We start from the raw sequence: 72089 nt of genomic DNA, 5'->3' as shown, positions 1-72089 counted from the left end.
CATACCTGAGAATGAACATGCTTAAAATTATCAACCAAAAGGTTGGTGAGTTCATAGGTTTATCATAATAATTATTTCAGTATTTTAATAGACCACAAGATTTAATTTTTATAGTTAACTGCAGGAACACTCATCTGCAAAAATCATCTTACAGGAACACTCATCTGTATAAAATTCATTCATATGGTGAACACCTGGTAACCGACATTAACAAATGCATATAGAATATCCCCAAATATACAGGTACACTCATCTGTATATAAATTCGAAGTACTAAAGCATCCATAACCTGGATGGGGTTTGTTAGGCCCATAGATCTATCTTCAGGATTCACGTCAATTAGGGGGTCTGTTCCCTAATTCTTAGACTACCAAGCTAAAAAGGTGATATTCAATTTAATAATCCAGCCATAGAATGTAGTTTTGAGTACTTGTGTCTATTTCGTCAAACATTTATAAAAGCAGCGCATTTATTCTCAGTCCCAAAAATATATATATTGCAAAAGCATTTAAAAAGGGAGCAAATGAAACTCACGCAAAATCAGTTTTAGTATTTGTATTCATCTCATAAAACAGTTATAAAACAGCCCATGTATTCTCAGCCCAAAAATATAAATTTGCAAAGCAATTAAAAAAGGGAGCAAATGAAAGTCACGATACGATATTTTGTAGTAAAAATATACATACGACGGAACTGAACAATGCAGGGTTTGTAGTGACCCGAACTTTTCCATGTTTATATATATTAATTGAGATTGATATTTACATGATTAAATGTTTCCAACATGTTAAGCAATCAAACTTGTTAAGACTTGATTAATTGAAATATGTTTCATATAGACAATTGACCACCCAAGTTGACCGGTGATTCACGAACGTTAAAACTTGTAAAAACTATATGATGACATATATATGGATATATATATAGTTAACATGATACTATGATAAGTAAACATATCATTAAGTATATTAACAATGAACTACATATGTAAAAACAAGACTACTAACTTAATGATTTTTAAACGAGACATATATGTAACGATTATCGTTGTAAAGACATTTAATGTATATATATCATATTAAGAGATATTCATACATGATAATATCATGATAATATAATAATTTAAAATCTCATTTGATATTATAAACATTGGGTTAACAACATTTAACAAGATCGTTAACCTAAAGGTTTCAAAACAACACTTACATGTAACGACTAACGATGACTTAACGACTCAGTTAAAATGTATATACATGTAGTGTTTTAATATGTATTTATACACTTTTAAAAGACTTCAATACACTTATCAAAATACTTCTACTTAACAAAAATGCTTACAATTACATCCTCGTTCAGTTTCATCAACAATTCTACTCGTATGCACCCGTATTCGTACTCGTACAATACACAGCTTTTAGATGTATGTACTATTGGTATATACACTCCAATGATCAGCTCTTAGCAGCCCATGTGAGTCACCTAACACATGTGGGAACCATCATTTGGCAACTAGCATGAAATATCTCATAAAATTACAAAAATATGAGTAATCATTCATGACTTATTTACATGAAAACAAAATTACATATCCTTTATATCTAATCCATACACCAACGACCAAAAACACCTACAAACACTTTCATTCTTCAATTTTCTTCATCTAATTGATCTCTCTCAAGTTCTATCTTCAAGTTCTAAGTGTTCTTCATAAATTCCAAAAGTTCTAGTTTCATAAAATCAAGAATACTTTCAAGTTTGCTAGCTCACTTCCAATCTTGTAAGGTGATCATCCAACCTCAAGAAATCTTTGTTTCTTACAGTAGGTTATCATTCTAATACAAGGTAATAATCATATTCAAACTTTGGTTCAATTTCTATAACTATAACAATCTTATTTCAAGTGATGATCTTACTTGAACTTGTTTTCGTGTCATGATTCTGCTTCAAGAACTTCGAGCCATCCAAGGATCCGTTGAAGCTAAATCCATTTTTCTCTTTTCCAGTAGGTTTATCCAAGGAACTTAAGGTAGTAATGATGTTCATAACATCATTCGATTCATACATATAAAGCTATCTTATTCGAAGGTTTAAACTTGTAATCACTAGAACATAGTTTAGTCAATTCTAAACTTGTTCGCAAACAAAAGTTAATCCTTCTAACTTGAGTTTTAAAATCAACTAAACACATGTTCTATATCTATATGATATGCTAACTTAATGATTTAAAACCTGGAAACACGAAAAACACCGTAAAACCGGATTTACGCCGTCGTAGTAACACCGCGGGCTGTTTTGGGTTAGTTAATTAAAAACTATGATAAACTTTGATTTAAAAGTTGTTATTCTGAGAAAATGATTTTTATTATGAACATGAAACTATATCCAAAAATTATGGTTAAACTCAAAGTGAAAGTATGTTTTCTAAAATGGTTATCTAGACGTTGTTCTTTCGACTGAAATGACTACCTTTACAAAAACGACTTGTAACTTATTTTTCCGACTATAAACCTATAATTTTTCTGTTTAGATTCATAAAATAGAGTTCAATATGAAACCATAGCAATTTGATTCACTCAAAACGGATTTAAAATGAAGAAGTTATGGGTAAAACAAGATTGGATAATTTTTCTCATTTTAGCTACGTGAAAATTGGTAACAAATGTATTCCAACCATAACTTAATCAACTTGTATTGTATATTATGTAATCTTGAGATACCATAGACAAGTATACAATGTTTCAACCTATCATGTCGACACATCTATATATATTTCGGAACAACCATAGACACTCTATATGTGAATGTTGGAGTTAGCTATACAGGGTTGAGGTTGATTCCAAAATATATATAGTTTGAGTTGTGATCAATACTGAGATACGTATACACTGGGTCGTGGATTGATTCAAGATAATATTATCGATTTATTTCTGTACATCAAACTGTGGACAACTAGTTGTAGGTTACTAACGAGGACAGCTGACTTAATAAACTTAAAACATCAAAATATATTAAAAGTGTTGTAAATATATTTTGAACATACTTTGATATATATGTATATATTGTTATAGGTTCGTGAATCAACTAGTGGCCAAGTCTTACTTCCCGACGAAGTAAAAAATCTGTGAAAGTGAGTTATAGTCCCACTTTTAAAATCTAATATTTTTGGGATGAGAATACATGCAGGTTTTATAAATGATTTACAAAATAGACACAAGTACGTGAAACTACATTCTATGGTTGAATTATCGAAATCGAATATGCCCCTTTTTATTAAGTCTGGTAATCTAAGAATTAGGGAACAGACACCCTAATTGACGCGAATCCTAAAGATAGATCTATTGGGCCTAACAAACCCCATCCAAAGTACCGTATGCTTTAGTACTTCGAAATTTATATCATATCCGAAGGGTGTCCCGGAATGATGGGGATATTCTTATATATGCATCTTGTTAATGTCGGTTACCAGGTGTTCACCATATGAATGATTTTTATCTCTATGTATGGGATGTGTATTGAAATATGAAATCTTGTGATCTATTATTATGATTTGATATATATAGGTTAAACCTATAACTCACCAATATTTTTGTTGACGTTTTAAGCATGTTTATTCTCAGGTGATTATTAAGAGCTTCCGCTGTCGCACACTTAAATAAGGACGAGATTTGGAGTCCATGCTTGTATGATATTGTGTAAAAACTGCATTCAAGAAACTTATTTTGTTGTAACATATTTGTATTGTAAACCATTATGTAATGGTCGTGTGTAAGCAAGATATTTTAGATTATCATTATTTGATAATCTACGTAAAGCTTTTTAAAACCTTTATCTATGAAATAAAGGTTATGGTTTGTTTTAAAAATGAATGCAGTCTTTGAAAAACGTCTCATATAGAGGTCAAAACCTCGCAACGAAATCAATTAATATGGAACGTTTTTAATCAATAAGAACGGGACATTTCAGGGTTGGCCTCGGATTCACGAACCTATATCAAGTATATATATTAACACATATAATTATCATGTAATGATAATCAAACTAGTTTATAGATATTGCTTATTTAATTTAATAATATATTTTTTATTTCGAAGGTTATATATGTAGTTATTTTATATATTAATATTTATACATACTGTTATAATAATACATATGTATCTATATAATTAATATTATATTGTTAATTCAAAATTTTGTTATATGTAAATATTTATGTAACTACTGTTATTATATTTGTAGTAATAAAAATACTGTAATAATAATAATATTAATGATAATAATCATGATAAAAAAATAATGTAAGTAAAATTATATATAAAAGTTATGTTAATGAAAATAATAATAATGATAGTAATAATGATAATAGTAATGATAGTTTTAATAATAATGATAATAATAATAATAATAATAATAATTTTAATAATAATAATAATAATAATAATAATAATAATAATAATAATAATAATAATAATGATAAGAGAAATATTAATACTTATCATAATATTAATAATGATAAAAAAAATGATAATAATTTCAATGATAGTAATAATTTTAATTAAAATATTAATTTTAATGTTTCTGATAATAACAATAATAATAATAGTAGTAGTAGTAATAATAATAATAATAATAATAATAATAATAATAATAATAATAATAATAATAATAATAATAATAATAATAATAATAATAATAATAAAAATAAATAACTAATAATAGAGTACAACCTTTGAAGATAAAAAAAAATGTCGTCGCCCGGGCTCGAACCCGAGACCTCTCGGTTACACATAAACACTCCTAACCATTCCTCTGTTCGTGCACTTCTGTTTTAAATTAGTTCCCTATATTTATTTAACCCGTTTCCCTTCTGTTTTGTTTTCTTTTTCCTCACAGCTTCACCATCTTCATCGTTCCATGGCACAATCATTATCATCTTACATCTTCTTATCATAAAATCATGACATTTCTAACAACATCATCTTTTTCTTCGATCACCATCATAATCATAATTACTATCGTAATCATAATCATAATCTTAACTATTATTATCATCCTTTCATTATGCATCGATATCAACATAATATCATCATAATTATCCCGTTCGTTACGGTTGGAACCAGAAAAGGAAACGCAACAACAAAAACATGTGTGGTGGGTTGTTGGTGTTTTACGATGGATACAGAAAAGAAGGAAAGAAAAAAAATAGCAGTTTGAATGTTGGGCTGCATTAATAATTAGGCTTGAATAGTCCTTCTTGGGCCTCGGTTATGATTCAAAACAGATACAGAAGTGTTTGTTTGTTTCATTGGATCCACCACTTAATCCACTAATATAAATCAAAAAAGGCATTCGGTTATTATAAAGAAATAAAAGGAACGAATCGATTGCAGCAGCCTTTGTCATCCACTAGCAACAATAATCATATTGGTTATTCGATATTAAAACCCTCACATAACGAAAGTTGCAGCAGAATAAACTGTAGAAGAAAAAAACGCTTTAATAGTAGAGAGAAGTAATACATGTGTGTTGTATTAGGTTATTTCAAACAGAAATTAGAAACAAAAGTTCACATAACAGCAGTCTGTGTTTGAGTTGAATTATGTGTATGGTTGTGGCGGTTTTTGGGTTTGTTTTACAGCAAAAGAAACAAAAATAATAGAAGTTGTAGGTGGGTTTTCTTTGGGTGTTCATGGGTTTGATCTTGGGTTTGTGAAGTAGATAACAAGAAGAAAGAGAGAGTTGTGGTGGAGATATAGTTGCAATGATGGTTGTCGATGGTTAAGGAGTTCAAGGGTGTTGGAAGGAGGTCGTGAGGTAGAGTGAAGAGGTTTGGTATTCAAAGAAAAAGAAATAGAAAAGAGAATCGTGAGTTGGTTATGGCGATGAAGATTGTAGGTGAAGGTTTACATCAATTTATGGAGATAGTAGAAACAATAGCGAAGTGATTTAAATTGGTGGTTGTTTGCAGTTGTCAAATACACAGAAAAATAGAAACAAGAATGGATGTATAGCAGCAGTTTAAAGATGACATCGAGATGGTGTTGGCTAAACAGGAAACACAGTTGCAGCAGTTTCAGGTTTGGGTCTTGGTTACAGAAACATTGTAGCGGGTGGGTTATTCTTGGGTGATGTACAAGTGATAGGAGTAGTCGATGGTGGTTAGTTGCAAAACTAAACGCGAAGATGGTGTTTATTGATTGGGAAAAGAATTTAAGTATTAATCAGCTGTTATATTGTTATATAGCAGCTGCAATTTACACTGAGATTATTTGTTGAATAATTGTCATAGAATCAAAGGGCGCTTGAGGTATGATTTGTAGGGTTGCTATTATTTGACAGCATGTCACAGGAAAGAAGGAAAAGATTAAAGCAGATAGGGATTGATAACCAATTTCGTTTAATCATTTGTTTCATTTAATTTTTGTTTCTTCTTTTTTGAATAGCAGTATATATTGGTGATGTAAATTGAATGATTGATTGTAGCAGAGAGGAATAGATCATTTGATGTTTTGTAGTGAAGTGTGGATGGATGAAAGAGCTGAAGGAAAATAAAAATAAAATAAAGTAGATGTAGATGGTTAACAAATTCGATCATATCTGTTATAGAATTTTATCTGTTAACAAGATTAGAGACAAGAACAAATTAGATAAAGTTAGATAGGTAAGTTTAACAGATTTGGATCCTTTTATTTGATTTTATATGTATAATATCTAATTAATATTAATAATTAGCAAATGTAATATATTAATAATAATAACACTTTTAATATCACTAATAATAATAATAATAATAATAATAATAATAATAATATCACTTATAATAATAGTTATTAATAATAATAATGACATAAATAATAATAATATTAATGATAGTAATGATAATAACAATAATTATAAAATTTTTGTAATTTTAGTAATAATAGAAAGTTTAATAATAATTAATAATAATGATAACTATAATAATAATAATGATTATTAATGATAATATCTATTGGTAATACTAGTAATAAAAATTTACTTGTTTCAATTTTTATATCTATATATTATGTATTAACCTTGCATACTATTAATTATGTAACACTCATATTATATATTTGAATATTTAATATTCATTATTATTATAAAATCATATATAGATTCATAATAACTTTATTATATCATGTATTATTTTAAAATTTTTAGTCCTTACAATTTAAATCATATATTATTTCAATTTATATTTCAATTTATAATATATTTGTATATATACATATTTAAATATATATGTATCTATTTACAAATAGTTGTTTGTGAATCATCGAGAACAGTCGAAGGTCAATTGAATATAAGAAACAGTTCAAAAATTTTGAGACTCAACATTACACACTTTGCTTATCGTGTCGAAATCATATAAAGATCAAGTTTAAATTTGGTCGGAAATTTTCGGGTCGTCACAGTACCTACCCGTTAAAGAAATTTCGTCCCGAAATTTGATTGGAATCATCATGGCTGACAATAAGCATGTTTTCATGGCTCATACGAGCTGAAAATTAGAGTTTTATTACCATTGAGTAATAAGGATAAAATAATTCGATTATTCGAATTGTACGAATGAAGCTATCATAAAAGAGTGAAATGAATAATTGCATGTTCGTCTTAACCAGTGACATAGTCACGGTTAATTTTCAGAATTCAAGGGATTCAGGGGAAATCTTTGTAATAAGATTTGGTTCTTCGGTAATTAAGGAAATTAGTATCCTCTTTTGTTAAATGCGATGATCTGTCTCGATTTCTCTGTCTGATATTCCACTATAAATCCACTCCCTTTGTTTCCTTTATATTTTGGAGTTCCATCCTTTTGTTTTCTCGTCCCGACTTTAAGTCAAGCGAATAATGGTTCAAATTCGTAGGTATGAAGTTTAGAATGAACATGACTAATGTTCTAAGAGAGAAATTGTAATAACATGATCTTGATTAATCAAATTACCAGAATTCACAGGAAAAGATAGAACTATCAAGAAATATGTTCTTGATATGTTCAGAGATTAGATAAAATGTAAGAGTCGTGTAACATGGTACATGATGACGATATGATCTGTGAATCATCACGTTCCATTTAGAAACTCAGCATGACTTACTGCAATATAATCACGTTGATCAAGTGTCATTATATTATACTAACTCATGCTTCAATTCCTAACACTACTCAAAATCATTCATATTTTAAATTCGAATTTTTCAGAATTTAGAAACTAAAACAGTTCCCTTTATGATATAATACAGATTGCGCGAAGAGATAAATAATTTCAGATAAGAATAGTTATGAAAATATCTCCAGAAATATCGAGGATATTTATAATGAAAGATACGATGATATCTTAGAGTTTTTAATATCGATGGATGTTAAAGATGATTTGTCCGTAAAGGTTTAGAGTCAGGAGCAAGGTATTCGTTAATGACTTCAGCAGCTACTGAATCATTTGGATTCTTTGAAGGTAGGTTTAGTCTTTGTGATTTATCTACAACCTCCTTCATGATTTGTTCAATCCATTTTTCAGTTCCAAACCTTCTCTTTTTCTGAGCTTTGCCAACACTATTCTTTATCATCAAACTTTTGACTGTTAAGGTCGTTTACGGTTGTCTACAGTTTTCTACTTCTTCATTCAGCTTCTTTTTTCAAAATTTGGAGTGTTGATTCGTAGACTGGTTGCTTTTTCAGAATTTTAGAATAGAAGATCATAATTCTAAGAGATAATTGTTATATGTATACATATAACTTTGATGTAGAAACGCTGCTATATTCAAAATACTGATTGCTGATTCTCGATAATTGGTATGGAAATTCTTGTTACAAGATGCGGATGAGTATATGATGAGATTTCCATGAATGTAATGATTTTTCAGAAAGTCCAAGATCAATAAAGTTGCTGGTAAGCTTACTGCTAGTGTGGTGGAATATAAACGGTTCTCCGGTAACGATGATGAAATCCAAACTTATATATCAAAGTTATAGTAGAGTTTGTTTTCATGGAAGGTCGAAATTGATTTGCTGAAGCTGTGACAAAATTGGCTACTTTAGAAAGGGATTGCAAAGTTATTTTCGGTAATAACAATACCAAAGAAGCTAGTACAGATACGTGTTAAACGTTTACTCAGGTTCCGAGTGTTTTCAGGTGCATAACTATATGCATCAATCTTTTCTTCCGTATATGAAATGCGGTTGGTTCATCCTCTTGATTGAGGTGCTTTCAAGAATCATGAAAGGTTTGAACGCAGATTGTAATCGTCAAGATACAAATGAGGTTTAAGATGAAATCAAGTGGCAAACTTGAAGAAATGTTTAGTTTCATATGTTATAATCAATATTTTAATTCATTTTAATTGTCTAATGTTAGTAGTCCACAGTTAGTAATTCAATAATTCATATATAGTTTAATATATAATATTTGAATTAATTAATACGTATCGTGACCCATTGTATACATGTCTCAGACTCGATCACAACTCAAAGTATATATACTATTTTTGAATCAACCTCGACCTTTTATATGTTAACTCGAGCATTACCGCGATATAGAGTGACTTACGGTTATTCCAAATAATATATATAGATGACGTCGATATGATATGTCAAAACATTGTATATGTGTCCCGATTTATCCGACGATATTTAAAGTGCGTAAAATAAATAACAGAAATTAAATGACGATAAATAAAATTGCGAGAATTAAAATTGCGATAAATAAATGTAATAAGGAATTAACAGTTAGCTAGGAACAGTTAGCTAGGATTTTGTTAGCGTGGATTCTTAACAGAATTTCTCATAGTTAATTTGTTTGTTTCTAACAAATTTTATTTTTGTTCAATGTTTTCTTCATTATGCCACTTGTTGGATTCTGATAAGTCAAAACCCAATTATGAAATTGAATTTGAATGAAAATAGTTGTTCTTTGGTGAACGGATAAGTATATGTGTGGATTTGAGCAGTATTGTTAATGAATGTTGAATCTGAATTGAAGAATGTACCGTGTAACTTATTAATGTGAAATCTAAATATTTCTCGGGTATTACCTACCCGTTAAAATATTTTCACCATTAACAGTTTGTACGAAAGAATTTTAAATTAAAATCTTTATGTAAATATACTTACATATATATTTCCTTCAGATGTAATCATGGATTTAATGAGTTAATATGATATTAAACTCATTTGGTTTTCGGTTGGAATTAGAATGAATAATCTCTAAAACTTTAGGGATTACATAATCGCCGCCTAATATTTCTTCAATGAAGTTATAAATCAATACTTCATCGTTGATTTTTATTAGTACTTCTTGGAATCTATGGTGCGTACGACGTTGATGTTCGAGGTACAGATTATGATGTTGAGGTGTAAGATGTGGATGTTGCTGTTGGTGGTGGTGATGGTACTGTTGGTGTTGTTGATGGTGGTACTGTTGCTGCCGGTGATGTTGCTGGTGCTTGTTACCTTTGCACTATATTCTCCAAAAAAACTACCCGAGCGTGAATGAATAAGATCTAGAATCTGAGATAGTATATAATCGTGACGAGATACTCTGGAAATGAGAGAGAAAATGGTGTCTCGAACAGGTTCGCCGGTAAGTGCTTCAGGTTCTTTGCCAAGAGTGCATGTTGGTAGGTGGAAATGATCGCCTTCTTCTTGTCAGCATCGGTTAAGTCGACTACGAACCCATCCCCAATTCATCCAGAATTGAAGATGACTAATTGGTTGATCCATTTCGTTTACACTGCTTTCGGAGCTTAGGTGAATATCCATGTCGGAATAGCTGTCAGAATCCGAAGAATTTGAACTAGTTGTGAGTTTCATCTTGTACGGTTAGATAAAAGGTTTTCGATATGAAATGATTTTCGGATATCGGATGATATTCTAATTACATAGAATACCTGTATATAGTACAGAAGATCCCCTAGATTACGGAGGAAATTGAGGAAACGTGTCAGATAAGGTTTAATGTGATGGGATATGAATTTGTCTGTACACCATCTATGCAATAATTGAAGTGACCCGTCCTAATCCATCCAGATGAAGTCCATATCGATTACAAACGATTCACAATAGTTGGTTACATCACGAGGTACTTGACCTCTATATGATACAATTTTACAAACATTGCATTCATTTTTAAAAAACAATCTTTTTTTTACAACGAAAGTTGACGGCATGCATACCATTTCATAATATATCCAACTATAATTGACTTAATAATAATCTTAATAAACTCGACGAATCGAATGCAACGTCTTTTGAAATATGTCATGAATGACTCCAAGTAATATCTCTAGTATGAGAAAATGCACAGCGGGAGATTTCTTTCATACCTGAGAATAAACATGCTTTCAAGTGTCAACCAAAAGGTTGGTGAGTTCATTAGTTTAACATAAATAATCATTTCCATCATTTTAATAGACCACAAGATTTTCATTCCTCATAAATATACGTCCCATGCATAGAGACAAAAATCATTCATATGGTGAACACCTGGTAATCGACATTAACAAGATGCATATAAGAATATCCCCTATCATTCCGAAAAATCCTTCGGACATGATAAAAATGAAATCAAAGTACTAAAGCATCCGGTACTTTGGATGGGGTTCGTTAGGCCCAATAGATCTATCTTTAGGATTCGCGTCAATTAGTAGATTGGTTTACTAATTCTTAGGTTACCAAGCAAAAGGGGCATATTCGGCTTCGATCATTCACCCATATAATGTAGTTTCAATTACTTGTGTCTATTTCGTAAAATATTTATAAAAATTGCGCATGTATTCTCAGCCCAAAAATATAAAGGGTAAAAAGGCAAATGAAACTCACGATTCTGTATTTTTTAGTAAAAATACATATGACGACATTGAACAATGCAGGGTTGGCCTTGGATTCACGAACCTATATTATTCATATATATATATATATATATATATATATATATATATATATATATATATATATATATATATATATATATATATATATATATATATATATATATATATATATATATATATTAAAACATATAATCGTAGAATCACATAATTTCATTTATTAATATATAATATTTATATATTATTAGTTGTATAGAATTTTATAATAACTTCCATTTAAAAATGTATGTTTATTTTATATCTTAAATTATATTATATATTATATATATATATATATATATATATATATATATATATATATATATATATATATATATATATATATATATATATATATATATATATATATATATATATTTAGAATGATTAATATCTATACATTTAGTTATGTTAATATATCTATATATAAGGTTAGTATTATATTTAAAAATCAGTAATTTGCTATGTGTAATTATTTATATAAGTAATATCAATATGTCTGATATATAACTATATGAAATATTAATTTAATTATAGTATATGTAATAAATATATTTTTATATACAAAATTATTTATTTGTTAATAATGAAGTTTTGATGATAATAAAATGATAGTTTTAATAAAGATATTAATTTTAATGAAAGTATTAATTATAAATTTTAAAATAATGATACTATTAATATTAATAATGATAATTATAATAATACTGATAATAGTAATGACTATAATAATAGTAATAATCCTAAATATTAATACTTTGTAATAATAATAATATTAATAATGATAATAATAATGATAATAATATTAATATTAATGATGATATTTACAATAATCATAATATTTATATTAATCTTAACAATAATAATGTTAATGATAGAAGTAATAATAATACTAATAATTACTACTACTTAATTATAACAATAAAAATCATACTTATATATTAACAATTAATCATCTTATATAATTAACCTTAACTATAATAACAATAAAATTAATAATAATAATATTAATAATAATAACAATAACAATACTTAATAATAATAATAATAATAATAATAATAATAATAATAATAATAATAATAATAATAATAATAATAATAATAATAATAATAATAATAATAATAATAATAAATATCAAATTATACCTTGGAAGCATTAAAAATAAATAAGCTGCCCTGGAGGGGACTCGAACCCGCGACCTCCTGTATAACATCCCATGACTCAAACCATCTGCTCTAGCCCGTATATACTGATTTATGTGCAACCCAAAATTATATAACCCATTTTTCTGTTTCGTTTTCTTCTTCCTTCTTCACAGATTTAATCGGCTAAAGCCCAAATAATCATGACAGATCATGGCCCAAGTAAATGAAACAAATAAAGAGAACCCGTTTAACTAATCAATTGTCAAGACCCAACAGCAGCCCGATTCAGGTTTGCAAGGGTTAAATTCAAGATGAGGAAACTGATATCGATCGAATTAGAATCCAAGAACGTTGCTTTCCCAGCCGGTCCCTCCTCCTTCTTTAAATTCGAGTATACCCACTACCAATCAATCAATCTATTATACTTTCATCATGAATCTTTATTTCGTTATAATATGTATCATCGTTGTTTCATAGCAGACACGGGAACCATGGCTAACGGATGATGAGGGTTCTTGGTTCGATTTAAACAGAAAAAAAAGAAAGCATAATAGCAGCTGTAGCAGTATGTATTGTTGATGATGATTGATGTAATAGAAACATGAAAAGAATATGTGATGGTGGTGGTTTCGTATGAACTGAAACAGATAATTTTTGCAGTTACTCTCGATTTAGAAACGGGAAATAGTTGCAGGTAGGGTTTACGATGAAAAGAGGAGAGAGAGAGAAGAGAAAAATGGCGAGTTGGACTGTAAAGTATGGCAGCAAGGTTCGATGGTTGTTATGGTTGTTATAGGAATTCGTGGTATTGAAACAGAGAACACTTGCAGCAATATTCATGGTTATCGAAAAGAATTTGTAGAGAGAGAGAGAGATGATCGTAGTGTTCAAAGTAGAAAAGAAACAAGAAGGATTGCAGCAACGGATGTTGGTGATTCTTTGTTCAATCAAAAACAGCAGCAGTAAAACGGATAAGCATGATGGTGGCAATGGAGGTTCATCAAGAAGGAAAACAAGAAGGTTTGTAAATATTTATATCTAGTATGTATGTGTATGTATTTATATATATAGAGAGAAAAATATGATTCCATGTGTGCAGGTGGTTTGTAGTTGATAATGACGATGGGTTTGTAATTGAGTTTCGTTGATGTAGTAATCGAACAAGAATAACATGGAAACAATATATAGCAGCATGTTGTATCAAGTTCAAATGGATTGGTGTTTGTGAAAGAATGTCAGAGTCAGTTTGATTATATTCTCGTGTGTTTATACATAATAGATGAAATAGAGATAGTAGTAAAGATCGACAGATGGAATCATTCCAGGAAGAAGAAAATAAAAATATGGAAAGCGGATGGAGACTCTCAACTGATTTTGTTTGGATACAGAGTTGATTTCGTTGTGTAATTCAGATTAGAGACAAGAGTACCAATTAAGAACAGAAGAAGAAGAAAATAATTTACAACGATGGTGATGGCTAAAAGAATACGTATTAGACTGTATTTAATATGTGTATACGATGTTTATATAGATATATATCTGTATATATCTTTGAATATATATACACTGTATTTTGTATGTGTATACATGTGTATCTGATTATAATTTATATAAATAAATGTATACATTAATTATTAATAATATTAATACTAATAATAAGTATATAAATAATATTAATCATAATAACATTAATTATATAATTTTTAATATCTAATATTAATGAAACAGATAATAATAATAACAATAGAATTAATAATGATTATAATACTAATATTAATAATAATATTTGTACATATCAAATTTCATATATACATTATATAATAATATTAATGATATAAATATTGATAATAATAGTGAAATTAATGGTAGTAATACTAATATTACAAATATATTACTATCAATTATATAACTTATTGACTATTTAATATTTATAATTTACAATATATATATATATATATAATACTACTTATGAATAGAATTTATGTATACATATATAATTACATATTTATTTACACCCAATCGTTCGTGAATCGTCGAGGATGGTCAAAGGTTTAAATGTATCCATGTAAACAGTTCAAAGATTTTGAGATTCAATTAAATAGATTTTTCTTATCATGTCGAAACCATATAAAGATTAAGTTTAAATTTGGTCGGAAATTCCCGGGTCATCACAATAATTGCAATAAGACGTGTCGAGACTGATAATGATAGATAGATATTTTTCGATCAAGAACGGTAAGCAAAACTTTTGACATGCAGACCAGGTTCAAGTCCAGACTTATTAATGTATTCTAACAACTACTAGGCCGAAGTCCAGACTCATTAATGCATCCTAACAACTACTAGTTAGACACACTAATGCAAGACCTAGTTCGCTACGACCACCGCTCTGATACCAACTGTGATAGCCCGTCCTAATCCACCTGGACGGAGTCTTCAACATTTGGTCTCATTGCGAGGTACTGACCTCTATATGATACGTTTTACAAACATTACATTCGTTTTCAAAAGACAAACTTTCATTATAACGAAAGTTGACAGGTATGCATACCATTTCATAATATATCCAAACTATAAATGACTTAATCTGTCATCTACTTAATAATAATATTGTTGAACTCAACGACTCGAATGCAACATCTTTTGAAATATGTCATGAATGACTCCAAGTAATATCTCTAAAATGAGCAAATGCATATCGAAAGATTTCTTTCATACCTGAGAATGAACATGCTTAAAAGTGTCAACCAAAAGGTTGGTGAGTTCATAGGTTTATCGTAACAATCATTTCAATATTTTAATAGACCACAAGATTTAATTTTTATAGTTAACTGCAGGAACACTCATCTACAAAATTCATTCATATGGTGAACACCTGGATGGGGTTTGTTAGGCCCATAGATCTATCTTCAGGATTCGTGTCAATTAGGGGGTCTGTTCCCTAATTCTTAGGCTGCCAAGCTAAAAGTGTGATATTCAATTTAATAATCCAGCCATAGAATGTAGTTTTGAGTACTTGTGTCTATTTCGTCAAACATTTATAAAAGCAGCGCATGTATTCTCAGTCCCAAAAATATATATATTGCAAAAGCATTTAAAAAGGGAGCAAATGAAACTCACGCAAAATCAGTTTTAGTATTTGTATTCATTTCATAAAACAGTTATAAAACAGCACATGTATTCTCAGCCCAAAAATGTATATTTGCAAAGCAATTAAAAAAAGGAGCAAATGAAAGTCACGATACGATATTTTGTAGTAAAAATATGCATACGACTGAACTGAACAATGCAGGGTTGTCCTCGGATTCACGAACCTATATCAAGTATATATATTAACACATATAATTATCATGTAATGATAATCAAACTAGTTTATAGATATTACTTATTTAATTTAATAATATATTTGTTATTTCGAAGGTTATATAGTTAGTTATTTTATATATTAATATTTATACATACAATTATAATAATACATATGTATCTATATAATTAGTATTATATTGTTAATTCAAAAATTTATTATATGTAAATATTTATGTAACTACTGTTATTATATTTGTAGTAATAAAAATACTGTAATAATAATAATATTAATGATAATAATCATGATAATAAAAATAATGTAAGTAAAATTATATATAAAAGTTATGTTAATGAAAATAATAATAATGATAGTAATAATGATAACAGTAATGATAGTTTTAATAATAATGATAATAATAATAATAATAATTTTAATAATAATAATAATAATAATAATAATAATAATAATAATAATAATAATAATAATAATAATAATGATAAGAGAAATATTAATACTTATCATAATATTAATAATGATAAAAAATGTTAATAATTTTAATGATAGTAATAATTTTGATTAAAATATTAATTTTAATGTTTCTGATAATAATAATAATAATAATAATAATAATAATAATAATAAAAATAAAAATAAATAACTAATAATAGAGTACAACCTTTGAAGATAAAAAAAAAGCCGTCGCCCGGGCTCGAACCCGAGACCTCTCGGTTACACATAAACACTCCTAACCATTCCTCTGTTCGTGCACTTCTGTTTTAAATTAGTTCCCTATATTTATTTAACCCGTTTCCCTTCTGTTTTGTTTTCTTTTTCCTCACAGCTTCACCATCTTCATCGTTCCATGGCACAATCATTATCATCTTACATCTTCTTATCATAAAATCATGACATTTCTAATAACATCATCTTTTTCTTCGGTCACCATCATAATCATAATTACTATCGTAATCATAATCATAATCTTAACTATTATTATCATCCTTTCATTATGCATCGATATCAACATAATATCATCATAATTATCTCGTTCGTTACGGTTGGAACCAGAAAAGGAAACGCAATAACAAAAACATGTGTGGTGGGTTGTTGGTGTTTTACGATGGATACAGAAAAGAAGGAAAGAAAAAAAATAGCAGTTTGAATGTTGGGCTGCATTAATAATTGGGCTTGAATAGTCCTTCTTGGGCCTCGGTTATGATTCAAAACAGATACAGAAGTGTTTGTTTGTTTCATTGGATCCACCACTTAATCCACTAATATAAATCAAAAAGGCATTCGGTTATTATAAAGAAATAAAAGGAACGAATCAATTGCAGCAGCCTTTGTCGTCCACTAGCAACAATAATCATATTGATTATTCGATATTAAAACCCTCACATAACGAAAGTTGCAGCAGAATAAACCGTAGAAGAAAACAACGCTTTAATAGTAGAGAGAAGTAATACATGTGTGTTGTATTAGGTTATTTCAAACAGAAATTAGAAACAAAAGTTCACATAACAGCAGTCTGTGTTTGAGTTGAATTATGTGTATGGTTGTGGCGGTTTTTGGGTTTGTTTTACAGCGAAAGAAACAAAAATAATAGAAGTTGTAGGTGGGTTTTCTTTGGGTGTTCATCGGTTTGATCTTGGGTTTGTGAAGTAGATAACAAGAAGAAAGAGAGAGTTGTGGTGGAGATATAGTTGCAATGATGGTTATCGATGGTTAAGGAGTTCAAGGGTGTTGGAAGGAAGTCGTGAGGTAGAGTGAAGAGGTGTGGTATTCAAAGAAAAAGAAATAGAAAAGAGAATCGTGAGTTGGTTATGGCGATGAAGATTGTAGGTGAAGGTTTACAGTAGTTTATGTAGATAGTATAAACAATAGTGAAGTGGTTTAAATTGGTGGTTGTTTGCAGTTGTTGAATACACAGAAAAATAGAAACAATAATGGATGTATAGTAGCAGTTTAAAGATGACATCGAGATGGTGTTGGCTAAACAGGAAACACAGTTGCAGCAGTTTCAGGTTTGGGTCTTGGTTACAGAAACATTGTAGCGGGTGGGTTATTCTTGGGTGATGTACAAGTGATAGGAGTAGTCGATGGTGGTTAGTTGCAAAACTAAACGCGAAGATGGTGTTTATTGATTGGGAAAAGAATTTAAGTATTAATCAGCTGTTATATTGTTATATAGCAGCTGCAATTTACACTGAGATTATTTGTTGAATAATTGTCATAGAATCAAAGGACGATTGAGGTATGATTTTTAGGGTTGTTATTATTTGACAGCATGTCACAGGAAAGAAGGAAAAGATTAAAGCAGATAGGGATTGATAACCAATTTCGTTTAATCATTTGTTTCTTTTAATTTTTGTTTCTTCTTTTCCGAATAGCAGTATATATTGGTAATGTAAATTGAATGATTGATTGTAGCAGACAGGAATAGATCATTTGATGTTTTGTAGTGAAGTGTGGATGGATGAAAGAGCTGAAGGAAAATAAAAATAAAATAAAGTAGATGTAGATGGTTAACAAATTCGATCATATCTGTTATAGAATTTTATCTGTTAACAAGATTAGAGACAAGAACAAATTAGATAAAGTTAGATAGGTAAGTTTAACAGATTTGGATCCTTTTATTTGATTTTATATGTATAATATCTAATTAATATTAATAATTAGCAAATGTAATATATTAATAATGATAACACTTTTTATATCACTAATAATAATAATAATAATAATAATAATAATAATAATAATATCACTTATAATAATAGTTATTAATAATAATAATAATGACATAAATAATAATAATATTAATGATAGTAATGATAATAACAATAATTATAAAAATTTTGTAATTTTAGTAATAATAGAAAGTTTAATAATAATTAATAATAATGATAACTATAATAATAGTACTGATTATTAATTATAATATCTATTGGTAATACTAGTAATAAAAATTTACATGTTTCAATTTTTATATCTATATATTACTACATGTATTAACCTTGCATACTATTAATTATGTAACACTTATATTAGATATTTGAATATTTAATATTCATTATTATTAAAAAATCATATATAGATTCATAATAACTTTATTATATCATTTATTATTTTAAAATTTTTAGTCCTTACAATTTAAATCATATATTATTTCAATTTATAATATATTTGTATATATACATATTTAAATATATATGTATCTATTTACAAATAGTTGTTTGTGAATCGTCGAGAACAGTCGAAGGTCAATTGAATATAAGAAACAGTTCAAAAATTTTGAGACTCAACATTACAGACTTTGCTTATCGTGTCGAAATCATATAAAGATCAAGTTTAAATTTGGTCGGAAATTTCCGGGTCGTCACAATTACTTTCTAACATTTGGTGCTATTACTTTCCCCTGTTTTACAAGTATAATTGTTGCTCAAGGTTGCTGAAAAGGGCAGGTCCTCGAGGTTGATTGTTGTGGTCAGGTTTAGTTCCGTTCCTTGTATTTCGCGTATTTTTTTGTTTTAGTTTGGTTTAAATGTTTGTAAGGTTTCTTTAGGGATGTTAGGGAAGCTGGTTAATAGATAGTTTTTGTTTAAATGATTCTTTTTTAAGTGCGAGTTTCCCCGTTTTCCCTTGTCATTTTGTATTCCTGTTGAGAGCGTTTTCTTTTGGAAAACGTTCTCGTTTCTATATGAGTTTTCGTTTTTTCGCAAGAAAAAAAAAAAAAAAAAATTTGTTGCTCAAGTTAATTGACCCAATATCATAAAACATACCATCTTCAATTCTACTATTAAGATTCCTAATTCCTAATATTAGTCTCTTTCTTAACTTTGTCAACTTGTGTTCTGTTTTGCTCCAAAACTTTATTCTTTACCCTCTTTTTCTGGGTACCCAAAACTTTTAATTGATGTTTCTTGGCTTTTTCATTTCGATTGAATTTCTTTTAAGGATGGCTTGATTCGACCATGTGAATTGAGGGTTTTGGTTTTTTGTATTAATTAATAAACAAGTTGGGGTTTTTGTAAGAAAAAAGAAAAATTGATTTGATTTTGCAGGTTTTTTTGTGATCGAGAAACCTTTTTGTGTATCATATCTCGGTTAGTTTTTAAATTAAAACAAGATTACCCACAAAAGATTACTTTTTTTAGAATTTTATTTTGTAAAAGTGGATTAGTTTCATCTTAAAAATTGAACATTTTTATAATTAGGGTGTAATTCAGAAAGTTTGTTGGAGCTAGCTATTGATAGCAGTTTTTGAGTGTATTCAGGCATAGCCCTTTTGGTGACCATAATTAGCAGGTTAGATTTTTAATATCAATATTTAATTTATTTATTTTAATATGTATTAATTATTAATTATGTATTATGTATGTTTTTGTGGTTTACAAGCGTTGATGTTTGAATATTTATGCTTAGTTATACACTTTAATAATCTACTCTATCTATTATAAAAGGGGGATGATTTTCACACACACTTTTTTGATCCTCACACACCTATTTTAACATTTTGCTCTTCTAATAATACTCAATTGGTGTATGAGGATAAAAAAAGTGTGTGTAAGAATCATCCCCCATTATAAAAAAAGTTATATTTACTTCAGATTTTAATAAAGTGAATTAAATTAGCTAATCCCCACCATTAGAGGTTATTCTGGGTCAATCTAATGGTTAAGGTTTACCTAATGTCAGAATTATCTCTCTGATGTTAAATTTACGTGTCTTTCCTAAATTACCATTCTAACAACTCTAACGCGTAACAAATACTGCGATTCACAACTACGTCTTCAAAAACCGATTTTATATAACCGTCATATCAACTTCTATTCGATCCATGAACACACACACCTACATAGGCGAGTTTACATGCAAAGCAATGGGTTCCTTGGACCCCACTATATTATAATTTCTTTTTGTAAATTACTACTAAAATTTTAAAAGACACCACTAAATTTAAAGACATGACCCCATATATTTTTAATATCGCCGGTTTTTTTGAAGTAAATAGCTATATTTTGGAGAAATTTTTTTACAAAGTACCAATCAGATTGTAGTAGAGGAACTCATTTAATTTTGATCCTATAATCGCTACTGCACACACAGTCGCCAAATCTTATTTCATAATCAACCCTGTATCGCCAGTTCCAATCTTCACTCAATATATGATCAACTTTTAATCAAACACATCTGCTTCATTCGATGAGAGCGAAACTGACGATCATAAACAACAAGTCGTCACACAATAACCCTAATTCGGAGGCAACTTTTCAAAACCCTAATACGTTGGGGGTTGTATCGTTTGAAGGATGCCAAAATTAAGGTAGATACACATATTTATCAATTCATTCTTATTATGTTTGAATAATCTGCATTTTAATCAAAATATTTGACAACTTTGATTTATATTTTTTCAAATTCCATTTCCACATGATTCATGATTTGATATTTGAATTCCTTCGTAGTTGGTATAAGTTATTAGCACCTTTGGATGAATTTCGTACGGTTTTCGATTTTATTCTATAAAAGGGTTGTTTTCTAAATCAAGTTTAGGTCTTGATTTGGTCATGTGTGTCATATCGCATGTACATACCTGTTACTAGCATGTAACAATTGCGATAGATCTTGGTCTACCTATATACATGTGTGGCCACATTTGGATTTATTATATTACATTAAGACTAATTAGAATGTAGGACTGAAAAGGGATGCTGAATGAGGACAGTTGAAAGCTCTTCACAGATCAATAACCGTATTTGAGGCCGTTTTAATTAAATGGTTTCCCTTCCATTTTAATAAAATGTTTTTTACACTATGGTTGGGTTTCCCTTCCATTTATTTTATATAACAAGTGTTGTATAATGTTGTATTCATATTTGTTAAATAAGGTACATGTCTACAGTTTATGGTAACCTCTTTAAAAAAACTGCACACGCAGACTTGAAGGTATTAATTGAATTAACAGCAAACGTCGATTTATTGGCGATTTGACTGCCACTTAGAGCCTAAATTGAATGTGCAGGATTTAAAACTCATGGAAATTTGATCATACTATTTTAATGACGTCTCATGTTATATTTTATATATATATATATTTTTTAAAATTTTCATATTTATTAGCTAGAGATTCGGAAACAATCTTTTTATCCATCAAAGAGAGAGGGGACTTTCTATACTTCTTGGAGTATATCACTCTGGGTGGAACGACTTATCTTTATCCAAAGACAAGAGAAGAAATGTCTACATCTCACCTTCTCCCTACACCACGCATGTAGTATTGCTTTTTGTTCTTGTATACTCCGTAGTATGTGTACAAAATTTTTGAGATTGAACTAAGACCTTATTTAGTGGAGCGTAATCAATCCAAAATCACTACCATCATATGGAAGAAAATCCATGGCGTGATGAGTCCATCATATGGAAGAAAATGGGAGTGATGGGGTTTTCGGCCAATCACAATTTAATTAATTCTATTTATAATTAAATTAAATCAATTAAAATAATAAAATAACTCCATCACACAACTATTACCCATACCACTACAAATTCCATCACACAATCACGCTATCACTTTTGCCAAATCATCACTATACCCCACAAAAACACTCATCACATTCCATCACCATTAAATAAGGTCTAATCAAAACTCATAAAAAAAAGTAAATAAATATCAATAATCAATAATTAAATAATATACGTAATTGATAAACAAACAACAGGAAAAAAATCGGAAAAAAAGAAATAACCACATTAAGACCGGTAACGGGTCACCGCCAATAAGATATGGTCGACAACGGATTTCTTGGGGTCCAGCGGCCGTGGGTTTTGAAAGGTTTGCAACGACCACCTTCATCATCTGACCACCCAAAAGAGAGATATATTAGTGAATGTATGAGAGAGAATTTTCCCTGCCACCGCCGTTATAAGTTCTTCTGACTAATAATGAAGAAGGGAGAGAGAGTGTATATATGTGAAGCAACAACGGAAAACCCACATCCTTCATCGGAAAGTTTTTAACTAGCCGACGTCCCAACTGCTGGCAGACAACAATGGCTTTGATGAAGGCTCCGGCAGCCAATGGTGGTGTGGTGATAAAATCGACCGCAGCCGGTGGTGGTGGTGACGAATGAGGTTGTATATGATGGGTTCTTTTTTTAGGCGACTATCTCTTGAGCAGTTCGGAGTCATTGCTAGCGAATAACTGAGGTGCCTTGAATTGAACCCATGACTTTCACTATAGAAATTTTCATGTTTAGTTTCACAACAATAATTTTTGGAAGTATTTCCCCGTATATTATTCGTAATAGTGTACTGTGTATTGAATTTTAAATCAACTACTACGTATTTAATATACGGAGTAATATATATAAGGGGAGTGATATGTACACAACCCATTTTTGTTACCGTAAAACATGATGGTTGTGTTCATAACAAAAATAGGTTGTGTACATGTGATCACCCATAAAAGAAAACATGACATGCGGAGTAATAGTAAAATCAGTATTGATTGATGATACACATATGTACGTTTTTGGCGTTATTAGACGACTTTTGAGACGTTTATATTTCATCTTAGCTTCACATATTTTTTATCCACTTTCAGATGGCCTCTTCCAGCAACATGGCTCTTCCAAGGGCTAATGGTAGCATCTATGATGTATTTCTAAGCTTTAGAGGCATAGATACTCGTTACGGTTTCACCGATCATCTTAATGACGCGTTAAAGCTGGCTGGGATTCTGACATTTAGAGATAGTGATGATGCCGAAAGAGGTGAAAAGTTGAAGCCAGAAATAGAGAAAGCAATCGAATCATCTGATGCTTCAATAATTGTATTGTCTGAAAACTATGCAACTTCAACCTGGTGCCTTGATGAACTTTCATTGATCCTTGACCAAATGGGAGATAAGCATTTCGTTTTACCGGTTTTTTATAAGGTGGATCCTTCAGATGTTGGTAATCTTAGAGGAAGTTTCATGATTGAAACTAAGTCCTTCGGACGATGGACGGAAGATAATGTCAATAAGTGGAAGGCAGCCCTTACGGAGGTTGCCAGTGTGATTGGCATGCATCTTGATGGGTACGGTACTCTAGTATTGTTTTTCTTTTTCATAAAATAATACTCCTACCATCCTACAATTATTGTCCCAGTTTCACTTTTTGATTCTTTCTTAAACAACTTTGACTCTAAATATGTTGGTTTATGTTATATATAGTATCCGATGAAAATTATATCAATAAAAACACATTTTAAAACCGAATTCATATATATATATATATATATATATATATATATATATATATATATATATATATATATATATATATATATATATATATATATATATATATATATATATATATATATATATATATATATATAACTTTTATCTAATATTATAGAGTACAAATTAAAATATTTAAAGTCAAAATTCGAAAGGAAAGACTTTGAAAAGTCAAACGGCACAGTTGTTATTTTGAGACAGAGGGAGTAAATAAATAAATAATAATTAAATCAATCATCTCTAGGTTGTATACCTTGAATCATGATAGTTCTCAGTTAGTCAACAAAATAGGAAGGGGGTATCAGTAACAAGCTATAAATTGGGTTTTTTGGGGTCAACTACTTGTTTTTAGTATCAAGTCTTAGATTGGTTTGGATTCATTTGTATTTTAGGAGGTGATATTAACCAACAATGTGCAATATTGAACATAAATTGGTTATCAAGCATTATTTTAACTAATGTTGTCAAACAACTTTCAACTTCACATGCTGAAGTACTTATTAGTTTCCTTTTTGTGTTACAGGTCTGAAACTAAATTTATAAAGGAGATTGTCAACAGCATTTACAAGAGACTCGATCGTAAACAAATTTTTGTTTCACCTAATGTAAAAGGGATGGATGCTCGATGTGAGAAGATATGCAATTCCTGGTTAAGAGAACCATCTGAAGCCGAATTTGTTGCAATTCATGGCATGCCAGGAAGTGGCAAGTCAACATTGGCCCAGTTCATCGTATATTCTTACGGTCAGTGTTATGAAAGCTATAGCATTGTTGAAAATATTGGAACTAGATGTAAAGAGTTGCATGGAATGGCTCTACTACAACAACAGCTTTGCAGGGACATTTCAAAGGGCAAGCACACAAAATTAATACATAACGTGTGTCAGGGTACCGCTGAGATTGAAATGCTCTTGGCAATGACAAAAGCACTTATTGTTCTTGATGACATTGTTAAAGAGCATCAATTGGAAGACTTGCTTGGATCCGGTATTATTAACAAAGAAAGCAAGATTATAATAACCGCGGATAATGATATAAGTAGTTGGATTACTTCTTCATCTAAGAGGTGTAAAGAGTACAAAATGGAATTACTTAGTCCCGATGAATCATTAGAGCTTTTAAGTCATCATGCTTTCCGGTCTAAATTTCCAAAAGATGGTTACAATGAGCTTGCACATTTAGTGGTACATTATTGTGGTGGAAATCCACTGGCTCTTAGAGTGTTGGGATCCTCGTTGTCACGTTTGAACACCATCGCATCATGGGAAAGTGAATTGAGTTTACTTGAAAGAGATTTTAATGAGGATATTTATAATGTACTTAAAAAAGGTTATGATTCATTACCTGAATCAGAGAAACAGTTGTTTTTACATATTGCTTGTTTCTTTGTTTCCGAAGATGTGGATTATGTTGTTAAAATATTGGAGTCTGATTACGCTAGAATTGAAGCTTTAATTAAGAGATCATTTCTATATATTACAGCAGAAAATAAAATAATGATGCATAGATTACTTAAAGGTATGGGGAGAAGTGTTGTGGATCGAGAATCACCAACAGTTGCCGAACGTAGCAGAGTTTGGCGTAACAAGGACTCCTACAACATACTGAGAGGAAAAAAGGTTAGATGCTTCTATTGATCATACGTGGATATTTAAGCCAACCTTTGTTTTTTTTTTTTCATTCAGCTAACCCCTCCAGCTTCATCTAAGAGTTGGTTCTTTTTATTTTGACAAAATTACTTCGGTCGTCCTTGAACTTGTACCTAAATCACACAGGTCGTCCTTAATCTTTTTTTTTACTTAGGTCGTCACTATCCTTTTAAAACGTACCACCCGTCATCCTTCTGTCTACTAGCCGTCCACTTGATCCGTTAACCCATCTCATGTGCGTCCCACGTGAGGGTATTTATGTACTTTTCACCTTGTTGTCCTATTAATACCCTCACCTACTCATGTTTTCCCCCAATTCAACTCAGATGCTCTATAAACCCTAATTCCATATTAAAAAAAACCTTCGATACAATTTTCAATCAACAATGGTGTTCTGCAATTGTGGCAAGAGAGCGGTTATTCGTAAGGCGAAAACTATTAAAAATCCTGGTCGTCGATATTATTCATGTCCTACACTGGTAATATTTTTATTTATTTTTTGTATAATTTAAAGGGTTAAAACTTTGTGTAATGTTATACACCTAATTGAATCGAATTCGTGGTTAGTTTTCTGACTGCAGGTCGTTCATTTGGGTGGATCCACCGATTAACAGTACAGAGGTAATAAGACCCAATGAATTATTGGAAGAACTATTGGAAGATGAACAAGTAAATTCAAGAAAGTGGAAGATTATGTTTTTTGTGATCCTCTTTATCCTCATTATCGTTTGGGTTAATTGATTTCAATGAATGAATGAAAGAATGAAATCTCTGTTGTAATAGTTTTGGTTAATAAGAACCAATGTTTTTTGTATGAACTAATGAATGAATGAAAGATCTGTTGTACATTACTCATTTCTTAGTTGATTCATTTATATGTACATTACTCCATGTTACACACAGAGTATTACAAACTGGAATGTGAAATGTTACAAACTGGAAACACACAAAATAACAAACACATTATGTTGAAACAAGAGTACATGATACCACAGTCACAAAATACCTAAATATAGTTCCAAATACAGACATAAATTACATACCATCAGGATTAAAGTACCAGTTCAAAAGACAACAACACAATAACATCACAATTAAAGTACCAGTACACCCAATAACATTACAAAGTTTAAAAGACAACACAATAACTTGCTTTAACTTCAATTCTTTGACTTCTTCTTGCTTGTTCCACTGGTTGAAGCATTTCTGGTCCTCTTCTTGCTTGTTCCACTAGTTCCCCCATTTGAACACCCTCTTTTGTTGTGGCCATACTCTTTGCAATTTGAACATTGCATGATAATCCCTTTTTTAGACAACCTTCCATCTGTGCTAATGTTGTCTTTCTCTTCTAACCCTTTCCTTCTATTTTTCTTTGGCCTACCTGCTCTTGCTATTTTCTTTGGTGGCATTAGGGTATAAGGAACATTAGACTTGGGCCACATAGATCTACCATTAACAAGGTTTATGGTAAATGTATATGTATTTTTCCAAGTGTCCATCCTATAAACTGGGTGAACCCAATGCTCTGGTGCACCTACTTCATCTGGTGGACCAACTTGATCATCATTTGCATTTAAGTTGTAAAGTGCAGCAACAACATGTTTGCAAGGAATACCAGTAATCTCCCACTTCCTACAAGCACACTCTTTGTTCCCAAAATCAACAGCAACTTGTTCACCATGAGGACCATTCACTTGGTATTGCTGACTACCACTCCAAAGCACAGTTAACTTACTTGCTTCCTTCTTAATGACTTCAAATTGTTTGGTTGCATAAGGAGTTAACAGTTGATCATTGTTTTTGCACTTACCCAACACATTAACTATCCTCTTCATCAAATACTCTCTCACATACTCTAATGCAGTTATAATTGGTTTATCCCTAGCATCAACCAACCATCTATTCAACACCTCACACATGTTGTTCATCATTGGCATCTTCATCATTGGCATCTTCAATATTATCATGTGGTTCAGATTCATCCTGTTGGATATCTTGACCATCATTGGCAGCTTCACTATGTGTTTCAAATTCATTTTGTTGGAATTCATCAACAACAACACTAGGTGTTTTTCCTTGACTATCATTTAATACTTGACTCTCATCTAATACTTGACTCTCATTGTACTCTAATAGCAGCTTCTTTGGATTCAATGCAGGCTTTTTGGTTGGTTTTTCAATCTTAGTTGGTCTAGTTTCTTCATCTACAATCTCTTCTAACACAAAATTAACCCTAGCTGTAGGACTCCTAAATGGGTTTACTTTGGGTTTCAACCCATGTTCAGTGAATATACTAATTATCTTAAATTCCATTGCATACTTGGATAATAGTCTTATATCATCATCACATCCTAACGGTTCTAAACCATAATCCAGATCATAATTAGGCTTTAAAAAGTGAAAAAGCATGACTTCATGACCATTGTAACCCAAATCCTGAATAATATCAGCAAGTTCGTGATATGAAAAGAAATCAGTGTCAAGGGCATCGACGTAGGTTACCTTGCCATCCAAATATCTTCTTCCAGGTGCATCAGTAAAATGACCACCATGATTCAACTGTATTGAAAATAATGTAGAGGTATGTTCTGCATAACATAGAATTTAGGTTAAAATTGGCGTATTTTATACAACAATGTTAGTATTAATAATCAAATTATGGAGAAATGCTTACCATAGAGCTCCTCAAGATTGTAAGTTACATCGTCATCGCGAATCTGGTAGAACTTAGTAATGTTGGGTTTCATGGTTGAATTGATTCAGATTAGGTTTAAGAAAAGTGAACGAATTGGGGGTGATTTAGGAGGGAAAATGGGTATCTGGTAGAATTGGGGGAAAACGAGAGTAGGTGAGATATTAATGGGACAACAAGGTGAAAAGTACATAAATACCCTCACGTGGGACGCACATGAGGTGGGTTAACGGATCAAGTGGACGGCTAGTAGACAGAAGGATGACGGGTGGTACGTTTTAAAAGGATAGTGACGACCTAAGTAAAAAAAAAAGATTAAGGACGACCTGTGTGATTTAGGTACAAGTTCAAGGACGACCGAAGTAATTTTGTCTTTTATTTTCATTCGGATTTAGAGTTCAAAGGCCAAAGGTCTAGCACTTGATTATCGAAAGCTAATAGAAGAGGGTGCTATCAATAAAACCGAGGTACACTTTACTTTATATTGACGGCCTTAGTTCGATTTGTTAATGTGTAATTTGTGGAGTTTCAGTTTTGTTTAAAAAAATCCATCACTACTATAGTACGGATTGCTTATTACCCGCAGTCAACCAATTGGCCATACATTTGTTTTTCTATAAAATTTGTGAACTCATTCTTTAACACTAATACTTACATGACCGTAAGTTTGCAAAACAGTGTCATTTGAACACTAATTCTGATTCTGTTTCACATTTTTGTGTACCCCAACAGCTTCCAACCGATGCACTTCAACAGATGGATGAACTGAGGTTGCTCAAGCTCAATTTTGTGAAATTCAAAGGATCATATGAGGGTTTAACGGAAGATTTAGTATGGCTCTCTTGGGTTGGATTCAACGAAAGTACCATACATTCTGAGATATTCATGGGGAACATGGTTGCTTTAGATATGAGTTCCAGTTGCTTGAATGAATTTGAACCACCCACGGTAAATTTGTAGTCCGCTTTGACTTTTAGGTGTTGTTTGTTTTTTTAAGATGTTTTTGTCTCAAGATTAGGATTGTATGTATGTTGAATAATGAAAACGGTTTGTTTATATGTATCCAAAATAACTTAATCATGTCTACAACACTAAGAAACATATTTTTAAGTCTGCAGACAAAATAAGACATTATCTTATCTTATGTCTTCATAAAAACAAACAATCTGCAATAAAACGTTTGCGTGCGCGCATACGTAGGACATAATAAGATCTGCAGACTGAAAAACAAACAAGACGTTAAGCTCTCAGTTTTTCAAGGTTTTCATACAGATGTACAATCCTAACTTGATCTTGTAACTTTTGCAACAGGTTCTTCGTTCACTCAAGTTTCTAGATCTTAAGGAATCACACAATCTCTTAAGAATCCACAATATTGACCGGATGCCTAATCTTGAGAAAATGATTCTCTGGAACTGTGACAGTCTGTTTCATGTTTGTAGGACCATTGTAAACCTTGAAAGACTTGCAATATTGAACATGACAGGGTGTTTAAAGCTTAATAAGATGGAGCAAAGACATACAACAGTAGACATCGAAGCTTCTACTTCTGGTTTAGAAAGTACAGAAGAGCCATCCTTTCACTTACCAAAGTTATTACAAACATTATTTCTCGACGAATGCAATCTTGAGTCAGCGGATAATTTTCCTCTGAGTTTCAATGACCAATCATCTTTGCAATATGTGAAACTGGGCAGCGGTCTATTTGAAGATCTGCCCATTTACAGTCATCTTGAAAACCTGCTGGTTCTCGACTTAAGAAACTGTACAAGACTTAAAAGACTTGTATGTCTCCCAATTCGACTTGCAGAATTGTTTATCTATGACTGTACGTCACTAGAGATAATAACTTTTCAATCAGGCCTATTCACGTTGCAAAAGTTTGGTTATGAAGGCTGTATAAATCTGTCTGAAGTTCAAGGCTTTGTTAAGTTGTTGCTGGTTTCCAAAATTGATGAAAATGATTTGGGACACTTGATTTGGGTAAAAGAATATCAAAATCATGAGGTGTGCTTGGTTGGTGATTATGAGCTCACAAAAGGCAGAAGTCGCTATATTCAGGTAATTTATTCCTCTATAAAATTACCACCTTCTAACTTGTTAACATACAATTGACTGAACTTTTTTGTTCTTGCGGTGCAGATGTTGTATGAATTCGATATAAATATAATGAGCACATCTCTACCAGACATAAAGCATCCAAAACTGACACCTGGGTATACGTCACAATCGACAACTTTGTCCTTTAGTGTGCCTTCTTCTCCAAGGAATAGTTCTCTCAAGGGATTGAATGTAACTTTCAGATATACAATATCGGGCGAGGATATGGTGTGGTCTGCTAGAATCAGTATGACTAATGGTAATGATTTGATATACAGTCCTAAAGTCTTTGGGAAACCTGAATCTGGTGAAGTCGGTATATGGCTAAGCTATTGGCCAATTGGAAACTCATTGAAAGTTGAAGATGAAGTTATTGTGTCTATTGCTGTCATAAGCGGGTTGGAAATACTTGAATGTGGTGCAAGCCTGGTATACACTAATGAAGGTGTGGGACGTGAGATCTCGGAAATTAACTCCCGGTGGGAAGATTCTTTTGGAAGAGACTTGTCTAGATTTCAACTAAGCAATGGATCATACTTTCTTTGTCAGCGTGATTTCTACAAGTTAATGGAGATCGGGAGACTTAGTCTCGGATGGTTAAGTTTCTTAGTTGGTGATACCATTGATGATGCAGGTACACACCTCTTTCAAAAATATAAATTTATGTTTTGGTCAGCTAATCTCGTCTATAATGTTGCTATAGAGGTACGTGGATGGAGAATGACGGGTCGACCTCAACAATCATATCAGTCATTTACAGGACTGAAAACTGGTAGCTTCATCGTCAACAATTCAGGAAAGGTAAATATATCTCTTCATGTTAAAACAAAATCTCTTTGATGGTATATTACCCCCACAAAACAGCCAACCATTTATACTTGTCATTTTAAAGAAAATGAATGGACTAAGTTGCTCTTTGAATTATTGTTCACCAACTACGTATCCATGAATGACTGGTTGTTAATCATAGCCAAATAATTACTGTATCAACGGTTATGAAAAGTAATCTTTAGTGTTTCGTTATCTATTGTTCAAAGGATTGTATCATTTTCTTTTAACTTTGGGCTCTCTGATTTTTTGGTTATAAAAATCACTAGGGTGTCCTGTATTGTAATTGGGCCTCAGTCATCTTTTTGATGGTTGGGCTTTTTCTATTTTCTTTTTCTGTTTTTTACCAAAAAAAAAAAAAAAAAAAAAAAAATTAAACAAACCCGTGATTCCACAGGTTATTTCACTAGTTAAGATATATAATAAGGTCTTATAATAAACTAACCTATTGCAAATTTCCAGTTTGCAATTGGGTTATCATTATATTTCCAGATATATAATAAGGTCTTAAATTGTTTATTAGTACATGTTATGTTATACGTCCATAAATCACAATCAATTCAATTTAGCACTCCATTAATGCCCTATTATCAGTTATGTGTTTAAGCTTATAATAAACTTCTTTTATGAACCAAAAACTTGTGTTTTCATTCAGAAAATGGGGACTGATGTTGCTGAAGTTGTTGAGAAACTGCCATCGCCTCATGACATCAAGGTTTGTACAAATTAATGGCAATTAGTTAATAAATTGTGATATACAATTACCATTATATGATATAAGATCAAGTTTTAACCATCCCGGTAATTGGGCCGTTAGGCCCTTAGATCCTTGCAAGAGGTATCTGGTTCAAATTTTGTGGTGGTCAAACGGTCACGGATTAATCTGGTTATACCACAACCAGGGGCGGTTTTTAATGGGGACAGGCGGGGGCAGCCGCCCCCAGTGGATTTGCAATTTTCAGTGTAAAATTTATGGATTTTTCGACTTTGCCCCAGTGGATTTTTTTTTGCCCCAAAACCTATATATTTTGCCCCAAAACCTTTAAATTTTGCCCAAAAATCTCCAAATTTTACCCCAAAACCTTCAAATTTTGTCCACAAATGTTAAAATTTTGCCCCAAAACCTCTTTAATTTGCTTAAAAACCTCCATTTTTTGCCCCAAAATCTCCATATTTTGCCCAAAAAATTGTCACGGTTTTTAATTTTTTTTTTTGCCCCCGGTGACTTGGAATCCTGGTACCGCCACTGACCACAACTCTCTTTTGGGGAACCTGAATAGGGAAAAACTTTAACAGATTTTTATTTTTATTTTTTTAATTATTATATGAATATGATAAAGCTTGGAGCTTTATATGTTTGTGACATATTGGTGTTATATCAGGTGCATAGGGTTATGTGCACAGAATTAATGAAGTTGGTTGACCGGGTCGATAGAATATTTCCCGAAATAGAAGCAGCCAGGCCTCAATGTTCATTCGGGATTAAAGAACTTGTTATATTAAATGGTGCAATTGATAAAGCCAAAATGTTGATTCGTGATTGTTGTGAGTCGAGTAAGCTCTACTTGGTATGTTCGTAAAAAAATTCGCCTTTTTAGATGATAAGTCAACTTAATTATCTAATTTTGACAAATGAGAGTTTTATATTCATTATTATTTATTATTACTTGTATTGTATGATCAACAAAAAGTTTATGATCTTGGTTTATGTTGCATATGTTCAGGCTCTAACAGGAAATACAGTTCTGTCAAGATGTAAAAAATCGAAAAACTTGTTAGAACAGGGGCTGACTCAGATCCAAAATATGGTTCCTGTTATTCTTGAATCAAAGGTTAGTCCACTTATCTATTAATTTTATGACTTCCAACTTGCTCAAACTTGGTCAAACTCGGCTGGTACTCGGTCAAACTTGGAATTACAAGGAAAATCTGTCAAAATCAAAGTCAAACTTGGTCAACATCCGAGTACTCTCCGAGTTGCCAAGTACTACCTAAGATACTGCCCGAGTAGCGATTTTTGAAACTTTGATTCAAACTTTGTTCAAGTATTTTTGATCTAGTTCCATTGTTTGATGTATGTTGTTTGAAATCAGAAATTGATAAACTGTTGCATGCAGATTTCGAAGATAATTTCAGAGCTTCGGTTGGCGAAATTTAGTTTAGATACATCTGAAGAAGAAGCGGGAAAAGCAGTTAGAGCGATACTCGAAGGATACCGAAATGTTAACCAATTAGAAAAAGAAAACAACATCGAGTATATTCGAATAGCCGCTCAAAAGCTTCAATTAACATCTCATAGATCTCTTTTATCCGAACGAAGATCCATAAAAAAACTTCTCAAACAAATCGGTGAAGAAAACAACAAACAACCAAAAAAACAAATTCTATTATTCCTTTTGGATTTGTTAAATAAGTACACGAAATCATTAACATCCGGATGCGTAGACAACGATACCGTTGTTCAAAGTCAAGATTATAATTCTTCAGAGGTTGACTTTTATGTTGACCGTGAACAAGATCCACCCGAAGAGTTCAAATGTTCGAGTTCAAATGTTTGAGGATTGGATGTTTATTGTTGCTGATTTTGGTTACCAAATGCAGGTTTGTTAACTTCTTCTTTTTTTTACAACCATCACTAAATAACCCAGTGGTTGGGGCTATGAGTTCCTTGCAGAGAGGTTTCAGGTTCGAATCCCGTCTAGGGCGAATATTTAGCGGTGGCCAGGGATGGGTTGGAAACAGCCAGAGAGTAATCCTGCTAGACTGCGTACATTATAGTCTTTAATTTTTAAATTCAAAGTTTAAAAAGGACTTTCAAAAGTCAAATGCGACAGTTACTTTGGTACGGAGTATTATTTTATTATATATGTTGAGGACAAGTGCTTATGGGTATTGTTGTTGTTGTTGTTGTTATTAATGAGTAGAAGTCAACCCTTTGTTATCCATTTCTATCCTCTGGGTCAGCCTAAAATATAAGTGTAAGGTCAAACCAGTTGATGTCAGTCCAATATATATTTTTTAAGTTAAACAACCTTCAAAATGGTTCTATGAATTGATTTTTGTTTATGTTTAAATTTCTCTAAGAATGCTTTTGTATCCATGATTAACTATCTTTATCTCTCTTAAAATCAAACAAGTTTACAAAATAAACAAAAAGAAATGGTTGTTTGTCAACCCAACCCATGGAAACCTGTTTTGACCGGTTACCAAAAGTGCCTTGTTTCAACCCAAACCATTACTGACCCGCCCATCTTGCCACCTCTACAGGGTTATTGTATTATTTGCGTATGTCATTTTGTTGGTCCCTTAATAACTACAGGAGTATTGTATAGGGAGGTGAATACAATTACTTTTCAATTAACTAAACAGTTAAACTCGATTATGTATTCAAGCATGCAAATTAGATAGAGTCACAGGTAATTTTCAACGGTTATTCTTTATTGATTGAATCACAAAGAATTACAACTATCCTTGGCGGAATGATAGTTGGTTGATACAGATTACCTAGATTATAGCTAAGAGGTAAACTAAAAGCTATTACACGTTTAGGACTCTAAATAATGAAACCCCACACCACTAGTTGATACAACAGTGAATACAGCAATATATAGTAGTTCTATTGTCCGTGTAATTAATCTATTGTCCACTAGTACATTGGATGCTTTGTACTTGTGGACAATTGTGTCAGAAGGCGTGCTCTCCTTCTTTCCTCTTAGGTAGCTATTTGCAGGAACACACCAATTCGGTTTGGCACTACCATTTGATTTAAACAAATGGAATGTTGTGTTCTCTAGGTATGAATAAAGTATAACACATGTCTGCACATGCGTTCCACTTCTGCATTCCCACGTGGTCTTGTAAAGTCACTTGTCAGCCGCCGACTCCTGTCCTTTTCTGTTCAACTTTGTCTTCGACTTCTGTTGAATAGTGCGTTGATGTAGACCACTCTGGGAAACTACCATGCTTGTAATGGAGCATGGCTGTCTTGTGTTGTATGCTGCTATCCAGATCTACTGGTTCTTCATATGCTGAGTCACTTGATATTCTTAATTAGCTGAGTACTCATCCTGTGCTGATTCGAAGAATACATTCTACCTTGTGCTGGTAGAACAGCCAGCATACTACACACTCGACACAGCTATATTAGCTGACTGTACATAAACAACATAAACAAACTTGTGCTGGCTGCACATAACATTTTAGTGTAAATAAATTACAGTTTTGTCATAATTAAATCCTTAATTATTTTGGGGACTCAACACATTTCATGTGTTGGTTTAAGTAAAAAATATTATTTGCAGATGTATAAAGTACTTGAGCAAAGATGCGTACGTTTTAATTGCCGAATTTCTTGAATTCGAAGTGAAGAAGCCCTTGCTATCATAGAAGAGTTGTCTTCGAATCAAAATGGTCGATCAGAAATTTCTTCATCCGGCTCTGTTACTCGTCTCTTCAAGATTCTCGATACCCAAATCTCCGAAATTCAAACGCAGGCCCTTAAGATTCTCTATGATTTGACTTTGACCAGAAACGTTCGTTCATTGATTGTTTCCTGAGACCTAATCCCGAAACTGGTTATGCTTTCCGAAGATGAGTCGCTTTCAAGATACTGTATCGCAATACTAACGAATCTATGCGGAAATCAAGATAATAAAAGTATAATCGCCGAGACAAACGGGTGCATATCGTTTGTTGCTAGAATTCTCGAAAGTGAAAGTTGTGATGAACAAGAACAAGCTTTGGAGATTCTTCTTTCGTTATGTTCTCAAAGCGTTCATTATTGTCGGTTGGTTATGGATGAAGGAGTGATCCCGGCTTTGGTTTCAATTTCGATTAATAAAATGATAACGGGAAAGCAAAAGCACACGAAATGCTTCGGCTTTTGAGAGATATACATCATGAAGAATATGTTGATGAATCGAACGCCCCGGTTTATGATGTTCAAGAGGATTCGGATAGTTTACATGTGGAGAAGAAAACGTCTTCTAAAGCTTCTCGGATTTTATCTAAGTTTTCGTTGTTGTCGAAAGCTTCTTTGGTTAACAAACGAAAAGTATAGGCAAGTCTCTTAATTCTGAAAATATGAAATTAACCTTCTAAGGATTTTTCTAACGACGGCCTTAGAGCTGTCGTTAACATACTTAATTGTACATAGTGGTTAATATTGACATTTTAGTGACGGTTATTCAAATATGCCAGATATTTAACCTTCTTAACCACCGCCCTATGGTTGCCGTTCGAAAAATATTTCTTTTAAAGAAGTAGCTTATATTCAAATCACTTTTTCTTCAAAAAGTGCATCATCTGACTACACCTCACTATCACTTGGGATTATGGTTAAAATTGGTCTTAGTCATTTAAAAAGTGTTTGTTGTAAAGTCAATTGTGGCTGGCAATATTATATATTTTATTACTGTATCACCTACCATGTACTATAAATTATTTACTATAAATGCGGGTGTAAACTACCATATTGATTACCCCATCTATTGAACAAAATATGTTTTGTTCTCTACTTCGATCTTCTTTAATTTTTGTAGTCTATTGTCAAGAACCAAGCCATTAAAGGTAGTTATAAACTCCTAAATTATAACACGTTATCAGCACGAAGTGCTCCGTATAATCAAGGTTTATCTAAGCAAGCACAAGTCACTAATCAAGGTAAGAAATTCTTTAACGATATCTTCTATTATTTATTACTAAGGTAAATATTATTATCATCATAAGTAAAATTATACTTCTTTAATCTAACTTTTATTAACTTTACTAACATTTATATTTATGTTATTTAAGTTATATATGGTCGATTATACCGCCTGAATTATATTTCTGTAATCCAACTTTTATTAACTTCACTAACATTTATATTTATGTTATTTAAGTTATATATGGTCGGTTATACCGCCTGAATTATATTTATGTAATCTAACTTTTATTAACTTCACTAACATTTATATTTATGTTATTTAAGTTATATATGGTCGGTTATACCGCCTGAATTATATTTCTGTAATCTAACTCTTATTAACTTCACTAACATTTATATTTATGTTATCTAACATTTATGATTACTTATGCAATTAATTATTATTTATTTCATACATACTGATGTTTATTCTTAAAATTTATTATTTATTATTTATGCATAATATGTTTATTCTCTTAATCTTCGTATTTATACTAAACGTATTTATACTAAATGTATTTATAGTAATCGTATTTGTACTAATAAAATCTTTTATTAAAATTATTATTAATACAACGAGTACATAACAGTCAACGTCAACTAACGACGTTACAACGGTTATATATACATAACGGTTGTTAACGTCAACTGACGACGTTACAACGACTATATTTTTCAAATATAAAATAAACATCTCTGTTTTTCACATTTTCACAAATCAATCTTCATTTTCTCAGATTACCACTCTCAAAAAGTTTTTTTTGTAAAGATGATTCACACAAGGATGATTTTTCCTATTGTATTGGTCATACTAGCTATCATCATTGTTGCTAATATACCACCGGGTGAATCTATATTCTATCCTGCTCTTGTGGTTTTATCATTTGTAATCATGCGATTATTCTGTTGTTTGCTACTTATGAATTTAAAATGATTCTAATTTCATTTTATTATTTGTCTATGAATAGAAGTTGATTATGATTATGATTTATGTTGTTCATCTTTTTGATAATAGAAAATGTCGAATTTGAAAGGCTTAAATTTGCTCCTTTAGAATCAAGTGAGAACAACTAATTAACATGGGTTATGAATGTAGAAAAACGTCTCGAATCAATCGGTATTTTAGAAACCCTGAATGAAAATAACAATTGTTCCGAACAAGAGAAAGCAATAGCAAGTATTTTTCTTAGCAAACATATTGACGAGTCCTTAGAATCTACTCAAAGATAGATACGATATTAATTATCAAGAAATAACGGTGATCCATGAAAGAATAAAATTGAAGATGTTAGTAGACGCTCTTATAAGAATCCCGGAGATTCTTATTAATGATCTGGTAACGTGGATCATCAGTCTAGTATTTCTTGAATACATGAACATCTTGTTTATCTCTACAAATAAGTCCCAAAAGAAAAGAAAACGAGAGTGAATCTGTTAAAAAATCTTGATTAAATAAACCCTGAGCTACCTTGAGACTTGAATGGTTAGAATTTTCTAAGATGCCTAGCTTGTTATGTATCACTCATAAATAAATGGTTTTAGACCATAACGCGTATGTTTATTAAGTGTTATCTTTTATGTACTTCAGATTGTAACTTGTTTGCAGGTAATATAATTTGATTATCTTGCTGAAATATAACTCATTATTTGCCTATCTTATTTGAAGTTTTAGTATAAATACTGCTGAAATACAACATCAATTAAATGGTAAAGAGCTATGTATTGCAGATAGTAGTAACATACACACACACTATGATAAAATCTAAAAAATATTTCATTGATTTAAATCAAATGAAGGAATTATAAATACTATATCATGTCTTGAAAACTTGATATAAGGAATGAAAAAGACAAAAATTCATATTATCAAATGGTACGAATTTTTTGATAAATAATGCTTTGTTTTCTCCCAAATCAAAGAGAAATTTGTTAAGTTTCTCTGATATATATCATAATGGATATGATTATCAGTCAATGATAACCGGAAATGAGAAATACCTATGTAGCACCGAAAAGCGCATATGATGAAAAGCGCATATGATGAAAAGCACATCGCATATGATTAAAAGCGCATATGATAAAAAGCGCATATGATGAAAAGTGCATATGATGAAAAAGCGCAACGCATATGATTAAAAGCGCGTATGGTGAAAAGGATATATGATGAAAAGCGCATATGGTGATTAATGAAAAAGCACATATGGTGATTAATGAAAAGCACATATGGTGATTAATGAAAAGAATATTGAGAAAGAATCACCAATGTTTCTTAAAAGAATTCAAGGTTATATATATGGACCAATTCATCCATCATGTGGACCATTTTGATATTTCATGGTTCTAATAGACGCATCTAGCGGATGGTCTCATGTTTGTGTGTTATCAAGCCGTAATATGGCATCTGCAAAGTTTCTTGCACAAATTATTAAATTGAGAACACATTATTCTGATTACACCATTAAAAGGATGAGACTTGATAATGTTGGTGAGTTAACATCTCAAGCATTTAATGATTATTATATGTCTACAGGGATTGTTGTTGAACATCCAGTTACTCATGTGCATACACAAAATTGGTTTAGCTGAATCAATAGATAAACGCTTGCAGCTAATAACTAGACAATTGGTAATGAGTACAAAACTCTCAATATTTATATGGGGACACGTAAATTTACATGATGCGACATTAATTCGCATTAAACCAAGTGCAAGTCATAAATATTCTCCATTACCAACTTAATTTTGGTCGAGAGCCAAATATTTTCCATCTTAGAACATTTGGTTGTGCAGTGTATTTTTAATTGCACCACCACAACAAATGGTTCATCAAAGAAGGATTGAAATATATGTTGGATATGAAACATCTTCAATCATAAGATATATTGAATCCATGACGGGTGATGTTTTTACAGCACGTTTTTGCTGATTGTCATTTTAATGAAAAATTGTTCCCTAGATTAGGGGGAGAAATGAAAAAATAAATAAAATGACGTTTCATGATGTGAACATCAATTAAGGTATCTTGATACTCGCACAAAAGAATGCGAAACAAAAATTCAAAAAATAATGCATATGCAAGAACTTGCGAATAAATTGCCCGATGCATTTACAGATGCGAAAAGAGTGACTAAATCATATATATCAGCAGTAAATGCTCTAGCAAGAATTGAAATTCCAAAAGCTGGCAATAATGTTGTGATGCCCCGACCAAATCCATATGGACGAGAACATTACATATGATTACATCGCGAGGTACTTGACCTCTAAATGATACATTTTACAAACATTGCATTCGTTTTTAAAAGACAACCTTTCATTTCATCGAAAGTTGATAGGTATGCATACCATTTCATAATATCCAAACTATAAATGACCTAATCTGTCATTTACTTAATAATAATCTCTAATGAATTTCAACGACTCGAATGCAACGTCTTTTGAAATATGTCATGAATGACTCCAAGTAATATCTTTAAAATGAGCTAATGCACAGCGGAAGATTTCTTTCAACATGAGAATAAACATGCTTTAAAGTGTCAACCAACAGGTTGGTGAGTTCATTAGTTTATAGTAATCATTTCATTTTCATCATTTTAATAGACCACAAGATTTCATATTTTCCATTTCTTATTAACATGCATATCAGGCATTTCGCAAACTGCATCTGCATAAAAATCATTTATATGGTGAACCCTGGTAACCGACATTAACTAGATGCATATAAGAATATCCCCTATCATTCCGGGAAATCCTTCGGACATGATAAAAACAACATCGAAGTACTAAAGCATCCGGTACTTTGGATGGGGTTCGTCGGGCCCATAGATCTATCTTTAGGATTCGCTTCAATTAGTAGATCGGTTTACTAATTCTTAGGTTACCAAGCAAAAGGGGCATATTCGGCTTCGATCATTCAACCATATAATGTAGTTTCAATTACTTGTGTCTATTTCGTAAAACATTTATAAAAATTGCGCATGTATTCTCAGCCCAAAAATATAAAGGGTAAAAAGGCAAATGAAACTCACCATACTGTATTTTGTAGTAAAAATACATATAACGACATTGAACAAGTGTAGGGTTGGCCTCGGATTCACGAACCTATATCCATTATATATATTAACACATATAATTGTAATCGAACAAATTATATATGTATTCATTAGTCATTTCATTTTATAGCTTATATGTTTCATTAAATTATTAATATAGTTATGTTGTACGTATTGAGTATATTTTTACATAATATTAAATGTTTTAAAATAATAGTTATAATAATAATAATAATACTTTTATTAATAATGATAACAATAAAAATGTTACTTTTAATAAAAATGATAGTTTTTAATAATAATAATAATAATAATAATAATAATAATAATAATAATAATAATAATAATAATAATAATAATAATAATAATAATAATAATAATAATAATAATAATAATAATAATAATAATAATAAAAAAACTACCTCACAAGAAGTAGCCCTTAAAAATAACAAGAATGCCCAAGTCCGGGTTTGAACCCGCGACGTCCCGCTAACCCGAAACATCCTTAACCATTCCTCTGACCTCGCTTATCTGATTTTAATCCCAGCCTAAAACTATATAAACCATCAAAACATTATCATACCCATCTGCCTTCAAAACACGCCTAAAAATAAATGCCATGGCCAAGGCTCGAACTCAAGACCTCTCGGTTATACACCAACACCCATAACCGTCCCTCCATTTTCTCCTTTCAGTTTTAATACTCGACTTCCATCTATATAACCCGCATTAACTGTCCATCTTCTCCTTCACTAATCAATTCATCTCAATTATTATCATACATCATTTATTCTTGCTATATCATTATTCTTTATCATAATCATAATCCTAAATCATAATCATAACTCATAATCATAATTATAAATCATAATCATAATTCATAATCATAATTATAAATCATAATCATAATTCATAACCATAATTATAAATCATAATCATAATCCTAATCTAATCATCATCATTAATCAATAACATAAGATCACGATCATAATTATCTTTGTTATATTATCAAAACCCGTCATCATCTACTCTCGTTATCATCATCATTAATCATCATTGATCCATGACCATAAGCTTAATAATCTAATCATCCTCATCACAATACCATATATTACAACTTCATCGTGATTTATCATTCATATTCAACAGCAAACTAGCGAGGTATATGTATATATATAGTACTGAAACAGATTACACTTACATGTGTATTGAGTTATTTGTGTTGGGTCTTTGGCCGATAGCTCCTAAATATATACGGCCCAAAAGACTAACAACCTATCTCGGCCCAATCGTTAACTAGTTCCCGGCCCACCAAATCAATTCGTGCAGTTTTCAAGCAGGAGTCCAAATATTTATTTATGCCCACGTTGTTGCTTTCAAAGGCTGCTAACATGTTCCTTTCTACACCCATCGATGTATTGGTGGGGTTGTATGCATCATGAGGGTTGGCCATAAAATTGATACCTTGCTCCACCATAATTGTTGACTAGTTAGTGGGGAGCACATAAAAAAATTCGGTGGTGGTGGTAATCATGCATCACCTCATTCTTTCTTTTGTTGGCAAAAATACTAGCAAACAAACCAATCTCTTTTGTTAAACCTTTTATCCTAAATTTTTAAGTGTATGTGGGGTTTCGAAACAGCTCACTTACACAAATTTTGGGTCGTTCATAATGCTCATAACTTGTCCCACACCTCAATCAATATATTACACTTTTCTTTATTGACTAATATTACTTGGTATCCCACTAAAAATATAAAGGTAAGTGGAGTGGAGTACTTCTTCTTTAGAGGTTGTCGACCATATAGAAAAAAAAAATAACAACGGTAATTGTGATATATATAATGGTATTGGGGTTGGTTTGGTACTTGGGTTTATAAAGAGAAGAGAAGAAAAAAAAATTGGATAAAGGTGGTGAGGGTTTCACAGAAATAATAACGAGCAATAGCAGGTAAATAACGAGTAGTTGTGATTTTTGATTGAACAGGAAAGTATGCAGCATCGTGGAAGTTGAATCAGGTGGGTTGATCGAATAAAACATGAGTGGTAACGTAATGGTTTTGGGTTTGTTAGAAAACGACTAGGATAAGAAAGCTGGAACGAGTAGTAAGGTGATTCGAAACAGATAATAGAAGTAAGATAGAGGGAGAGGAAAGTGAGGGTTTCTCGAGGATGAAGACTTAAGTGGTGTTCATGGAGGTTTGTGATGGGTGTTGTTGCTTTGGTTCGACTAACAACGGAAGGACGAAAGATGATTGTGGGTGTGGTTGTTTAAGGTGGCGAAGTGGTGTTGTTGCCGAAACTATAAATGAGGTATGTATACAAATGTACAAGGTCATCTAAGTTTATTGCATGAATCCATTTCTTTCATTATTGTTTGATGCTGTATCAATAATCAATCGAGTTTGTATTGTAGTGAGGATGATATTGACATGTAACAAGAATCAGACAGGAAGGACATAATTTTTCAGTCAGAAGAAAATCAAAAGATAATTAACAGATAGCTACGTTCAACAGATTTTGTTTTAGCTTGCGAATAGGAGTCGACTCGTACAAATCAGTGGACAGGAATCTTCAATCAGTAAGAAGGAAAGAAGAAAAATATAAGTAAGATAGGGATTGAAAACAGAATCGTACAATTCTGTAATTTTGATATGAAACAGATTCGTACACATTTGTGTTTTTATATTTATTATCTTAATATTAATAATTAATAAGTTTAAATATATATTAATAATTAAATCAGACAAATGTTATTATCGGTAATCGAAATCAATAGATGATATTGTGAGATCGACTGGTATCTCTTAACACTGAATTATTCGAGCTTTATAGCAATTGTGGGTCAACATAATTTAATCAGGAATCAATAAAAGTTGAGTATGACTCTCAACTAAATTTTGTTTGTGGCCTAGTACAAGTTTACAAACAGGATTCTAATTTGATGATAATGTGAAACAAAATATTGGATCCTAGTATTAATAAATAAATAAGTATAATAATAATACCAATTGTCATAATAATTATATAAATGATGATAATAATTAATAATAATTTTTAACAACAATGATAATAAGAAGGGTTAATAGAAAAAAAAAATATAATAATATTATTATAACAATTGTATTTTCAACTTGTAATTACATTTAATATATTTAATATATTTATCACATTTACTAATTATATATTATAAAATAACATATATTAAATATTTAATCTTTATAAATTTTTATGTATATTACAATGTATAGAATTCATATGTATATAGATTCATTTTAGTAACAACTTACTTATTTTGCATATTACTTTATGTTTACAATTTAACTGATTAAATTGTATTATATTAATTCAAATCATTATATATACACTTATATTTATATTCACATATTTATTTACACACAATTTGTTCGTGAATCGTCGGGAATAGTCAAAGGTCATTTGAATATATGAAACAGTTCAAAATTTTTGAGACTCAACCTAACAGACTTTTCTTATTGTGTCAAAAATATTAAATCGTATCGAGAGTTTGGTTTAAAATTAGTCAAAAATTTCCGGGTCATTACAGTACCTACCCGTTAAAGAAATTTCGTCCCGAAATTTGATAGAGGTCGTCATGGATAACAATAAGAATGTTTTCATGACAAATATGAGTTGATAAATAGAGTTTTATCATCATTGAGTAATATGGATAAAATTATTTGATTTTGTGAAGAGTACGAGTGAAGCTATCACCAAAGAGTGAAATGAGTAGGTATAGATTCGTCATATCTTTTGACGTAGATATGATTGATTACCAAGTTCAAGAGGTTTGGGGAAAATCTTAATAATAAGATTTGATTCTTCGGTAATCACGGGAATTAAGATCCGCTTTAAATGCGATCATCTGTTTTGATTGCTCTGTCGAATATTTCACTATAAATCCACCCTCTTTGTTCCCTTATTTCCACAACTCGATTTGACTTGTCAAATTATCAAAAGTCACAAGAAAAGATATAACTATCAAGAAAATATGCTCTTGATATGTTTATAGATTAGATAGAATGTAAGAGTCGTGTAACATGGCACATGATGATGGTACTGTGAATCATCACATTCCATTAGAAACTCAGCATGAATTACTGTAATATAATCACGTTGATCAAGTGTCATTATATTATACTAACTCATGCATCAGTTCCCAACACTACTTCAAAACATTCATATTTTAAACTCGATTGTTACAGAATATAGAAACTAAAACAGTTTCTTTTATGATGTAACACAGATAGCGCGAAGAGGTAATGATTTCAGATAAGAATGGTTATGAAAATATCTTCAGAAATATCGAGGATATTTATAATGAAAGATATGATAATATCTTAGAATATCTAAAATCAGAGGATGATGAAGAATATTGTCCGCAAGGGTTTAGAGTAAGGAGCAAGATATTAGCTAAAGACTTCAGCAGGCATTGAATCCTTTGGATTCTTTGAAGGCAAGTTTAGTCTTTGTGATTCGTCCACAGTCTCCTTCATAGTTTGCTCAATCCGTTTTTCAGTTCCAACTTTTCTGAACGTTGCCAACATACTATTCTTTATCATCAAACTTTCGACGGTTAAAGTCGTTTACAGTTTTTGCTGCTTCATTCAGCTTTTTCAGAATTCAGAGTATTGATTCGTAGACTGGGTGCTTTTCAGAATTTCAGACTGGAAGATCATAGTTCTAAAAGATAAATGTTATATATATATACATATAACTGTTGATGTAGAAACGCTGCAAGATTCAAAATACTGATTGCTAATTCCCGGTAATTGGTATGGTAATTCTCGTTATAAGATATTGATGAGTATATGGTAAGGTTTTAATGAACAACCATAATGGTTCTTCGGAGAGACTTAAGTCAATGAGTAATGAAGTTGCTGCTTAGTTTTCTGATAATGTGATGGGGTGTAAACGGTTCCCCGGTAACGATGATGAAGGGGTAATCTTTATAATAGGGTGTATTCGAATAAATAACTTGAAGTTGATTTGCTGGAGCTGTCACAAAATTGGCTAATTTGAAAAGAAATTGCGTTGTTATTTTCGAAAATAATAATGCCAAAGAAGCTAGCACAGATACGTGTTAAACATTTATACAGGTTCCGAGAATTTTTCAGGTGCATAACTATATGCGTAAATCTTTTCTTCCGTAGATGAAGTGCGGTTGATTCATCCTCCCGATTGAGGTGTTTTCAGGAATCACGAAAGGTTTGAACGCAGATTGTAATCTTCAAGATACAAATGAGGTTTAAGATGAAAATCAAGTGGCAAACTTGAGGAAATATTTATCTATAGTAGATGTAATTTATTTACAATCTTTTAAGTCGAAATGTGTTGTATTTAATATTTCCTACTCTTTTAATACTTTTTAATTGTCCATAATAGTAGTCCAATAGTCCAATAGTTCAATAGTTCCACCAAAACTAGTATATTTTAAGGAAATAGTCATATAGGAACAGTTAGCTAGAAACAGTTAGCTAGGATTTGGTTAATATAGTTTTAAAGTTTTACGTAGTTAATTAATTGGTTACTAATCAATTTTATTTTGTTCATTATTTTCTTCATTATGCCACTTGTCAAATCTTGACTTGGATTTTGATCGGTCAAAATCCGAATATGAAATTGAACTTGGATGAAAATAGTTGTTCTTTGGTGAACGGATACGTATATGTGTGAATTTGAGCAGTGTTGTTAATGACTGCTGAATCTGAATTGAAGAATGTACAGTGTAACTTATTAATGTGAAATATAAATATTCTTCGGGTATTACCTACCCGTTAAAATATTTTCACCATTAACAGTTTGTACAAAAGAATTTTTAATTACAATCTTTATGAAAACATATATACATATATATTTTCTTCGGATGTAATCATGTATTTAATGAGTTAATATGATATTAATCTCATTTGCTTTTCGGTTTGAGCTAGAATAAGTAATCCCTAAAACTATTAGGATTCACATATTCTTCGCTGAATATTGATGAAGTTATGGATCAATACTTCATCGTTAATTATTAGGATCCACATATTCTTCGCAGAATATTAATGAAGTTATGGATCAATACTTCATTGTTCATTGCTGTTGGTACTCCTTGGTATCTATGGTGCGTATGATGTTGATGTTCGTGGGACAGAATGTGAAATTGAGGTTTGGGATGCGGATGTTGTTGTTGGTGGTACTGTTGATGTCGGTAATGTTGATGAAGCTGGTACATTTTGCACCATATTTTTCAAGCTACAACTCGGGTGCAAAGCTCGTTGACTTCTTCTATTATTCCGGGATGATTGTCGGTCGGAACGAGCAAATGCATAAGGTTTTGAATTTGAGATAGTATATAACTATGGCGAGATATTCGGGTAATGAGGGTGAAAATGGTGTTTCGGATTGGTTCGCCGGTAAGTGATTCAGGTTCTTCACCAAGAGGTGAATTCGGTTGATGGAAAGGATCGCCTTCTTCTTGTCTCCATTGATTAAGTCGACTACGAACCCATCAGATGAATTGAGGATGGATTATTGGTTGATTCATTCTGGTGACGCTGCTTTCGGAGCTGAAGTGGGACTCCATATCGGAATCCGATGGACTTGAACTAGTGGTGAGTTCCATTGCGTACGATTGAATAAAGGATTTTCGATATGAAATGAATTTCGGATGTCGGATGATATTCTAATTATATAGAATACCTAAATATGGTACAGAAGATCTCGTAGATAACGGAGAGAATTTAGGAAATGTGTCAGACAAGATTTAATGTGATAGGATGTGAATTTGTCTGTACACCATCTATGCAATAATTGCAATAAGACGTGTCGAGACTGAAAATGATAAGTAGATATTTTTCGACAAATGGTGGTAAGCAAAAACTTTTGACATGCAGACCAGGTTCAAGTCCAGACTTAATAACATAACCTAACAACTACTAGGTCGAAGTCCAGACTCATTAATGCATCCTAACAACTCCTAGTTAGACACACTAATGCAGACCTGGTTCGCTAAGACCACCGCTCTGATACCACCTGTGATGCCCCGACCAAATCCATATGGATGAGAACATTACATATGATTACATCGCGAGGTACTTGACCTCTAAATGATACATTTTACAAACATTGCATTCGTTTTTAAAAGACAACCTTTCATTTCATCGAAAGTTGACAGGTATGCATACCATTTCATAATATCCAAACTATAAATGACCTAATCTGTCATTTACTTAATAATAATCTCTAATGAACTTCAACGACTCGAATGCAACGTCTTTTGAAATATGTCATGAATGACTCCAAGTAATATCTTTAAAATGAGCTAATGCACATCGGAAGATTTCTTTCAACCTGAGAATAAACATGCTTTAAAGTGTCAACTAAAAGGTTGGTGAGTTCATTAGTTTATAGTAATCATTTTATTTTCATCAATTTAATAGACCACAAGATTTCATATTTTCCATTTCTTATTAACATGCATATCAGGCATTTCGCAAACTGCATCTGCATAAAAATCATTTATATGGTGAACCCTGGTAACCGACATTAACTAGATGCATATAAGAATATCCCCTATCATTCCGGGAAATCCTTCGGACATGATAAAAACAACATCGAAGTACTAAAGCATCCGGTACTTTGGATGAGGTTCGTCAGGCCCATAGATCTATCTTTAGGATTCGCGTCAATTAGTAGATCGGTTTACTAATTCTTAGGTTACCAAGCAAAAGGGGCATATTCGGCTTCGATCATTCAACCATATAATGTAGTTTCAATTACTTGTGTCTATTTCGTAAAACATTTATAAAAATTGCGCATGTATTCTCAGCCCAAAAATATAAAGGGTAAAAAGGCAAATGAAACTAACCATACTGTATTTTGTAGTAAAAATACATATAACGACATTGAACAAGTGTAGGGTTGGCCTCGAATTCACGAACCTATATCCATTATATATATTAACACATATAATTGTAATCGAACAAATTATATATGTATTCATTAGTCATTTCATTTTATAGCTTATATGTTTCATTAAATTATTAATATAGTTATGTTGTACGTATTGAGTATATTTTTACATAATATTACATGTTTTAAAATAATAGTTATAATAATAATACTTTTATTAATAATGATAATAATAAAAATGTTACTTTTAATAAAAATGATAGTTTTTAATAAAAATGATAATAATAATAATAATAATAATAATAATAATAATAATAATAATAATAATAATAATAATAATAATAATAATAATAATAATCATAATAATAATAATAAGAAAACTACCTCACAAGAAGTAGCCCTTAAAAATAACAAGAATGCCCAAGTCCGGGTTTGAACCCGCGACGTCCCGCTAACCCGAAACATCCTTAACCATTCCTCTGACCTCGCTTATCTGATTTTAATCCCAGCCTAAAACTATATAAACCATCAAAACATTATCATACCCATCTGCCTTCAAAACACGCCTAAAAATAAATGCCATGGCCAAGGCTCGAACTCAAGACCTCTCGGTTATACACCAACACCCATAACCGTCCCTCCATTTTCTCCTTTCTGTTTTAATACCCGACTTCCATCTCTATAACCCGCATTAACTGTCCATCTTCTCCTTCACTAATCAATTCATCTCAATTATCATCATACACCATTTATTCTTGCTATATCATTATTCTTTATCATAACCATAATCCTAAATCATAATCATAACTCATAATCATAATTATAAATCATAATCATAATTCATAATCATAATTATAAATCATAATCATAATTCATAACCATAATTATAAATCATAATCATAATCCTAATCTAATCATCATCATTAATCAATAACATAAGATCACGATCATAATTATCTTTGTTATATTATCAGAACCCGTCATCATCTACTCTCGTTATCATCATCATTAATCATCATTGATCCATGACCATAAGCTTAATAATCTAATCATCCTCATCACAATACCATATATTACAACTTCATCGTGATTTATCATTCATATTCAACAGCAAACTAGCGAGGTATATGTATATATATAGTACTGAAACAGATTACACTTACATGTGTATTGAGTTATTTGTGTTGGGTCTTTGGCCGATAGCTCCTAAATATATACGGCCCAAAAGACTAACAACCTATCTCGGCCCAATCGTTAACTAGTTCCCGGCCCACCAAATCAATTCGTGCAGTTTTCAAGCAGGAGTCCAAATATATATTTATGCCCACGTTGTTGCTTTCAAAGGCTGCTAACATGTTCCTTTCTACACCCATCGATGTATTGGTGGGGTTGTATGCATCATGAGTGTTGGCCATAAAATTGATACCTTGCTCCACCATAATTGTTGACTAGTTAGTGGGGAGCACATAAAAAAAATTCGGTGGTGGTGGTAATCATGCATCACCTCATTCTTTCTTTTGTTGGTAAAAATACTAGCAAACAAACCAATCTCTTTTGATAAACCTTTTATCCGAAATTTTTAAGTGTATGTGGGGTTTCGAAACAGCTCACTTACACAAATTTTGGGTCGTTCATAATGCTCATAACTTGTCCCACACCTCAATCAATATATTACACTTTTCTTTATTGACTAATATTTCTTGGTATCCCACTAAAAATATAAAGGTAAGTGGAGTGGAGTACTTCTTCTTTAGAGGTTGTCGACCATATAGAAAAAAAATAACAACGGTAATCATGATATATATAATGGTATTAGGGTTGGTTTGGTACTTGGGTTTATAAAGAGAAGAGAAGAAAAAAAAATTGGATAAAGGTGGTGAGGGTTTCGGTTTCTACTTGGCTTGACTAAACAGAAATAATAACGAGAAATAGCAGGTAAATAACGAGTAGTTGTGATTTTCGATTGAACAGGAAAGTATGCAGCATCGTGGAAGTTGAATCAGGTGGGTTGATCGAATAAAACATGAGTGGTAACGTAATGGTTTTGGGTTTGTTAGAAAACGACTAGGATAAGAAAGCTGGAACGAGTAGTAAGGTGATTCGAAACAGATAATAGAAGTAAGATAGAGGGAGAGGAAAGTGAGGGTTTCTCGAGGATGAAGACTTAAGTGGTGTTCATGGAGGTTTGTGATGGGTGTTGTTGCTTTGGTTCGACTAACAACGGAAGGACGAAAGATGATTGCCGGTTTGGTTGTTTAAGGTGGCGAAGTGGTGTTGTTGCCGAAACTATAAATGGGGTATGTATACAAATGTACAAGGTCATCTAAGTTTATTGCATGAATCCATTTCTTTCATTATTGTTTGATGCTGTATCAATAATCAATCGAGTTTCTATTGTAGTAAGGATGATATCGACATAAAGAATCAGACAGGAAGGACATAATTTTTCAGTCAGAAGAAAATCAAAAGATAATTAACAGATAGCTACGTTCAACAGATTTTGTTTTAGCTTGTGAATAGGAGTCGACTCGTACAAATCAGTGGACAGGAATCTTCAATCAGTAAGAAGGAAAGAAGAAAAATATAAGTCAGATAGGGATTGGAAATAGAATCGTACAATTCTGTGATTTTGATATGAAACAGATTCGTACACATTTGTGTTTTTATATTTATTATCTTAATATTAATAATTAATAAGTTTAAATATATATTAATAATTAAATCAGACAAATGTTATTACCGGTAATCGAAATCAATAGATGATATTGTGAGATCGACTGGTATCTCTTAACACTGAATTATTCGAGCTTTATAGCAATTGTGGGTCAACATAATTTAATCAGGAATCAATAAAAGTTGAGTATGACTCTCAACTAAATTTTGTTTGTGTCTGTGGATTGAGATTCGCCTAGTACAAGTTTACAAACAGGATTCTAACTTGATGGTAATGTGAAACAAAATATTGGATCCTAGTATTAATAAATAAATAAGTATAATAATAATACCAATAATCATAATAATTATATAAATGATGATAATAATTAATAATAATTTTTAACAACAATGATAATAAGAAGGGTTAATAGAAAAAAAAATATAATAATATTATTATAACAATTGTATTTTCAACTTGTAATTACATTTAATATATTTAATATATTTATCATATTTACTAATTATATATTATAAAATAACATATATTAAATATTTAATCTTTATAAATTTTTATGTATATTACAATGTATAGAATTCATATGTATATAGATTCATTTTAGTAACAGCTTACTTATTTTGCATATTACTTTATGTTTACAATTTAACTGATTAAATTGTATTATATTAATTCAAATCATTATATATACACTTATATTTATATTCACATATTTGTTTACACACAATTTGTTCATGAATCGTCGGGAATAGTCAAAGGTCATTTGAATATATGAAACAGTTCAAAATTTTTGAGACTCAACCTAACAGACTTTTTCTTATTGTGTCAAAAATATTAAATCGTATCGAGAGTTTGGTTTAAAATTAGTCGAAAATTTTCGGGTCATTACAAATGTCACTCATGAGTCTTTTGTCATGTCTAAAACGTGGAAGACAAATTAGTTCCAAAGATAAAATCCTCGAAAAGGAAAATCAGCTGATAATGAGGTAAAAAAAAAAGGTGTTCAAGAAGAACCACAAATCAATACTCTTTCTGCAGAGGAGATTGATGACCCAAATACGGAATTTTCAATTAATTATGCACATTCAAAAATATTATGGAACCGAAATGAAATGATAAATCTTGTTGAGATATTTTCATATTGCATATGACATCATGAATAAAGATGATGACCTGGAATCAAAATCTGTCATTGCGTGTCAAAATAGACATGATTGGACTCAATAGATAGGAGCAATACGAGCTGAATTAGAATCGCTCAATAAAAGAAAATTTTCGGATCAATCGTTATCTCTTTTAAAGATGTGAAACGTATGAGATAAAAAATGAATTTTTATCCGAAAAAGAAATGAGAAAAAATGAAGTTACAAGATAAAGCTAGACTTGTAACTCAAGATTCTCTCAAAGACCATGAATGGATTATGAGGAAAACTTATTCTCCTGTTGTGAATGCAATTACTTTTAGACACTTAATCAGCCTAACAGTTTCTAAAAAAATTGAGAAATGCATCTCATGGATGTTATTACTACTTATTTAAATGAATCACTTGATAGTGATATATACATGAATATCCATGAAGGGTTTAAGGTATCAGAAACATCTAATGCAAAACTCAAAGAAATGTATTCCATTGAATCACAAAGATTTTTATATGGGTTGATACAATAGTATAACTGATTAAGTGATTACTTGATAAGAAAAAGGGTATACAAATAATCTTATTTGAACATGTATTCTTATTAAGAAAACAATGTCCGGATATGTGATTGTAAGTTGTTTATGTCAATGATCATAACATCATATGAACAAATAAAGAGATCTATTAAAGCATTCAACTTCTAAAATTTTTTTAATGAAAGATCTTGAAAAAAAATCAAGTATTTCCTTGGAATGCAAATTGAGCATATGCCTAATGGTTTACTTGTACATCAAACAAACTATACGAAAAAGTTTTTAAAACGTTTCAATATGGACAAGACAAAACCATTGGTTGATATATCACTCAATATTGACACTGATCCATTTCATCCCCGTGAAGATCATGAAGATCTTTACAGATCAGAAGTTCCATATCTTAGTGCAATTGGGGTTATTATGTATTTTACAAATTGTACAAGACCTGACATTTCTTTTGCAGTTAATTTGTTGACAAGGTTCAGCTCACAGCCCTACCAAAAGACACTGGAATAGGATCAAACACATATTTCGCAACCTTCGAGGAACTACTGATTTAGGATTATTTTATTCTAACGAATCAAAACAAGATTTGGTTGGTTATGCAGATGCAGGTTATTTTATCTGATCCACATAAAGCTCAATCTCAAAATGGATATTGTAACATCCTCAATCGGGCCTAGTTGTAAGATTAGTATTTTGCCCTTAAGTTTGTATTGCGTTATTATATGCTTTTATTTCTATTTAATATTTATTATTATATAATAATGTGGTTAGGACCAGTTTGTGACAAGGGTCACAGAACAGGTTTGTTTATTTAGTTTGGACTTCGTTTGGGCTACCAAATGATGTGCGAAAGATATCAGATAACTGATAAATACCCGTGTGTTGCACTGTGTGAGAAATTAACCTAAATTAAGTGACTAGTCTGTGTGTTCTTCTTTCCATTTCTAGACCCTTCTTCCCAAACACACCCGTTCTTCATCTTCCTCACCTACAATCAAACCCTAATCCTTAATCTTTAGCTAGAGCTCAAATTGTTCATATCTTTGTGTTCCTTGTGATTTATTGATTCTAACAAGGTAAGATTCATAGCTTTTCATGCTTTAATCTTCAAGAAAATGGAGTTTTTGTGTTAGTTTTCATAAAAGTGTAAATTTGTGTCAAAACAAGTGATTTAAGTGTTGTTATGGTCAAATTGTTGTGGGTTTTGAGTCTATAACATGTAGTGAACAAGTTGTGGTCGATTTTGGTGTTTAAAACGAGCTCTAGATCGAGATTTGAGGATTTCATCGTGAAGTCCGTAGCCTTTGTTCAGTTTCTGATGAAGATGAACACACTCGGCCGACTGTCGGTCGACAGTCGACCGACTGAGGGTTGAACCTACCGATTGACGAAGACAACCGACCGACTGTTGAGTGAACCAACCGACTGAGATTTACCTTCGGCCGATTGATGTAATACCAAATGAACCGACCGACTGGGAAGGTCAGTCGACCGGTTGTATCGACAGTCGACCGACTGTAAGAGTCAGTCGACCGACTGAGTGTTCAGGGCAGAATATTTTACCTAAGTGTTGATTTTTAGCTGTTATGCTGCCCGTTTGTATTTTGGTGTTTAGGATGTAAATTTTGAAAGTGCACAAGTGTTAAGCAGAAAATTTTTAGCGGACAGTTTTCTGACAAAATTTTCTGTATTGTGTTATTTGGTGTTTATGGACATAAACTAACTCGTGTATATGTATTTCTCAGGAGAAAAGGAGAAAGAGAAGGTTCAGTGATTAGATAGCTGAACACCTTCTCGTTTGCTGGTATTTGGTGAGTGGGACTAACTGGAGAATATAGTATATAGAAGCATGTTATATTATGATTGCCATGCTTGTTAGATATACTTATTGTTGTGGTTAGTTGTTGTGATGACTGCATGTTAGTTGATGCTTGTCTGCTGGAGCTCAGTGCGTCCCTATTGTGTGGTAGCCTCGGTAGGAGAGATCAACCTGCGGGTTGGGTTCCTCTGTGGTAGCCTAGACAGCCGTGGTGTATATATATGTGAATGACGCGTCCGTCGCGTGTGGATTATGTATATACATACGGTGGTGGAGGAACTTCTGGTAAGCCCCAGTCCGATCAGCTGGTGGTTAATGGTTTGGCTGAGCCGCCAGAGTCTCTGTAGACGGCACTTGGGTGATGTTTGTGTGTTAGACTATCGTGACATGATTAGTATAACACTTATGTATGCTATGGCCTGTAGTTAGTCGTACTCACTTAGCTTCCTGCTAATTCCCCTCCATCTCCTCCCTGCAGGTTGATAGCTTTTGTAGATAGTGCTTTTTGGGAGAAGACGGGCATGGTGATGTTATGTTTGACAGGGTTAACTCTGATGTGGTCTTTTATAGTTTGAACTATGTTCTTTTGAAAACTTAATGTATTTACGTCTTTACCAGTTACGTATGAAATTTGTTGTAATGACACGTGACATCGGTTTGTACAAATGTTGATATCGTATTTAAATAATATAATGCTTCCGCCACGTATGTATATATATAAAAAAAAAAATTAGCGGTGTCACAGATATGTATTCCTAAATGGAGGTACTGCAATATCATGGCGTTCTCAAAAACAAACACTTGTTGCAACATCATCAAATCATGCCGAAGTGATTGCATTACATGAAGCTACTCGGGAATGTTTTTGGTTGAGATCAATGACACAAATCATTATTGATTCTTGTGGACTAGAACGCTATAAAAGACCAACAACTATCTTCACCAACAACTATATATGAAGATAATGCAGCTTGCATAATACAAATGAAAGAAGAGTATCAAAAGTCACAGAACAAAATATAAATGCTGACAGGGCGCCAAAGCCATAGACGTCTTAACGATCATAAGTTTGATGGAAAAGAATGGTATGTTGGTAAGGCTCAGAAAAGACTAAAAGGGAATAGGAATTGAAACAAGGGTTTGAGCAAACCATGAAGGAGACTGTAGACAAATCACAGGGGCTAAACTTGTACATAAAAGATTTAGATAATACAGTTTCAGATGAAAACCTCAGATTCTTCTCATATACTCAAGATCTCGTAAAAGACAATCAGATTAAAATGAGATACGTTCAATCAACAACTCTGCTGATCTTTATACCAAAGCACTATCAACCGCTGTTTTCAGAACACACGTTTACAATATTGGCATGAGACAAGTTCAAAAGATGTGACGACTCAGTGATGTCTACTTGAGGGGGAGTCAACTCTATACTGCACTCTTTTTCCCTTGACTAAAGTTTTTATCCCACTGGGTTTTTCTTTAGCAAGGTTTTTAATGAGGCAGTACTAGTTGCTCTATAATGAACTAAAATTGTCATCCAAGGGGGAGTGTTGTAAAGTCAATTGTGGCTGACAATATTATATATTTTATTACTGTATCACCTATCATGTACTATAAATTATTTACTATAAATACGGGTGTAAACTACCATATTGATTACCCCATCTATTGAACAAAATATGTTTTGCTCTCTACTTCAATCTTCTTTAATATTTGTAGTCTATTGTCAAGAAACAAGCCATTAAAAGTAGTTATAAACTCCTAAATTATAACAGTGTTGTTGTTATTGACCATTTTCATGTTTTTTTTTTTTTTTTTTTTGTGTGTGTGTGTGTGTGTGTGTGTGCAGGTTTTGCAGTTTATTCTTCTCATAAGCCCTGATTTGTAATCATTTGTAGTAATGTAGTATGCAGATGAACTTTCTTTCTGTTTCAAGAATCCAACTTGAAGTTGAAAATTAACCATCATGATTTATCCTGCTGATAAACATAACTGTAAATATTAAGTTAGTTGACTATATGAACCAATATAACTACCCTTTTTTACTTCATTTATTCAGATTGCAACTCTGCACATATGATTTCATGTTATTTCGTATGCCCATCCAATTATGTTTCTAAGCTTTCATCTTTCCTAATTTTGGATGTCGACATATTGTTACGATGTGCGCCGCACGGGGCACGCTCTAGCAATATGATCAATGGCTATAAACTATATATGTATCAAACTAGTGAATGGTCTTTGTTATGTGTTGGATTGATCATGAAAGTTTGGTACAAATTTTCCTTTTTAACAAGAACTTAGGTGATCGTAATTTAGAAGAATATATATATGGCTATAAAAAGTCATAACTTTTTTTAGCGGTGGGGTAGTTCTTATCTTTAAAGATAGATATCCCTTTTATTTAGCAAAATCAAAATATGATATTAGTAAGATGGGTCCGGATTACTTGTGGGTAATGTCATGTCAAAATTTGTATGCTACCGCTATGTTGCGCAAAAAAGTGTTCACTAGTTGTTGAACCCTCGCTTCGCGCCGGAGGTTCGGTTTTCAATGTATTTTCTTGCGTTTAGTTTGTAAAATTATTTCGTGGCTAAAGAATGATGTCGTTGAAGCGCAACTCGAGTCGAACTAAAAGGTATAACCCGTGAAAGATTTAAATGTTATTTTAAATTAACAATATATGTCCATCCCCTGGTTTAGCTATGTAATTATCGACTTTTAAAAATTTAACGCAAAATCAACGTGTATGAAAAGTACCCCAAATATTTAGCGTTTTTTAATAAGCGTCCGTTGGACGTATAGTTAGTGACATTGTGTTCCTAAAATTATTTCGAGTTTAATGATGGTGTCGGAAAAATTTAACTCGTTGCGAGCGAGAAAATATGACCCGTTGAATATTTGAGTGGAGTTTATTTAAATTTTTTTATGAAAATGGTTATTTGACACTTTACTCCCTGTTTGGGGGGTCGATTTGAATATTTGAAAAAAGTGTGGGGGTCTTTGTTGGTGTAGTGAAATTTAATTAGAATTAAACCAAAAAAAGGTGAAAGAACGAAAATGCCTCTAGTTACTATTTATCATTTTTGTCTATTAGATAATATAATAATTTGTTTTGAATATTATTCAAAATGTAGTATTAATAAAGCCAGTATTCTTTTATTTTTTATTTAGGATATTAATCAAAAATATCCATAAATCCTAAATTTTTATAGTGCAAATAAGTAAATAAGAAATACGACTAAAATTACCTCAACAATATAACAAATTTAATGGTGGGTATCGGGTCTCTACAAATGCGATGGAAAGTCTTTATAAAGAATGAATCAGATGATTTGCATTCGCTATATTATATTGATTCCTAATCCTAATGTCTGTTCTTAATTTTTAATTTGGAAAATGATAAACGTAGCCTTAAGGGCTACGTTTAAACATTCGATATATAAGTTAATTTCATCTTTATAATTAATCGTTGCCATGAATAACACTAATACGAAATTTATATAAGAAAATATGATATTAAAAAAAGAATATTTATACTTTATAATTAATTCAACATAGTTTTAGAACTTAAATATTATGGAGTATATTCTTAAACATAATCCTAAGTTTTACGTTTAGCATATTCCATTTCCTAATTCTAATATAAATCATAAAACAGCCAAATTTAGTGAATAAGGTAACTTAATTTTATCAAATGCATTAATTAAATATATTATTTTTTTAAAGGCAAACATTTATTAAGTGGGTTGAGCGTTATTTTAAATATCAGTTTGCAAATTCAATTATCAGCCGCCAAAATACGGATACAAGTATAAGGTTTTTAGTGAATGGGTTTCATATTAAATTTGGTTGTCATTTCTTAACCATCCAGAATATTATAGTATTATTACTTTCAATCTTATAAGTCCAAGGTTTTCAATGGTGTCATATGACCTCGGTGGTCACCATATCCTCCGCCCTTATAACCGTATTATACATAAACTAGTGAAATGACCCGTGGAACCACGAGTTTATCTAAACGAAACAGTTTAATATGATATGTTTTAGGTCTTAAGTGAATGTGTAAATGCTAAAGTCATTTAGTTTAATGACCCGTGAAATCACGGATTCCGACTAAGAAAGTTGTTGTTTTTACAAACATATTGACGTACTTAAATTGATCAGAATAACTGAACTACATTTATTCTCTCACCACCATCTTTCAATTTTTATCACAATTTCTATTTTTCTTGTCATAAAAGCATACACTACATCTTTTATTGGAACATGTGCAGTGGCGGATCCAGAAAAAAATTTCACCGGGGGGGAAATTTTTTCTAAAACGTAGGGATTTTTTTTTTTTTGGGCAAAATATAGAGTTTTTTGAGCAAAATTTGGAGGTTTTTGGGCAAAATACGAATGTTTTGGGGCAAAATATGGAGGTTTTGGGGCAAAAAAAAATTCCACCTGGGGCAAAATCGAAAAACCGAAAAAATTTGCACTAAAATTTCGAAATCCACCGGGGGCGGGCGCCCCCTCCCTTATACACTGGATCCGCCTCTGAACATGTGTCACAACCCGTCCAAATCCACCTGGACGAATACGATAACATCTGGTCCCATTGCGATGAACGACTCCAAGTAATATCTCTAAATTGAGCAAATGCACAGCGGAAGATTTCTTTCATACCTGAGAATAAACATGCTTAAAAGTGTCAACCAAAAGGTTGGTGAGTTCGTTAGTTTATCGTAATCAATCATTTCCGTTATTTTAATAGACCACAAGATTTTCATTTATTTAATTGTACACGTAACCCGAGTACAAAATAATACGCGTAACCCGCGAATTAAAAATCATTCATATGGTGAACGCTTGATAACCGAACTAACATGATGTATATAGAATATCCCCATCATTCCGGGACTCTCATCGAATATGATAATCGAAGTACTAAAGCATTCGTAACCCGAATGGGACTTGTCAAGGTCCATAGATCTATCTTTCAGATTCGCGTCAATTAGGGGCCATTTCCCTAATTCTTAGGCTACCAAGCTAAAAAGGGGCATATTCGATTCGATAATCCAACCATACAATGTAGTTTCGATTACTTGTGTCTATTTCGTAAAATATTTATAAAAGCAGCGCATGTATTCTCAGTCTCAAAAATATACTCCCTCCGTCCCAAACCTATTGTCCATTATTCTATTTTGGGATGTCCCAAATTAATTGTCCAGATTCTTTTTCAACTAATCAAAAGAGGTTATTCTGGAGAGAGAAGATATATTATTGGTGGAGAATGAAGTTAGTGAGATTTTCTAAAACTGCGTGTTTTTTGTCTGGGGACAATAGAATTGGGACGGGGGGAGTATTGCAAAAGCATTTAAAAATGTCACACCCCCAAATAGGGCCTGGGGTATTTGTGACTAATTATATCAAATTACAGTTGTATAAACGAGAACGACTCTATATGAGACGTTTTGAAATAAACCTTTATTAATAAAACAGCGGAAGCATTAAGAATGTTTACATCAAATCTAAACTGAAATAGTAATAGTTTTAAAATGCAAAGTAGATGTAATGAAATGAAGACTCCATGCAGCATTCAATTCATCAAGTAGCAGTCATAACAATCATCTTATTCGTCACCTGAGACAAAACATGCTTAAAGTATTAACCAAAAAGGTTGAGTGAAGTTCATAGGTTTATATAATATGCATTAGACCACAAGATTTAGTTTAAGTTTGATTGATACCAAATATATCAATCTAAAAGTGTTGCTGCAGTTTGTAATATCGCTACTAAACAAGTTTACCCTATGACACCTTGTACTGTCAGTGTCGTGGAATCATTATTATGTAACCAAAGACCAACGGTCGAATGGTTAGAGACGTTACTCTCAATAAGCCTACTCACAATAATTAAGTTTGCATTTAAACGTAGCAATTGACGATATTACGGTAGGAATTTAGCATGAATCAAAGCATGACAGCATAGTTAACAATTTAGTACTTGTGTCTAAGTGTAAAACAGTTATAAAGCAAGCATGTGTCTCACCCCAAAAGTTATAAATAGTTAAGTAAACAGTAAAAGTGGGGTTATGAAAATCACCTTAGTAAGTAGAGAGAGTTATTCCTCGAAATGAAGAGTTGAACGAGTGAGCAGGAAAGTCAACCTATTGACATTTAAGAGTAGTTAAGTGTTTTGCCCATGTTTAAGTTTAAGTATGTGTTTAAGTATAGTTCGTTTCACTAAGTTTCTATTCCTAGTAAGTTACTATTTTTATAAAGTTTTCATTTTTAGAAAGTTTCTTATTTTACTAAGTTTCTATGACTAGAGAGTTTCTACTTTTATCAGTGTTTTCCATTTTAGGATACTTGCCGTATTAGATAAGCTTCCAATCACCCCTTTCCCTTCGAATGGCTAATTTAGATCTAGGGGCTTAAGCCATAGGACCCTTTAAATCGGAAGTCCAAACCCTCTGCCTAGAATCTCATAGAAACCATTCGTCAAGAATGTTCGAAGATCTATACATCTCTAATACATATCCCAAAATGTTTTTATGTTACAATATAAGTAGTAGGTTATAGGTGCTAGTAATAGTAATAGTATATACATGTTATTTATTTTATTTTTAATTGCATATAATTTATAACATTATTTACATGTTTTGGTAAAAATAATAACTGAAGTAAAAAGTAAAATAGTAAAAAAAATTAAAAAGTAAAAAGTAAAAAAAATAAAAAGTAAGAAAAGAATACTTACTAGTAGTAATTCTTCAAAGAGAGAAATGAGAGATTAAGGTGCAAGTTTGAAATGAGAAATGTATGTGGTATTTATAGTTAAAAATGGTAGGTGAAAAAGAAAAAAAATAATAAAATAAAAATTTCAAGAATGCCATATTTGACAAAAATGAAAAAAATGTGGAAAATGTTTTTTGATAAGATTGTTTTTGAAAAAAAAATAAAAAAATATTAGTCAAATTTCATGGGCTCATTATTTAATTTATAAAAAAATCTTTTTTTTATAAGCTATATATATATATATATATATATATATATATATATATATATATATATATATATATATATATATAATGATTAAAATAACTTATCATTTAATTAATAATTATGTTACATATAGTTTTAAATATAATACGCATTAATATTAATATTAACTAAAGTTATTTTATATAATTAGTGTAAACTTTAGTTAACAAAAAGTGTCAACTAAAAATAAATATTTGATCAACGTCGAATTTAATTATATATTACGTATGGATAACAACCCTATAGGCAAATTAGTCAATTCAAGTATGAAAAGATGAGGGTTGTTATAGTACCTACCCGTTAAAAGAAATTTCGTCCCGAAATTTAGTTGTTGCCATCAATCGGCGTTGTTCGTACATAGACGAGGATATTTACGTTTTATTTGGTTTTCACGTTCCCAGGTATGTGATAATGCTAAAAACGAACATATATTTCATAGCATTATTCCTCAAGAAAGACAAGCTTTTAGTTGCAATTGTTCTATTTAAAAGTGATATTCGTTTAAATAATAAAAGGTTAAGACAAAAGACAGATTCGACGAATTGAAGACGCAAACGACCAAAAAGCTCAAAAGTACAAAAGACAATCAAAGAGGTTCCAATTATTGATAAGAAACGTCTCGAAATTACAAGAGTACAAGATTCAAAACGCAAAGTACAAGATATTAAATTGTACGCAAGGACGTTCGAAAATCCGGAACCGGGACATGAGTCAACTCTCAACGCTCGACGCAACGGACTAAAAATTACAAGTCAACTATGCACATAAATATAATATAATATTTAAATAATTCTTATAATTATTTATATATTATATAAATAAATAAAAACCGTCGGCAAGAAAGACTCCAAATTGTGTGAGCTGTATTTACAAACTCCGCGACTCGCGGAGTTTGAAGGCAAAAAGGGCCGCGAGTCGCGGAGCCCCAAATTCTGCAATTCCCTATAAAGCCAACCGAATTCTGATCATTTTTCATATAACATATATATCCATCTCTCTATCTATATACGTAAAATATATTTTAATTTTAATTTTAATTTTAAATCCTAATAATAAGGGTATGTTAGCGAATGTTGTAAGGGTGTAAGTCAAAATTCTGTCCGTGTAACGCTACGCTATTTTTAATCATTGTAAGTTATGTTTAACCTTTTTATATTAATGTCTCGTAGCTAAGTTATTATTATGCTTATTTAAAACGAAGTAATCATGATGTTGGGCTAATTACTAAAATTGGGTAATTGGGCTTTGTACCATAATTGGGGTTTGGACAAAAGAACGACACTTGTGGAAATTAGACTATGGTCTATTAATGTGCTTTATATTTGTTTAACTAAATGATAGTTTGTTAATGTTAATATAAAGATTTACAATTGGGCGTCCCTATAAATTACCATATATACTCGATCGGACACGATGGGCGGGGTATTTATATGTACGAATAATCGTTCATTTAACCGGACACGGGAATGGATTAATAGCCACTAGAATAATTAAAACAGGGGTGAAATTATGTACAAGGACACTTAGTATAATTGATAACAAAATATTAAAACCTTGGATTACACTCAGTCGACATCCTGGTGTAATTATTAAACAAAGTATTAAAATCTTGTTACAGTTTAAGTCCCCAATTAGTTGGAATATTTAACTTCGGGTATAAGAATAATTTGACGAGGACACTCGCACTTTATATTTATGACTGATGGACTGTTATGGACAAAAACCAGACGGACATATTAAATAATCCAGGACAAAGGACAATTAACCCATGGGCATAAAACTAAAATCAACACGTCAAACATCATGATTACGGAAGTTTAAATAAGCATAATTCTTTTATTTCATATTTAATTTCCTTTATTTTATATTTAATTGCACTTCTAATTATCGCATTTTTATTTATTGTTATTGTATTTAATTGCACTTTTAATTATCGTACTTTTTAATTATCGCAAGTTTATTTTATCGCACTTTTATTATTCGCAATTTCATTATTGTTATTTACGTTACACTTTAATTTAAGTCTTGTATTTATTTTTAATATTTTACATTTAGTTTTAACTGCGACTAAAGTTTTAAAATCGACAAACCTGTCATTAAACGGTAAAAACCCCCCTTTATAATAATAATATTACTTATATATATATATTTGTATTTTTATAAAAGTAAACTAATATAGCGTTAAGCTTTGTTTAAAGATTTTCCCTTTGGAACGAACCGGACTTACTAAAAACTACAATACTGTACGATTAGGTACACTGCCTATAAGTGTTGTAGCAAGGTTTAAGTATATCCATTCTCTAAATAAATAAATATCTTGTGTAAAATTGTATCGTATTTAATAGTATTTCCTGCTAAAAAATAATAGCTATTTTATATACACTCCGCTACCACATCAAGTTATTTTTGGCGCCGCTGCCGGGGAATCGCTTAAAAGCCGGAAGCGCAACGCTAAAATAAAATAAAAAAAAAAACGCGTCAAATAAAAAACTGTACCTGAGTTGAATTCTGGAACCCCGCGACTCGCGGGGTTTGCTGCTTGAATTACCGCAACTCGCGGAGCCACTCTGACATGGGTACACAGAACCCTAATCAGGCATTAATTACGGGTAATTATTATAATTATTATTATTATTTTTAATTAAAACCCTAATTAAGTTTTTAGTTTTTAATTAGTTTTTAGTGTTTATTATTATTTTGTATAATTAGTTAAATTAGTTTAATTAAATTGTAAAATTAGTAGTTTTAATAAATAATTAATATAAAAATAATATTTTTATAAAAATTGTACTTTTTACAACTTTTAGTATATTTTTATATTTTGTCCCCTTTTAATTGTTTTAGCGTAATATTTGTATTTTTCGCTCATATTTAGTTTTAAACTTAGTTTTTGCCATAGTTATTTTTACTTCTAGATTTTTAGGCTTTGCCGTAGAATTCCTTAAGTGCTTTTTCTTTAGACTAAGATTTAGGTGCTTTAGAATTTTGCGACGCCTTTTTAAGTTTTAGTTTCTTTTTAAGTTATTTCCATTTGGGATTTAGTTTTTCCTGTAAGCTTTAATATTTTTAGACGACTTTTACCTATGTATCAATTATCATTCCAATTAGTAATCTCAATTTGCGATTATAATTTTAAGTTAGTTGTAGTAATAAGGTTAGGTTAGTCAAGTATTTTTAAGTTTTATAAGTTTCTTTTATTTTTCCATCACCTTTTATTTTTCAACCATTTTTCTTTTTCGACCTTTTTCCGACGAACTCTTTTTCTTTCTTATTTCTCGCTATTCTAGTTTTAGGACATAGATTTTTATTCTACTTCTTATCTAAATTTCTTAAAATTACGAAAATTTATTTTAAGTGGTTAAATTGATAGACATCAAAATTTTCTGGTTCGTAGTAATAGTTGGATTTGTACGTGGACCGGGTTATTGGAGCCAAACAGTCCTCAATTATATTGAGACCAAACGAATCCTGCCCCTCTGCTGCATCTTTTGGCTATTCGAAATGTGGGCAAAATCAGAAAAGTCTATTGATTGGATAACTTATTATAATTTTTCTTTCCTTTTAAAAACTAATAGGATATTCAGTGAATGCACCGAGCAAGACGTTCACCACCTTTTGTACGTTCACCACCTGTAACTAGATCAAGACATTTAGCAAATATTACTGCCGTTAATTTTTCTTTAGAATCGTCATCCAGTCGACCAAGTACTTCAGTTCAAATTTCCGATAATCCATTTTTTGAACCCGACCTCACAATTGAGAATCCGGAGAATATTTAGGAACGATTCATAGATCCTGAACCACTAAACTTTCCTCCGGAACCACCAATCAATCAAACAGAGATTGTTGAGGAACGAACCATTAAATCAGAATCCTCTAGTGATTCCGATTCAACAAGTTCAATTATGGAGAATCTGGAACCTTTAAGTATGGAAGACCGAATGAGAGCTAAACGCACTGGCCAAGGTCACGCAATTACTCATCCAGACATTAATGCGCCAGATTATGAAATCAAAGGACAAATTCTACACATGGTGACTAATCAATGCCAATTTAGTGGTGCGCCGAAGGAAGATCCAAATGAACATTTACGTACCTTTAATAGGATCTGCACACTATTTAAAATCCGAGAAGTGGAGGATGAACAGATATATCTCATGTTATTTCCCTGGACTTTAAAGGGAGAAGCCAAAGATTGGTTGGAATCGTTACCTGAAGGGGCGATCGATACATGGGACGTTTTAGTTGAAAAATTTCTTAAACAATTCTTTCCGGCATCTAAAGCTGTAAGACTTCAAGCAGAAATTGTTACGTTCACACAGAAGCTGAATGAAACTCTATATGAGGCGTGGACAAGATTTGGAAAGTTATTAAGAGGATGTCCGCAACATGGTTTAGATACCTGTCAAATAGTACAAATATTCTACCAAGGATGCGACATCACTACAAGGAAAGACATAGATATAGCAGCTGGTGGTTCTATTATGAAGAAAACCGAAACTGATGCTTACAAAATTATTGATAACACTGCTTCCCACTCACATGAGTGGCACCAAGAAAAAGATATCGTTAGATCATCTAAAGCAGCTAGAGCCGATTCTAGCCATGACTTAGATTCCATTTCCTCAAAGATAGATGCTGTCGAGAGACGAATGGAAAAGATGACTAAGGATATTCACTCAATACGAATTAGTTGTGAGCAGTGTGGAGGACCACATTTGACAAAATATTGTCTCAGTATTGAATTAACAATAGAACAAAGAGAGAATATTTCATACATAAACCAAAGACCTGGAAATAATTATCAGAATAATTATCAACCGCCAAGACCGATTTACAATCAAAACCAGAATTATAACCGAAATATTCCATACAACAACCAACAAGGTCCTAGCAATCAACAAGTATCCAATAATACTTACAATCAGCAAAGACCTAATTTTCAAAACAAACCACCACAACAAACCGATGATAAAAAGCCGAATTTAGAAGATATGATGACGAAGCTAGTTGAAACTCAAACGCAATTTTTCACATCTCAGAAACAAACTAATGAACAAAATGCTCAAGCATTTAGAAATCAACAAGCTTCTATTCAAAATCTAGAACAAGAAGTAAGTAACCTAGCAAGGTTAATAGGTGAAAGAAAACCGGGAAGTCTACCTAGTGATACAAATGCTAACCCCCGGAATGAAACAGCTAAAGCCATTACCACAAGAAGTGGTACAACACTTAAACCACATGAAAAACCTGTAACTTCTGATGAAGCTATTCCTACTCCACAAGAACCACAACCTAATCAAGATAAGGAAAAAGAACCGGTAGTTGAGAAGGTTAATGAAGATAACACAGTTAAGGCTAAACCTTATGTTAAACCATACCAACCACCACTTCCTTACCCGAGTAAAATGAAGAAAGAGAAACTTGAAGCCGAGCAATCCAAATTCTTGGATATGTTTAAACAGATAAATGTAAATCTTCCTTTCATTGATGTGATTTCAGGAATGCCTAGATATGCTAAATTCTTGAAAGATCTAATCTCAAATAGAAAGAAAATGGAAGAACTCTCGGCTGTTACCATGAATGCTAATTGTTCAGCAGTGCTGTTGAATAAGATACCAGAAAAACTATCTGATCCAGGAAGTTTCACAATTCCATGTTTTCTGGGTAGTCTTAGTTCAATAGAAGCATTGGCAGACTTAGGTGCTAGTATAAATCTAATGCCGTATTCACTATACGCTAAACTAGACCTTGGAGAATTGAAACCAACCAGAATAAGCATACAACTAGCCGATAGATTAATAAAATATCCTAGAGGGATAATGGAGAACATGCTAGTTAAAGTTGGTACTTTAGTATTTCCAGTAGATTTTGTTGTTCTGGACATGGAAGAAGATTCTCAAGTTCCTCTCATATTAGAAAGATCATTCTTAAACACGGCTAAAGCAATGATAGACGTGTTCGGTAAGAAATTGACCTTAAGTATAGAGGATGAGAGTGTTACCTTTTCAGTTGATAGAGCAATGCAACAACCACAATCTGCAGATGATACATTCAAACTATAGATACACATACAGAATTATTAGAAGAATTTCCAGAATTACAAGGAACAGGAGAATGTTCTTTAGGAGAAGGTAATGAACCAATTGATGAAGCTGAAATGTTAGCTACACTTATAGCTAATGGATATGAACCAACAACAGAAGAAATCCAAATGCTAAAAGAAGAAGACAGATATCGATACAAATCATCGATAGAAGAACCACCGAAATTAGAGTTAAAGTCACTTCCAAACCATTTGGAATACGCTTATTTACATGGTGAATCTGAATTACCTGTAATAATATCGTCTTCTCTTACTGAAAATGAGAAATCACAACTCATTTCTGTGTTGAAAGCTCATAAACCAGCCATTGCATGGAAGATTCATGATATTAAAGGAATAAGTCCTTCGTATTGCACACATAAAATCCTTATGGAAGAAGGTCATAAAACGTATGTGCAACGCCAACGAAGACTAAATCCTAATATGCAAGATGTAGTTAAGAAAGAGATTATTAAACTGCTAGATGCAGGTTTAATTTATCCAATCTCTGATAGTCCATGGGTAACCCCAGTTCAATGCGTGCCTAAGAAGGGTGGCATGACTGTTATTACAAATGAGAAAAATGAGCTTATTCCTACTAGGACTGTAACAGGATGGTGTGTGTGTATTGATTATAGAAAATTAAATGACGCCACCAGAAAAGATCACTTTCCCTTACCTTTCATTGATCAAATGTTGGAAAGATTAGCCGGAAATAGTTACTATTGTTTTCTAGATGGATTTTCCGGATATTTTCAAATTCCAATAGCACCCGAAGATCAAGAGAAAACCACGTTCACGTGCCCTTATGGTACTTTTGCTTACAAACGCATGCCATTTGGACTTTGTAACGCCCCTGCAACCTTTCAAAGGTGCATGATGGCAATTTTTCACGACATGATAGAAGAATGCATGAAAGTTTTCATGGATGACTTTTCAGTCTTCGGTGATACATTTGAATCATGTCTAGTTAATCTGGAACGAATGCTAATTAGATGCGAACAATCAAATCTAGTACTTAATTGGGAGAAATGCCATTTCATTGTTAAAGAAGGCATCGTTCTTGGACATAAAATTTCAAAAGAAGGAATTGAAGTGGATAGAGCTAAAGTAGATGTAATTGCTAAACTTCTACATCCCACCAATGTTAGAGGAGTTAGGAGTTTTCTAGGGCATGCCGGTTTTTACCGACGTTTCATAAAATTTTTTTCTAAAATTGCCACTCCTATGAATAAACTCCTAGAAAAGGATGCTCCATTCATCTTTTCAGATGAGTGTATCAAATCTTTTAATATTCTTAAAGAGAAACTCACTAATGCGCCGATCATGATAACACCAAATTGAAATCTACCATTTGAACTAATGTGCGATGCAAGTGATTTTGCAATGGGAGCCGTTTTAGGACAAAGGATTGAAAAACGATTTCAACCTATATATTATGCTAGTAAGATGTTACAAGGAGCACAAACAAACTATACAACTACTGAAAAAGAACTCCTTGCTATTGTCTTTGCTTTTGACAAATTTCGATCATATCTCGTTCTAGCAAAAACGGTGGTCTATACCGACCATTCTGCTCTTAGATACCTATTTTCAAAACAAGATGCTAAACCAAGATTAATCCGTTGGATCTTACTCTTACAAGAGTTTGATATTGAAATCCGAGATAAAAGAGGAGCAGAAAATCTCGCCGCTGATCATCTTTCTCGTCTTGAAAATCCCGAATTAGAAGTTCTAAATGAATCGGCCATACAAGACAACTTTCCTGATGAATATCTATTGAAGATAGATTATAAAGAAATTCCATGGTTTGCAGACTATGCAAACTACTTAGTTTGTGGATTCCTTGAAAAAGGATTATCGTACCAAAGACGAAAGAAATTCTTCAGTGATATAAAACACTATTTTTGGGAAGATCCACATTTGTTTAAAAGTTGTCCCCATGGAATAATATGCCGATGTGTATTTGGAGATGAAGCTAGTAAAATATTAAACCATTGTCACACAGGACCAACAGGAGGGCATTATGGGCCTCAACTAACAGCAAGAAAAGTTTATGATGCTGGATTCTATTGGCCTACAATTTACAAAGACGCACACCTTCTTTGCAAATCCTGTGATGCTTGTCAAAGGGCCGGAAAAATAAGTTAACGTGATGAAATGCCACAAAATGTCATCCAAGTATGTGAAGTATTTGACATTTGGGGTATTGACTTTATGGGTCCATTTCCAAAATCTCATAATAATCTATATATACTCGCAGCCATTGATTATGTATCTAAATGGGCGGAAGCACAAGCTCTCCCAACTAACGATGCACGAGTTGTAGTCAACTTTTTAAAACGTCTTTTTGCAAGGTTTGGAACACCGAAAGCTTTAATAAGTGATCGGGGTACTCATTTTTGTAATAATCAACTTGAGAAAGTTCTTAAAAGATATGGAGTAACTCATAAAATCTCCACCGCATATCATCCACAAACAAGTGGACAAGTTGAAAATACCAGCCGAGCTTTAAAACGTATTCTAGAGAAAACCGTAGGATCAAATCCGAAGGAATGGTCCATTAAATTGGAGGATGCACTCTGGGCTTTTAGAACAGCCTACAAAACTCCAATTGGAACCACACCTTTTAGACTTGTTTATGGAAAAGCATGTCATCTTCCAGTAGAAATTGAACACAAAGCATTTTGGGCTTTGAAGACATGTAATCTTGATTTACATGAAGCCGGACGTCTACGATTAAGTCAACTAAACGAATTAGAAGAATTAAGACATGAAGCATACGAAAATTCGTTAATCTATAAAGAGAGAACGAAGAAATGGCATGATAAAAGAATCAGAAGTTCAAAAGAATTTAAGGAAGGAGACAGAGTTCTTCTTTTCAATTCACGATTCAAGCTATTTCCTGGAAAATTGAAATCAAGATGGTCTGGACCATTCATAGTTAAAAGAGTTTTTCCATACGGAATAGTAGAATTGATAAATATCAATTCAAATGGGATTGAATTTAAAGTTAATGGTCACAGAGTTAAACACTACATAGATAGTCCAATGGAAGTCGACAACGAAGTTAATCACAATTTTGACACCACAGCTAGCTAAGTGTGGGGAGAATCAAGTCTTTAAAGGATAATATGTATTTATGTTAGAGTTAGATTGTCTGTTTTCGTGTAGTTCTCGAAAATAGAACCCGAATGGTCATTCCCTAGCAGACCCTAAAGAACTAGTCTTCTCCCCCCATTCTGAATTTTTATTTTTTTAGG

The 72089-nt window shown here is 31.7% G+C and overlaps 1 protein-coding gene and 1 pseudogene across 7 annotated transcripts; both read left to right on the top strand.

The window, feature by feature from the left end:
• The first annotated feature begins 20289 nt into the window (after window positions 1–20289).
• LOC139861720 (disease resistance protein RML1A-like) lies at window positions 20290–57379 on the top strand. Of its 7 annotated transcripts, none has more exons than XR_011763913.1 (16): window positions 20290–20436; window positions 20548–20638; window positions 22454–23539; window positions 23937–24412; window positions 25141–26236; window positions 29354–29425; window positions 29691–29906; window positions 30270–31019; window positions 31101–31692; window positions 31762–31859; window positions 32542–32601; window positions 33269–33454; window positions 33611–33718; window positions 34004–34487; window positions 43613–43938; window positions 44042–44340. XR_011763913.1 is itself a non-coding variant. In XM_071850217.1 (14 exons), exons 3-13 carry the CDS (start codon window positions 23937–23939, stop codon window positions 34442–34444), a joined length of 4095 nt encoding a protein of 1364 aa, XP_071706318.1. In that variant the 5' UTR covers window positions 20306–20638; window positions 22454–23539; the 3' UTR covers window positions 34445–34487; window positions 36188–36322. The 7 variants fall into 7 exon arrangements, 1 of the variants encoding a protein (XP_071706318.1); XR_011763911.1 differs by having other exon boundaries at window positions 22030–23539; XR_011763915.1 differs by lacking the exons at window positions 43613–43938; window positions 44042–44340 and adding exons at window positions 54349–54570; window positions 55637–55702; window positions 56189–57379 and having other exon boundaries at window positions 20306–20638.
• On the top strand, window positions 34546–36945 carry LOC139863814 (U-box domain-containing protein 5-like; annotated as a pseudogene).
• Window positions 57380–72089: the final 14710 nt, after the last annotated feature.

Source organism: Rutidosis leptorrhynchoides, chromosome 8, assembly GCF_046630445.1.
Source record: "Rutidosis leptorrhynchoides isolate AG116_Rl617_1_P2 chromosome 8, CSIRO_AGI_Rlap_v1, whole genome shotgun sequence".
Classification (NCBI taxonomy): domain Eukaryota; kingdom Viridiplantae; phylum Streptophyta; class Magnoliopsida; order Asterales; family Asteraceae; genus Rutidosis; species Rutidosis leptorrhynchoides.
Note: the sequence above shows the minus strand (reverse complement) of the source record. Positions and strands in the feature narration are given on the sequence as shown.

Excerpts from the sequence above, each read along its gene's own strand:
- LOC139861720 (XM_071850217.1), top strand. The coding sequence starts at position 23,937 with ATGGCCTCTTCCAGCAACATGGCTCTTCCAAGGGCTAATGGTAGCATC. Across the intron at positions 29,426-29,690 it reads GTGCTATCAATAAAACCGAG|CTTCCAACCGATGCACTTCA; the intron begins GTACACTTTACT and ends GTACCCCAACAG. Across the intron at positions 31,860-32,541 it reads TCGTCAACAATTCAGGAAAG|AAAATGGGGACTGATGTTGC; the intron begins GTAAATATATCT and ends GTTTTCATTCAG.